This window comes from Chaetura pelagica, unplaced genomic scaffold (assembly GCF_000747805.2).
Source record: "Chaetura pelagica isolate M959 unplaced genomic scaffold, ChaPel_1.0 scaffold841, whole genome shotgun sequence".
Taxonomy (NCBI): Eukaryota; Metazoa; Chordata; class Aves; order Apodiformes; family Apodidae; genus Chaetura; species Chaetura pelagica.
The window spans coordinates 252,309-320,875 of NW_009951973.1; the positions used below are offsets into that span (position 1 = coordinate 252,309).

At 38.0% G+C, this 68,567-nt stretch overlaps 2 protein-coding genes across 2 annotated transcripts in view; both read left to right on the plus strand.

The window, feature by feature from the left end:
* LOC104391899 (macrophage mannose receptor 1-like) overlaps positions 1-21,842 on the plus strand; it is a 30,731-nt gene extending 8,889 nt beyond the window's left edge. The window contains exons 11-30 of the mRNA XM_010001250.1: positions 130-278; positions 2,645-2,844; positions 3,948-4,075; positions 4,699-4,780; positions 6,025-6,169; positions 7,685-7,720; positions 7,841-8,016; positions 8,631-8,698; positions 10,466-10,566; positions 11,055-11,191; positions 12,222-12,336; positions 12,945-13,141; positions 14,360-14,450; positions 15,752-15,984; positions 16,722-16,887; positions 17,908-18,060; positions 18,498-18,614; positions 18,805-18,966; positions 21,018-21,050; positions 21,682-21,842. Of these exons, the coding sequence (XP_009999552.1) occupies positions 130-278; positions 2,645-2,844; positions 3,948-4,075; positions 4,699-4,780; positions 6,025-6,169; positions 7,685-7,720; positions 7,841-8,016; positions 8,631-8,698; positions 10,466-10,566; positions 11,055-11,191; positions 12,222-12,336; positions 12,945-13,141; positions 14,360-14,450; positions 15,752-15,984; positions 16,722-16,887; positions 17,908-18,060; positions 18,498-18,614; positions 18,805-18,966; positions 21,018-21,050; positions 21,682-21,842 (2,650 nt within the window). The remainder of the gene's footprint in view (positions 1-129; positions 279-2,644; positions 2,845-3,947; positions 4,076-4,698; positions 4,781-6,024; positions 6,170-7,684; positions 7,721-7,840; positions 8,017-8,630; positions 8,699-10,465; positions 10,567-11,054; positions 11,192-12,221; positions 12,337-12,944; positions 13,142-14,359; positions 14,451-15,751; positions 15,985-16,721; positions 16,888-17,907; positions 18,061-18,497; positions 18,615-18,804; positions 18,967-21,017; positions 21,051-21,681) is intronic.
* A 2,885-nt stretch (positions 21,843-24,727) lies between these two features.
* Positions 24,728-60,699, plus strand: LOC104391909 (macrophage mannose receptor 1-like). Its single transcript, XM_010001262.1, has 28 exons — positions 24,728-24,788; positions 27,740-27,901; positions 28,794-28,907; positions 29,518-29,664; positions 30,901-31,083; positions 31,977-32,131; positions 33,376-33,489; positions 34,638-34,753; positions 35,696-35,844; positions 36,491-36,690; positions 38,008-38,135; positions 39,448-39,535; positions 40,129-40,273; positions 45,775-45,813; positions 45,917-46,080; positions 46,569-46,636; positions 47,413-47,513; positions 47,857-47,996; positions 49,578-49,692; positions 50,365-50,546; positions 51,170-51,272; positions 52,819-53,048; positions 53,605-53,770; positions 55,091-55,237; positions 56,419-56,535; positions 57,873-58,040; positions 59,775-59,809; positions 60,469-60,699. Exons 1-28 carry the CDS (start codon positions 24,728-24,730, stop codon positions 60,697-60,699), a joined length of 3,768 nt encoding a protein of 1,255 aa, XP_009999564.1.
* Positions 60,700-68,567: the final 7,868 nt, after the last annotated feature.

The following is a 68,567-nucleotide window of genomic DNA, read 5'->3' on the forward strand; positions in this document are numbered from 1 at the left end:
GAATCCTGTCGTAAGGACCTTGCCCCCAGTCTGAAGCAAGGAAAGGGGAAAAGGATTTATCATGAGATTACAAAAGTAGGATTTGATGACTTTGTTTGATGACTCCTGTCTTTATGATCCCTTTCACAGGTATGAACAAGCCTATCTGACTAGCCTTGTTGGACTGAGGCATGAGAAATATTTCTGGCTTGGTCTCTCTGATGTGGAGGACCAAGGCACTTTCAGGTGGGCCAATGGTGAAGCAGTTTCCTTCACTCACTGGGATGCAACAATGCCTGGTAGGTGTCTTGACAGTGGATAATGGATGCTCTCTGAGGTTGTGGTCCCTGTTTAAGTTTGCATTGGCAAAATCCTCTGAATTTTATGCTTTAAGCTTTCAGTGTACTTTACAAGAGCTTACAGTTCTAAAACTCTGTGGGAAACTGCAAACTCCATCTTTTATTTTGAAAGGGAACAGTTTGACCTGCAGTTTTATATCAAGACATCTGATACTTTTACCCATACGATTAAGCTTTTGGCTCATCTTCACAAAGAGATAAACAAGAGTTACAGGCAAACTCCTGAGATTATTCCACACTCATCCCTCTACTGGTAAAGGCAGCCTGGGAGAGTTTGAAACAGAGCAAGTGTAATATGGATTTTAAGTTAGAATTACAAAATCATAATATCAAAAATGATCATACCATTACTTCTTTTATTTGTGATGCTAAGAAAAGTGCATTCATAAGATCATATATGCAGCAGCACAGAAAATAAGATTTAAAAATGCTATGAAAGAATTGAGTCTCACAAAGACATCCTACATCCCTGCTAGTGGTCATTTTTCTGAAAACTTTTTCAGAAACCTTCAGGGAGATTCTAAACTGTAAAATAAAATAAAAATATTAAGAAAAAAAATCAAAATACATTGAATATTAGAAGTTCTGTAAAAGCTATGAGAAGAAAACTTGCCAGGGAGTCTATGGTGCCAGCTGATGATCAGAATATAAAAGGACAACGTATAGACTAGTCAAGAACAGTGAAGAAAAATTAGTTTCCTTGCATCTGTGTTCACTGAAGGAGAAACTGAGCTTTCTGTGCTGGGAAGTTTCTTTTTGAGGTTTTGATCAGAAGGTTTATTTCAAGCTGAAATACCAGGAGAATAGCTTATCAAATGAACACATGAGATAAAGAAGAGCAGCAAGGTATCCAAGAGCTGTAAAGGATATCTTAAGTGAAGTGTTTGCTCTAATGTGTAACTACCTCGTAAAATGCCTTGAGAGCTAAGAGGTGAAAAAAAGGCAAATTTGGTGCCAACATCTAAAACAGTTTCATGGACGTGAGGGAAAATGTAGACCAATGAGTTAATTAAAAAAAAAATTAGTTGAATCTCTAATAAAGAATAAGATAAAGGGGATATATTGGAAAATATATCTAAATTCCTTGTATAAAGGGAGGTTATGCTCATCGATCTCCTGGAGCTCCTCAGAGGAGACAAAAGCATACAAATAATGGAAACCTAGTCAGTGTGGTCTACCTCAGTCACCAAAAGCCTTTTAGCTAGTCTGACCTGACACAGGAAAGCTCTAACATGAATAAAAAGTTTGATCAAAAGGCAAGGAATAGAAAAGGTTTTTATTGCAGAGGGGATATTTTTTATGGAGGAAGAGTGCTCACTGGCAGATGCCCATGATGATCTGTGCCAAAGCCCATGCTGCTCAACACATTTACAGACAATCTGGAGAAGGTGGAATAGTGAGGTGACAAAATTTCCTGATTATACTGATTTTTTTTTCTGATAGTGAAGATATGCCTGTGAGAATATGCAGGATGATCTCAGAATGTGTGATTGAGTATGACCAGTAAAATTGCAGGTGAACTTTGATACAGGTAAATTGATCCTCATAGGAAAAAAAACCCCTCTCTTGAATTGACATAAAATATGGGCTTATAGTTGACATTTCAGGAGCCAGTTCTTGGCACCATGGTAGACAGGTCCATAAATATGTCAGGTCTGTGCTCAAGAGGAATAAAAAAGCAAAGAAGATGTTAAGAATATATAGGAAATTAGGAAAGAACACAAACAAGCCATTGTATAGGCCCATAGTGTGCATTTGACTGCATCTTCTGTGTTGTATGCACCTCTGAAAGAATGTACTAAAATTACAGCAAACATCATGGCACAAAATTCATCATGTCTCTGAAGAGGTTTGCATGCCTGCCTTATATATGTACCAGGAGTTAATTTCCATATAAGGTTGGACCAGATGATCCTTGAAGTCCCTTCAAGCTTGGCATCCTATGTTTCTGTGATATGAAAAATTTCAATGACTGAGGTTATGTGAACTGAGATACCTAAATAGAAATGAGTTCCTCACTTGAAATAGCAGATTTTCACTGCAAAAACTGAAATTTGCTTTCTACATACAGAATTCTTGATACAGGACATTCAGTATTAAAAAAAAAATAGCTAAGCAACAGGATTCTGAATTGATCATGAATTCCTCAAATGGAAAATAATACTCTTCAGCTGTGTAAAAAACACTTAAAATATAACTTCTATTCTATGGCCAGAACTGAATGGGCACTGCTCAAAGATTTTAGGTGAAAACTAAACAATTTAGACTGTGTACAATACCCAATGTATTTTTTACTTCTCATGAAGGAAGTAAACCAGGATGTGTAGCCATGAGAACTGGGAGTGCTGCTGGATTATGGAATGTTCTTGACTGTGAGACAAAGCAAAGATATATCTGCAAGCAGTGGGCAAAGGGAGCTACAGCTTCACCTCTGCCAACTACCGCTCCAGTCCCCACATGCCCTGAAGGCTGGGTATCAAACAACCATGGTAATTCCTGTTTTAAAGTAAGTGTCTAAATAGTTAAAAGATTAAGGGCTTTGAATTGTTCTGTTTGGGTTACTTTATCCCCAAACAACAATTTTTAGCTTATTTCAAACTTTTGGTTATTCTCTGTTGAACTACCAAAAAGTTAGACATCATATTGTGCATGTAAAGTCAGAGTTACAAACTACCACAAGGTCACTCTTTTGCCTGTGTCTTCAGACTCCTCCCAGGCCACCTTGCCTCTCCACCACAATCACTCTCCTTTCCCTTCATCTGGAAGGTGGACTGAGCCCTCCTTTAGGTAAAACAAGTTAAAGGGAATGGTATTCCCTTCTAGAAATCCCTTCCCTTTGTTTGCTATCACTACACTAACTAGCTAGACAGCTCTAGTGCAAAATAACACCATGCACCAGTACAGATTAGGAACTGATCTGCTAGAAAGCAGCTCCATAGAGAAGGACCTTGAAGTCCTGGAGGACGAAAGGACAAGTTATCCATGGGACAGAAATGTGCCCTTGTGGCCAAGAAGACCAATGGTATCTTGGGGTATATTAAGAAGAGTGTGTCTAGCTGGAAAGGTTCAGAGACCTGGGGCTGTTTACTCTGGAGAAGAGAAGACTGAGAGGGGATCTTGTTAATGTATACAAATGTCTGAAGGGTGGGTATCAAGAAGAAGGGGCCAGTATCTTTTCAGTGGTGCCCTGTGATAGGACAAGGGGCAATGGCTGCAAACTGGAGCACAAAAAGTTCCCCCTCAACGTGAAGAAAAAATTATTTACTGTGAGGGTGATGTGGCATTGGGACAGGCTGCCCAGAGAGGTTGTGGAGATTCCTTTTCTGGAGACATTCAAGACCCATTTGGATGTATTTCTGTGTGACCTGGCCTAGGTGGTCCTGCTCTGGCAGGGGAGTTGGACTCGACAATTTCCAGACGTCCCTTCCAGCCCCTGCCATTCTATAACTTTATGATTCTATCAAAATTTTTACCAACAGAGTAAATAATGCTGTTTTACTTATGGACTTTTACTTGGCTTGTATGAAACCTCATTTATGGGTGAGAAAGACTGCGTTTCTTTATTTTATTATAACATACATAATGCGTTTTAAAGTAATCTCTCCACAGTGTTTCTGCAGAACAAATACTAAAAAGAAATCGTGGCTTGAAGCTCGAGATTTTTGTAGACACATAGGAGGGGACCTGGTCACCATTAACAGTAAAGAGGAGATACCGTTACTAAGACAAGCAATGTAGTGAGTATCTGCTTACCATACCAAATGGAAGGAATATTTCATATGAACTATTATCAATGCTCTTTGATGATTTCTGAAACATATGGATTCTACAAAAGCTAAATAACTTGAAATACTTGGAAAAATTTTCTACTCACAATTTGTTTTAACTGTTTCATAAGAAAAAAAGAATTGTTTGTATCCAGGAAATTAAAAAAACCCAAACAATGCAACAAACAGTATAATGATTAGTTATTTAGAAATACATGAAGTTGTGGGGGCAGCATTGTTAGTAGGGTAGAAAACATGACCAATATATGTACTTTTGACTCACCCTGAAGTAGTAAATGCTGAGACCACTTTCTGAATCTGTGAAGGCCTTTCCTAAGAAAACAGAACATAGAGAAAATACAGAATCAATACTACTAATAGGTCTGATACATAAGCCACAGAGCCATAGGAATATTAAACATTTATGTGAAGAACATACACATCTGTATGCCCTTCACCAAAGGTAAGAGGTTAATTATTACAACTTTACTGCATTTTACAATGTTTTGTACAGAGCTTAATGGTCTTTTCCTGAATGTTTTTTGTGTTGATGTTTACACACTTTTCTGCCTTGCAATTTCTGTTAGTGAAAGTCGCTGTAGCTTTAATGAAGTTTGGCTTGGTATATTTTCCTTGAATCCAGATGAAGGATTTGCCTGGAGTGATGGCTCTCCAGTGAGTATTTTAATTTTCCGTTATATTTGGTTGCGTAAGATATTTGGGGGATTGTACATAAGCTTTTTGTGTTTTTGCTGTTATCCTGCTAAAAGAGAACAATAATCCTGCAAACATTTACATGGCTGTTAACCTTTATTACTATGAGTAAAATCAGAGCAACACATTTGAATATATGAAAATCATCTGTCTCTTATAATGATCCGTAGCTTCCTGAACAGGGTTCCAACATGTCCTCTTTTCCAAGAATATGATACTAACACGTAATGTCAGAATATAAAAACTGGTCATACCTGACCTTGTATTATGTCTCTGGCAGTGGCCAGAGGCATCTGAAGAGCCAATGGGACAGCAAGCATATTTCACAGTGTACTCCTGCATTCCCCAAGAAGTGATGGCAAGGGATGGCTCAGGGCCTTTCAGAACCAGAGCTCAGAGCTTTAATTTTTATCTATTTCCATGCGTTTATCCAGTCATCTCTCAAGCCCATGTAAATATCCACAGATATTTGAAAATTTCCTGTGGGATTCCACTGCTTATTGCTCTCCCTTTACTTCTACTCTCTATTTCCTACTTTTTAACCCAAGCAAGGACCTTTTTCTTTTCTTGTAACACATTAGTTTTCTTATAAGTTTTGGGAAGAGATCTTGGCAAGAACTTTTTGAAAATCCCAAGTAGATTATATCTAATGGTTCTTCATTCCCATTTGGATGTTGATTTCTTCAGAGGAAACTCCATTATGTTTGTGGGGTGTGACTTTCCTCCCAAAAAACCACACTCTCATCTGCATTAACCTCAGAGGTGGAAGATGTGAAGGCTGGACTGATGCCAGGTATGGTCATTGGCACTGGCTGTCTGCTGGACAATATAATTTTGAACCATGTCACAGTTGATGCAAAAGCTACCTCGTCTTCGCTTGATTAGTATTGTGGGAAAGGGAGTGGAGTTCATAGTTAGAAGTTAATTAGAAACAGTACATTTGTCTGTTTCTGTTCTGCCTGTGCCTAGGGTTTGAGGCTCAAAGAAGAAGAGAAGCCCTCCATGGCAAGACATCCTGATCTCCTGGTCTCTGAAATCCTGGCCTCGCTATTAAAATTCTCATATCTATTGCTTTCACTATATTTGCACCTCTTTTTAGCGTGAGACAGAAACATTAAGACAAATCAAGTTTGTTCCTGTTTGCCAATAGAGAGTAAAACTGCAGAAAGAGATGGAAAGAGTAACAAAAATTATTTCTTCTGTAGGTTAGGTACATAAACTGGGACGAGAGTCCAAGACATTCAGGAGGATACAAGTTCTGTGGCCTGCTCAATGGAGGGAGATTTTCTAAGGGATGGTTCCTTTCAGTCTGTGAAGTACAGCTTGATTGGATTTGTCAAATAAAAAAAGGTAGATTTATTCTTCTCTTTAAGCAAGAAGTTTAAATAACTTTATAATTAGGTGCTTTCTAATATAAGTCGTTGGAGAAAGACAAATATTTTGAAAACTATTTTTGCCAAATGGAGGTCAAGAGCATTAAATAACATGAGCCATCATTTTTCAATGATAGATTATGAGAATAAATAAATGTATGTATTTGTTTAAATGAGGATGCATAAATAATCCATGTGTTCACAAGACTTTCATACATTACAAGCTTTCTGAATATTAGTAATATTTTTTTCTATGTAATGTGTGTAGTTAGGAGTTGTCAGTTCCTTACAATACTGTTTTTTATGCTAACACAGGTAAAACTAAACCCCAAATACAATATTATAATATACCAAACATAATTTTGCCTTGAAATTTGCAAATTATGGGCAATTAAAAGAGGTTGGAGAAGGTAATGGGAGGTGGATGGAAGCAGGCTTTGTTTTGCCTTTCTGCAGCCCTAAGGCCCCACACTGATGCTGAACGTCCCAGAGCTGGCTGAGCCACTGCTGTTTCCCTTGGTGTGGGTAATAGAGGCCTTGACCAGCCCCTGACACATCACTTGCCAGGCAGCCTAAGAGGCCACAGGGGACAGCCACAGAGACCTGCACAGCCCTAAAGGTGCCAGATTTCCGTCTGACACCCAGCAAACTATTGGACACTACTGAAACTTTTGTATCTGATATTTTCATTCTTCCAGATCAGACTTCTTTTTTTCCAAAGAAAAATGTTTTAGTAGAAATAAGTTCTGCTGCCTTCAGAAATTGTATGAAGCCACTCCCTATAAGAGAAGACTTCAGGCTCACAGTTGTGTTGCTACATTTGGCACCAGACACCAAGGCTAGTCACAGCTATAACAATATGGTTAAGGACAACTGATGAAACAGGCCTGGAGTGGTGCTCCAAATTCTCCTTTAATAATATTCAGGATTCATCTGCTTTTAGGAAAACAATTGCTCAATGCAGTAGCATTTCTTGTTCTATCAGAATCAGAAGTAGGTCATAGTTTATGTACCCATATTTCCTTTTGCTTATGAATATTTGGGACCGAAAGAACTTTTTATAGAGCTAAAGTAAATCTAGTAAAAATTTTCTCTGTCTTGATAAGAAGACCCCTGTGGAGGCTTATGCTGTATCCACTGATGCATCATTAAAGGGGCCGTAAAACAAAGCTTAAAGCATTTCAGATAAATCTACTCTGGCTTACAAAATGGGGTAACAATTATTCCTGATAGCTCTGTGCAGGAATATGATTCAGCCAAAGCTATGATTTTACTGACATGAAGCACAATTTATGATACACAATTATAATTAGATGACCACGCGTATTGCATAATGTGCATAAAATTTATGGTTAAGCCTGCTTTTTAGTCAATGGCAAAGGAGTGTAGAATCCTGCCCTGTTCCTCACTCTGCTCCTTGCAGTCAGTCACAAGCTATGTGGTAAAATACACTGTAGAGATGTGTCATGCCTTCTGTTCTCTTGTTTTGCAGGAGTAGCATTAAAATCTGAACCAATGGACACATATGGTAGGTTTTTGCATACATGTATTAACCTTATTTGTTGTTTTTTTTTCAAAATTGTTAGTGGAATATGAGCTTGTATGTTCTACAGATATAAAATTTAAGGCTACCTTATTTATCTTACAGCATACAAAACCACTGCAGATGGATGGGTCATATATGAAGATCAGCTATACTATATCAGCAAAGAATCTGTCTCTATGGAAAGAGCCCAAGAGTTTTGCAGGATGAATTCTGCACACCTGGCTGTTGTTAATAGTAATAGTGAGAGGAGGTTTCTAAAGAGACTGCTTAAAGAAAATGTAAGAATCTTTTTGGATAGACACCTTTAAGTAGAAATGCTTTTGAAAATCTACTTGCAAAACTTGGGTTGTCTCTGTAATAGAGCCATCAGCATTTTCATTAGTGAAATCTGCCTGAGATGAGATCTATTAAATTCCCCCCTGAAAGTGCCCTTTGGTCCCATGGGATTTACTCCTGCTCTGTGCCAGCTGTGCTGAGGTGGTGAGGCAGGCCTGTGGGAACAGTGATGTGGGACTGTGCCAGCTGTGCTGGCTTGGGAAGCAGCTGCTATGGGAGGGAGATTTGAGGCTGGTATGAGGTGGTGCTGCAGTCCTGGATGGAAAACAAAAGATGTGCACCAGTTTCTGACTCCAGATCTGCTTCTTTCCTACCCCACCCCAAGCACCCTCAATGCTGCAGGACACAGCTCTGATGCTCCAGATGAAAATCCGACTTCTGGGCCTGAGTGCCTAACCACACCACTGTGCATAACTGTGAACGTGTGTTACTGCTGTCAACTTCAGTGACTACTCTGTGGACCTATGCAATGGCACATCTTCTTCTGCTTGTTTCTCTTCAAAGATCTTAATTGTTGTTTTTTTTTCTAAATAAAAGTAATACATTTCTGTTATAGGAGAAATACTGGAGTGAGTCGACAGAATACTTCATTGGTCTCAAACTGAGTCTTGATAAAAGGTTTAGGTAAGTTAAGATGATCACTCAACATGTAGAAACAAATACAATATTTTATGTAACTGGAGGTAGTAATTGTCTTGTTTTGAAGGACTGAAGGCAGTTCCACATAAAGAGTACAAAGCAGAAAGAAATAATCCCAGAATATTCTTAAATCAAATAGTTTTCCTCAAACAGAAATAGGAAAAGAACATTTATTTCTTTAGTAAATACTTACTCAAAGAAATCTTGGCAGCTGTATTCTCTATATGCACTTTCTCAAGTTTTTTTTTAAATACTTGGCCTCTATATTTGAGTGATATTTTAGCTGGATTTTATGCCTATAAACACACACACTTAAAATAAGCCCCACATCATAGAGGCTACCTTCTTTATGCCTTATATCTGTAGATCATTGCTTCAGAGAGGTCCCCCAGAATTAGAAATAAGTAGACAATAGCAACATAAGCTGCTCCTGACAGAGGTTTTTATGGTAGCGTCTGTGAATTCCCCTTCCAGGAGAAAAGTCAGCAGAAGTTTACTGTACAGCAAAATTAACAAAAATATTGTGAAAAAAACAATGCACAAATTAACTCAAAACTAAAGGAAATGATACTGCAGAGCATGATACTGGCACTGTGCATGTTCCCATCTGCTAGTTAGGACACATCTAGGAGGTGGAAGACTGTGTTTCTAGTCTTGACCTGAAACAGATTCAGGCGAGGTTTGACACTATGAGAACACTCAGACATTGGAATAATCTCCCCAGGGAAGTGGTGGCTTCCCTAATACTGGACAATTCACACAAGAAAAGTGTTGGGGAACACATGGTGTTGGGCCATTTCATCTAAACCGAGTTCCTACCTAGAAAAGTTGGACCAGATGATCCTTGAAGCCCCTTCCAACCTGGATATTACTAATATATGATTAATAATTAATTTATTTTTTATTATGCCACTGTTGAGTGTCTGTAAATCACTAACCTTGACAAGGACAGAAAATGAGTGGGAAGAGAAAAGTTGGTAGTGACTAAGTCAGCGTATGATTCTAACCTCCTGATTTAGGACTCAAATTAGGGAAAAAGGACATTGGGTCCAGTAAGCATCTCCTTTATTTATATCAAGTGGACCATCAACAGTAAGGGATAGATGAGGGAGCTGAACTTGTCTTCCACTTCAGGGTAAGTGACCTAAATTCTGAAATATTTATTAAAATGCTGTGCCAGACTTTCTTCCTTCAATAGCAATGTATTAAAGTAAAAAGCATGGAAGTGTAAAGAAAAGATTTCAGTTTTAATACTTCAGGATGTGTGGAGTACCTAGACACATGAATGGATATAAATAACCTATGGAGATGTTTCTTTTCAGGATAAAATCTACCGAAAAGTATTTTTGTCCTTGTTTTCATCTACAAAACATCAGGAATGCTCAGGTTGGGGAGCATAATATTAACTAGGTGATACAATAAAATCAACTAGGATAACTAAAACTTAATATACTTCTCTGTATTGCATGTTATGGCTAGCTGAAAAAAATACCTGTTATTAGATGATGTCTGGTTGTTTCTGCCCATTAATGGAAAATAAACTTGATGTTTTCTTTTTTTATTTTGCAACCAGTTATATTTTCCATAAATGTTTTCAAATTAGAATAACTGGGTAAAGAGAGGAAAATCTGTAACTGTCCTTCCTTCCAGTTTTAGCCAGTTTTATTAATGCTCATGGAGTTGTTAATTAAGATTCTCATGTCCCAGTTTAAATGTATTAGTTAGTATCTATTTGTATATCTTTTCTTTAAGCTGGATAGATGGGACTCCAGTAACCTATGTGGCATGGGCTCCTAATGAACCCAACTTTGCAAATAATGAGGAAAATTGTGTGGTTATGTTGTCAGAGCATGGTAAGTAACAAAACTAAACTATCAGATTTTACTTTCAGTTGCCTACATGTAGATGACTGTAGCCCTCTGTGATGTCTTAGACTGTAGCCCACTCAACTGTCAGTTTCCCACAGAACCAGTGCCACAACGTTCAGGTTTCTGTAGGTACCTCACACATCCTCTCAAACAGAGAAAATAGAATGAAGTAAATTGATGACCAGAGCATTCTTCTTAGTCATTTGCCCTTTTATCCCAGTTACTTATTTATTTTTTTTTCATTTGTTAAACCATAGCCCAGTCACTAACAGTGCTGAGAAGGTAAAGTTCATAAACAGCTTCACTTTGTAAAAAATAGCTGACTGTATAAATGTAGTGTATGGTTCTTTTACTCACTTAATTGGTCTGAAAAGCGGAGATTAGCCTCTTTATAACTCAAAACAAGAACTGCTAAGTTACTGTTACAAATACTATAGCATCTTGATTTGTTTATTCAATCTAATTGTTTTTAGGCTTGTGGAATGATGTGAACTGTGGTTCACCTCATCAATTCATATGTGAAAAACATAACAGTACTATTAAGTCAACATTTACTTCTTCACTGCCTCCTGGAGGATGTCCAGAAAGTTGGTTTTTCTTTAACAGCAAGGTATGTCAATAAGGAACTTCAGTAAATTGTGTAGAGCAGTGGAACTGAAGAAAAGAACTGTAAAAAACATGAGGTTTTTATGATTATAAAATAAATCCAGAGAGTAATTATTCAGTCTGAACAAGCTGGCTGGATGGCTGGGCTTTTTGGAGGTAACTATTGACATCTAACTTTGCAGAGAAATACAGGAAAAGTAAATGTGTGATGAATAAAATACAAATAACATAATTTGTGCAGGCTTAAAATACACTGTTACTATTTAAGAAAATTTCTCTTCCTCCTCTACAGTTTTATGTATTAATATTAGGAACTGAAATTTGTAGGAGTCAGTCTTGAAAAAAGAGCCTTTCAGGTGGAATGATTTAAAGAGACTGTGTTTGAACAACCCCTTTGGTTACTACAGGGTTCCCAGAACTCTGAGTTCAGAAAGAGGATGCCAAACTACAATTGTTTTCAACATAGTTCTACTTTCATAGGTGGTCTGGATGTCCTCATTGATGTAGCAGAATTTGTACTCATTTGACTTGAAGCTCTATTTGCCAAAGTTTGTTTTGTCTACTTTGTGTACACTGGGCTACTATTGCATCCTCAGAATGTTGGGTCAACGTGTGAAGGGATGTTTCATACTCTTGGGTGAGATGAACAGTCATAAATAACCACAGTCACTAGAAGCAGGACAAGGCACAGTAGCTGCATCTGTGTCACCCAAAGCCACATTTTCTTGGTTTTAAGTGATCCCACTGTTACTGTAGGTAGCAGGCAGATGAAAATGTAAAAGGAGGTTATGTACTTGACATCATTGAAATCAATTCAGATGATACTAGACTTCTGGATTACACCTTGTGTAATGAGAGGGGCTAAATAACTATCTGGCTAGACATATATACTTTCCACTTTTAGCTTTGTCACTTATTCTAGCCCTGATTTCTTTATCTGGAGAAATCTATTTTCTATAGATAATGGATATTACTCACATGCAACAATTCCAATCTTTGCTAGTTTGAATGAAGTGTTTGCTTTTTTTCCCTAGTGTTTCAAAATATTTTCTTCAGATATAACAAGAAGGCTCATGTGGCATGCTGCACGAGACGCTTGTATGAATTTGGGAGGAAACTTGGCTACCATACCAAATGAACAAGTGCAAGGTACATGTATGGGCTCTATTGAAAGGAAAGATATTAATCTCCCACTAAAGAAACTGCTAGGCTCTCCAAAACAGATTACAGAAATATCTGTTGAAAATCGCATATTATATGGGTCAGTTTACACTTTTAACTCAAACTGCCTAACTGCCTGGTTTTAACTCAAAAGGGTGAAACAGTATTTGAAGTATTGCAAAAAAAGAAATAAAGCATGTGTTTCTAGTTCTTTCAATAGCTCGGTTTTCATAAAACTTCTAGTCTGTTAGGAGTGTGGTTGCATAGTCTGTCAAACTCAGAGGCATTTGTATTTTCTCTCTCTCTCACTGGCAGTGTGATTTGCTGGAATACTACATGTGCATACACAGTGGTGAGGGGGACTTTTTCTAAGCTGCTCCAGAACTTTCTTTTTATTTGTTTTTTCAGCCTTCATGCTTGTGTAACATATGTTCCTACAAGTGCTTATCTACACATTTAGTTAAAGGCAGACGGGCTATCTAGTGGGAAATGTTATATTTTTAATATCGCCCCAGTTCTTGGGTTTTGCACATTTTTCCTGTTTTGGGTAAATCGGGATAAACTTTCCTTAATGAGAAGTTTTTGCTTCCCTCCAGCTTTCCTCTTCTATCATTTAAAGGATGCCATGACAGATGTTTGGATTGGGATGAATGATATCAACAAAGAGTCCGAATTTCTTTGGACAGATGGAAGTACTGTTTCCTACACCAACTGGCTTAATGGTGCACCAGAAAAGAAACAAAGCTACTATGACTATTATGATGCTGAAATATTGACAGACATCACTATGGAGGTGCAGGAAACTTAAATAACCTGTATATCTTAGGCAGCTCGTTGATTTCCCTAAAAGGGAATTTACAGCATCAATAACAAGATGCTGAAATAAGTCCTTTTCTAAGCAGAAAGGACTTAGCAAATCACTGGATAACCATTCCAAATAGATAAAATATATTCGGCAGAGGTTCTGAAGAAAAGAGACTTTGTGTTTTCCGTTTGACATTACAAAATACCAGTTCTGTAAAACAAGCTTGAAGATGCATGTATTCCATCAGTCCCTCCCCAAGGTGCAGATCCAAAAACATTCAAGTTGCAACACCAAATTTAGAAAAGTTATGATAAACCAAAATTAAGATTGTTGGTGCAACACTAATTTGTCTCTCTATATGTCCCATTCTTGGCTAATGTGCTCCCCCACTGTTTTGCTAGTTTCTGATGGTACAAAATGATATCTTCAATAAAAGAGCTACTGCTCTGCTGAAATTAAATTTCTTTTCCAACCAAAGGAGAGAAACTCATAGAAAAAATGAAAGGCAGATAGCAACTGGAGATTTTTAACATCTACCATCAGTGTACCTGCTTATGACTAAAACTTGTTTAAATCAGCATAAGAGATAAAAATGGGTCAAATGCTGAAATATGGTCACAGCCAATCCTGAAATCAGGGCAGCAATGAAACAATTAGAAATAAGGAAGTAAAGGCAAGATGGGATTGTTACTGAAGACCTCTGATAGTAATAACTTGATAATGACTGAAAACAACTAGTAAAATGTAATTGCTTTCTGTAAGATAGTCTGCTTCAGTTAAGGTAAATCTAGACCAGTACTTTATTATTGGTTCTTATATAATTTTTTTCTCATAGATGGGAAAATTCTTAAGCAGTTCTACTTAACTGTAAATCAGAACTGAGAGGACACATTCTAGCTACCCTAGTCATATCTGTATTAGTTAACAGATTCTTAATAAAACTAGTAGGATTGTTTTTTACATACCTTTCTTTCAGACCCTTACTTGAACCAGTGGAAGCCTAGTTCAAATTTAAGGGATCACTAATAAGCACCAGGTCAAGCTGTTTGGCAAAAGCTTAGAAAATTAGTAATAATTACCTAGGTCCTCAATGAGCACTTCTCCCATCCTTTTTGCCATCAGGCTTGCACTAGGAATATAGGAGCTTCAGCTCAGCACCTCCTGATCACCTTTTGTAATGGCTGTGCATTTTCCCCCCTCCTTCAGACAGATTGTGTCTTCATCATTAAGTCAGAGGGGAAATGGAGAGATGACACTTGTGACAATGAGAGAGGCTACATATGCCAGATGAATTCACGTGAGTAATGTTTAATCCAGTCTCCTAAATAGAATAAGTATCTCCATTAGATAAGCTGAATATCTAAACCAAGGTGATTTCTTTCAGTTTTGAGTTTCATTCTGAGTTTCTCAGGCTTTCAGAGCTCCACCAGTCTTAAGGCTGTACTGTTTTAAAAGTAAAATTTTTTTTTCCACAGAAATTTGTGGAGAGGAACCACCATCTTAATTAGGGATTTGTATCTAAATAATGAATATTAGAGAATAATAAATGGAAATATGAGGCTTTCAGGCATCCTCTTTAAGTTAAGTATAAAACATCGCCCTTATAATAATCTCCTTATATTCCTGGATGTCTCTGAGCAGGGCATTTATTCCTCTCTCAACATTTCTACTGAATGCCATATGATGTCTATTAAAATATACAGCCTCTTGGCTGTGTCTTTATAGTTGAAGAATACAGATTTTTTACACCAAAGTAATGAATATTGCCTCTGCTGTAACACTGTAATTATTCTAATCCCTGCTTTCCAGCCATGTAACAGGAGTACAAAATGCAAAACACAGATAAAACAGTTTTGCTTCACCTTTATCACAACATTAGTGAAAACTGCCCCATTCTTTCACGCAAGTCCTGCAACCTGTTCATTGCAAGCACAGCTAACTGGCTTGTAAAAACCCTGTTTTCCTGCACAGTAAACATACAGCCTTAGGGAAGCATTTTTAGCCTGTTTAATTCCAGCTACAGCTGTTTATGCATTTACAATACCAAAGGTGGACACAGACACTGCCTGACCCAAATGTGCAGATAATGTTCACACAGCACTTACAGACAGCCTAATGACTTGGAATCAACAGTGAGTGGTGTTCAATTAACATCAAGTATCAATATCTCAGGCTGTGATAACAGGGTATAACAGTAGATACCTTAAACATCTAGTCCTAAATCCTCTCCAACACTGCTCTGAAATAAGTGTATGCTCAGATATCCAGATTAAGTAAAAATATCTTAAAGCACGGGAACTAAAATATCCGATTTATAAGCCTAAGTCTGCATGGGTCAGGCCAGGCACACTCTCTACTTCAGGGCATCCAGGATTTCCCTTTTCTTTTTAAATTAACAAAATTTGGTTCATGTTTTACAATTATTATTATTTTTTGGTTGTTGTTTTGGTTTTGTGGTGCGTTTATTTTAATTAACACATTTTTCATGAGCTTAGATTAAGATTTTGATTTACAGTTAATTCTGGACCTTTTTGATGTCTTCCATGCTGGAGATGAGTGGTGTGGAGTGAATTCCTCCATTCAGTTTTTTCTCCCTAGTTACCACCCAGTACGAAGTACCAACAACAAATCCGTCCTCTGGCTTTGTCCGTTATGGTGACAGTAGCTACTCAATCACCTCATCTGAAATGCAATGGGAAGAGGCCAGAAAAAACTGTCAAGATAAATCTGCAGAACTTGCCAGCATTTCAGATGCCTACATTCACTCCTTCTTGTGGATCCAGATGTTGAAATATGGAAAACCCGTATGGATTGGTCTAAAGAGCAGTATGGTAAGTGCTGGACAGATGGGAGCTGCAGGTGCTTGGTGAGTTCTCCTGCTCTTTATATACCTGCTGGATGCCTAATTTTTAACAGTGCTGAAAAAACTGTACTCTGAATACTGTATACATGCTTACATTTCAAATGGTCTTGTTAGAGTTACTCAGACTTTCATGCACCAAATGAAATGAAGGGCCACAGAAAAGGTTAAGCAGGAAGCAATAGATGAAAGTAGGAAGCTCTAGAAATGGTAAAAGAAAGGTGCACAGAGTTACAAGCCAGGTTGTGCAGCTACCATGAGGCACCCATTGGCCATTCTGACAGTCGAAATCCCTGCTAAACAGAGGGCTACTGATAACTATTATTATAGTAATAAAAGTTATTGTGAGTATTAGAGAGAAAGGTTAAGGTTACTTTGATTGTTTAATGTTAAGTAACCCTTACTCACCAAATGGCTCCCAGTTTTAATTTAAATAAAGCAGAGTAGAAGGAATGAATTCTCTGTAATTTCTTCTCTTGACATAGGATTTACTAAATTACTTAAGAAGGACTCATTTGAGTTTATCACTGTGTTCTTGCATACCTCAGAGCACCCAGTGTTATTGTTTTGAACAGTAAATTGTGTTTACAACTCATAGTAGCAAAGGGCTTTTTTGTCCTGAAAAACTTGAATAGACATAGGACACTGTGTTTATTTGTCAGAGCTTCTTATGTAAAAAAACTGTCACCAGAACTGCTTTGTTTTCAGACTGACAGCTATCACAAATGGGCAGATAACTGGAAAACCAGGTACACAAAATGGGCAGCAGAAGAACCAAAGGAGAAAAATGCTTGTGTCTACCTAGATCTTGATGGTACTTGGAAAACAGCATCCTGCAATGAAAGCTACTTTTCAATTTGTAAGACTTCAGACGGTAAGTAAAATAATGTCATAATTTTAAAAACACATTCCTAATTCTAGTAGTCTTACTAATCCCAGAGACTTTGCTTTGGCTTGGGCTAAAACCCTCAGAGGAGTATGTTTCAAGATACTGCCTACCTCCCTGTAGAGTTTGGAAGTTTGCTATTGGATGGTATATGAATTCAGGCACATGGAAGCCTCTTGTATAAATGGATCTGGCTGCACTGCTTTCATGGTACTCATAACTACATAAGAAGAAGCTCAATCTTCAAGGTATTTCACTCTTTCTAAGATGTGAGCATAAATCACACTTCAGATTGTGTGTAATATAAATAAGTGCTGGGAACATGCATTGACTATGTGGACTTCAGCTGGAAAAGTTCACACACAGGTGTCACTGAACCAAAACGCAGGACAGAATTTTGCTTCTGTTCACTGTTGCGAAAGCTAAGGCAGTTTTTATGTAGGTGTGGGAGCCACGGGAGTGTGAATGATACCTTAACTCTTTGTAGAGGTATGCAGAGGTATGTTTGTTCATAGATTTTATAGAATTGCTTTGTTTTTCCCTGCTTGAGGTTTTAAAAATACATATTATAGACTGTTCCTGACGTTAGATACAAGATAGATTTTGCCACTTGAAAGTGGCTTCCAACTTAATATTTCCAGCCTTAAATTTGCTCCACATATGCAGAGCAGACTGATACAACTGAATTAGAGTTGCACATGTGATCAGACCTAAACTGTTCCTAAGGGTTTGCTTTCCTCATAGTACTGCCAAGGCAGTTAGTTAGATGCTGCAAGATGTAATTTATTTCCTTGTTCTAAAAAACGTAATGGGACAAATAAGATGTTTAACACTCTTGACTCCCTCAGCCTCCCTGTTTTCTGAGCTGAGGCCCTGTAGGAATAGTCCAGAGTAGACACCCAGATAGTTAAAGCTGGGTAAGAAAAATCTCACCCTTTCTACACATATATTTTACCTTATGGGCTACTCATAATGCAATATCAATTTCATATCATATGGTTTCTCTAGCTATGGCTCCTACTGACCCTGCTCAGTTGCCCGGAGACTGCCCTGAAGCACCAGAACTCCGAGCTTGGATCCCTTATGGTGGCCACTGCTACTACCTTGAAGCATCAGCTGGGACAAGTTGGGCAGTGGCCTCCTTAGAGTGTGCTCAGCTAGGTGAGAGTCTTCATCATCAACTGACAAGATGTGTACAAAATTTTATTAAAAACTCACATATAAATGTAAACATGATTAAAAAATGATAAATAGAAATACTTTATTTACCTACTGAGCTAATCAGACACAATGAAAGTAAATTGACACAAGCAACTCTGTGGGGCCATCTGTCCTCCCAGGGGCTGCAGCATCTCCAGGTAAGGAGCTCCCTGTCATCACCCAGCTTCTGGATCACCATCCTGAGAATGGTGGGAGTGGGCCATGGCTACTAAGCACCTCCTAGGCTCTGTCATTGGCAAAAAGCAATGGGGGGGGGATGCCAGCAGAGTAGTATGCATAATACTTTCAAAAGTTTTGTTTGCGCAAGTTTGAAAGAAGAGTTCTTTGCAATAGTTGCTCACATAGGTAATGGTTATTTGTTTGTTAATGCCTTTCAGGTGCTACCTTGGTTTCAGTAGAAAACATGGATGAATCTGACTTTCTGATCCATACTATACAGCCACTTGGAAATAAAGTAGGAGGCTTCTGGATAGGACTGTACCGAAATGTGGATGGTAATGTCATACTTTCAATATTTAACTTAGAAATGTTTTGCTAATATGAGAAAAGTAAGGATAACTGTATTTTCACAATAACTGAAGTGGTCTTTGCTGAAAAGTGGATTACTATTACATTTTTAAAGTAATTTGCTGAATGAAGGAGTAAAAATATACATTTTGTTTTGTGCTGTACGTTTCTCTTTAGGACAGTGGGTGTGGCTAGATAATGCTGTGCTGGACTTTGTCAACTGGGAGGAGAAAGAGTCCAGTGTGGAGCATCACTGTGTTGAAATGACTGCACCATCTGGTTACTGGGACAACTCTGATTGCTCTTCTGAAAAAGGATTTATCTGCAAAAAACCCAAAGGTAAGCCTTTAGTGGACTCAGTCCTTAGAGACAGAGCAGATCTGTTTACTAGTAACTGCTCTAGCACTCCACAGGTCTGGAAGTTGTTTCTGACAGTTTCATTTGGCATATCTCACTTTTCTAAACATTTGCAATTACCTGTTTTTGCATTCTGTGAGCTCTTCACATCACTGTCTGCACTCACATGGGAATATGGGAATGTGCTGTATACATCCTAGCTTGAGAATGAGACTTCCAGAAAACTTTTCAATACCTAACACAGGCATTGATGTTGCATCTGTCAAACACTAGTACAAACTCACAACTTGTCCAGGGACTAAGTATTGGAACAGTTATTACCCTTACAAGGAGGAATTAATGCAAATAATCAAGCTTTCTTTGTAAGTTTGTTGTACTCAAAAAATGTATTACTGCACAATGTAAAAATCTGCTTAATTTTGGGCTTCGTTCAATAGCCTTAATGTCAGCAATGCTTAAGGGATACTAAAAGGGCAGCTGTTTATGTTGCAATAATTACATAAGGAGTACTTCCCTACTAAATGAAAATTTCAAGACATTACAGAAGCTGTCTTATCAGCATTTCTGGAAAATTTCATGCAGTTCTGTATATGCCAGACTAATATTTCAGAGTTAAAACCCCACATATAGTATTCTCTAGTGGAGAGACAAAAAGATATATAACTATCTGAAAGAGAGCACTAACATTTCATTTTCTTAAGTCAGGTTTTAAAATCAATCTTACCTGAAAAATGGCAGGTTGCCATCTTTAAACTTTCATACTTCCATCTTTAGTGACTGTGAGATCAGGTTTAATTTTCCAGCATTTGCATTGTTCATTGCCCCCAGTGAATCATGGGGAACGTCTCCATCCTATGCTGAAAACGTCATTTCTTGTGTAAAACAATTTTTAAGATTCCTTTGTTCAGATGAAAAGTCAAAAGGATGTGATTTCAATACTTCAGAAGACACAGTAGTTCACAGAAAAATAGTGGAAAATTTGAGGTTGGGTTTTAATAATTTTGCAAATGTAGTCTTTAATTAAAAAAAGCAAACTGAAATGTACCAAGAAACAGTAATCTCATGCACTTAGTTTTCTTGCTTAAATCAGCAAATGGACACAGCAGTAAATCAGTTAATACCCCTTAAAGATGTTCTAAGAGTATCCAAATTATGTTTCATCCCATATAGTACAAAAATAATGAGGAAACACTGAAATCCACTGATTGACTTATAAGATGCTCTCATATGTAGTAATTTCCTGCCTTGGTAGGGGATCCTCTTGCTTCATTCCTATTAATTTTACATTATGCTCTGCTTTTATTTCATTTTACTTTTTTTTTTGCCTTTATAATTTCTCCCCTGGATAGCAAGTGTGTTTGCAAACTGTAATGCGACAAAGCCGAGAGGAGAAATATGGTAATTCTTGGTAATTCAGGGACCCTTGACTCAGAAGAGTTTTTCTTACATTATAAGAACATCCAATATGCTTAATTTTTCTCTTCTGAATGTCAAACATTTTTTGCATGTCAAAAAGGTACTTTCTTTTTCTCTGTCTCTTTCTTATGCATAAGCAAATGGAGAGATTACAGCCTTGATTCAGAGGGCTTTTATCCAGGGAAGACATCCAAGAATCCTAAATTTAATTGTAACAGAATCATTCTGGACATGCAGAGCTTTGCAAAATGTGCTACATGAAGTTAATCTGCAGAGTTGTACATTGTGCTCTTAGTAAATTAAAAGAAATATTTAAGGAGAAATGTGAGAAGGTATTTTCAAATGAACATAGAAAATAGTAGGTATTTGAATGTTGGTAGATATAAAGACAATATAAATTTTTAAATGATTGAATATTATGGTTTGGTAAAGTGAAATGGGAAGGTAGAACCTTAGCAACATTTTTTTTGCCTCACTTATGTTGTCTTTTATAACAGATATATATGTTATCAATGAAATAGTAACACTTCAGGGGTTTTTGTTCCTGTCTAGCAAAACAGTAAAACTTGTAAATTCTAATGAAGTGTCATATTGTTTCTCTTTGATATTAATTGAAGGTGAGCTAAGTGAGAGTCCTGTACAGCAAAAAGGTAAGAGCTTTCATAATAAAATTAATAAAAACCTAGATAAAATAAACACTTAAAATGAGTTTTCCCAAATTGCCCCCTTCCAGAGAACAAGTCCTGCTGTGAGTTCCTGGGATACCTGTTTACACATGACTCAGGGTAATCCCATGTTGCCTTTTACATGCACATGAACACTTGTGTTCTTGGTGGGCTGGATTGCTGTTGGGCTAACCCTGAGCTGACCAGCTCAACAGTGACCCAGCTTGTGATTAACTTTGAGGACAGGCACAGAGAGCTTTAAATAGACTGTTAAAACCTATGTAGATATACATGTAAATCTATTCCATACGTATTTTTGTAATTAACATTAGAATATAGAAAAAATATTTTTCAAATAATTAGTATCCCATATCTAAAGCATGCATTTGCATTAAATTTTTACAAGCATGCATTATATATTGCTGTGATCCAGATCCATTAAAACAATGTTAGCTTTAGTAACAGGGACCAGGCTACTGATCAGCAACCGCTCCGGGCTCTGATTTCCACTGAACAGACTCCAAGTTGGGGCAGGAGAGAACATCATCTTGTTTTTCATATTGTATGTGGAATAAAAATTACCAAGGCTTTTAACAGTCTAATGCATTCATTTCAGGCAAGGAAAAGACTCACCCACCCTTTCATCTTTCTGTTTGGCCTCTCTTTTTCTTGGCTATTCTTACTCTTTTTGGAGCTGGTGTGTCAGTTTACTACTACAAGAGAAAAAGACAAAGACAACTATCAGCAGATTCTGGCAATGACACACTTCTAGAATGATATGTCCGTGACTGAAGAATTGGTGAGAATGGGTCCTGTGGCATGTACTGATTCAGAGGAAGAAGAAATTGCTGAAATTAAAGAATGTCTCTCTGTTAAAACTTTTTAGTGAGGATACCAGGAATCTTAAGTGTCATCCCTTTTCTTCTTTTGCATCAGCAGCCTCTTTTGTATAATGGATATTTCACAAAATCAGAATTAGTGGATTGATGTTATAGTTTTGTAACAGTCAGGATATTCTCAAGTGCCTCAGCAAAAACACAAGGGCTAAAATCTTGTCAACAACAAAATAAAGTACTGAAAAAGGACCATAAAAGTCAACTAATGAGAATGAATGTTCAATGAAGTGTGATTACTATTTAGAATTGTATTCCCATGATTTTGTGGACACTGCAAAGAATTTAAAAAATAAAATCTGCTGAACTCTGTTGCGATCTTAGACTTGTTTTACCCCAAAGGCTCCACCAGAACAGCATTTTATTGTTCCTTATAACTATATCTTATAACACTTATAAGATGGTGCTTCATATACTTACCTTAGACAACTCTGGGAAAGAAAACCTTCCTATTTTATTTTTCTGCTGTGGAAAATGTAGTTAATACCAGCAAAGGATATGAAGGTCAACTGTAGGTTTTGTATTTTTTCAGTTTTATATGATTGCAAACTGTAACATGTTCATGATAACAAATTAAAATACTCCTTGAACTTGTGTTCTTCCTTTTTGTTAATGCTTTGGAATAAATAAAGTGAATCAAGTGAGAAGAAAGGGGAAGGAAAGTGCTCCTGTCCATAACTCTATTAATAACACGGAGGGCTTCTCTCCCTGCCGCTTTGAATTCAGCTTGAATAAGCACCAACTTGCCATTTTTAAATGTGAGAAAAGGGAACTGAAAACTAAGGAATGCAACAGATTATACTGTATTAAGAATCTGCAGGAAAACTAAGTTTAAGATGTCAGGAATATGAGGGAAAGCAGTATAAACAGCATATAGGTGAGCTTATATAATTTAGACACTTAATATTTTAGGGGGAAGAGTGCTTAGTCCCAGCAAGGAATATGCCTTCCTTAGGCTGCACAGGCTCTCCTAAGCAAGTTGGGAAGTTTAAATAAATAATAATAAAAAGTAGTGAAGTTTATATTCTTGGTGTTTTCTTGCTGTAAATACAATACAGAATTTAGCACACTGGTGAGACCAGGTTATTTCACAAGGGAAAAGCAGCATGCAGGACACTGGACCCAAAATTTTATAACAAGCTGGTTGTTCATGTGAAAGAGGCAGCTCTGAAGTACTCAATCCTTCCAGCCTACCTCAGTGTCTGCATTGATTTCCCCCCATTTCCCTGCAGCCTTGAGGAGCTGAATCCTCACAGGCACAAGAGGTGCACTAGCTTGTCATCCGGTTTGAACTAGAACACAGCTGGCACTTTGAGAGGCAGAGAAGGGAACTAGCCTCCAATTGTGTCCTCCAGCTATTTTCCCTTGGGATCTTGTCTCCGGGAGCCATTTTATTTTGTGATTTCAGACATATCTGAGATATGTACACTCTCAGTACACTCTAATTTCTCTTCCACCCTACTGTTGTCTGTGGCATCACTCAGCTTTATGATTTTGGGCTACTCTTGTTTGCCTTGCTCACACTAATCTCTCCCTGAATGTCACCTGCAAATCAAACAGCAATTATTAAACAATTTATTAAATTCCTATTTTTACAGAAATCCAGACATTTTTTTTGGAAAATGTTTTATTCTCTTAGTACTTCCTAACAATTAAGTACTTTATAAGGTCTTGCAATAATTTCCCCTAATACCTTATGAAAAACTAAAGATAATTGCTTTTCATATGACATCTTCTGTTCAGCTTCTATAGAAGTGACTATTTAACTTCTTGCTTTTTTGAGTTTCATTTTCACAACTTCTTTAAATTTCACTGATGTAAATAAACAGAAGGAACAGTAGGACTTGTCTGCATATGAATATTTGCCAGAGGAGCCTTTCAGCATAGTTGAATAAGAACTACCATGCTAAGATAAATGTTCAGATGAAGATGAAGTTTATTCACAGATAAAAGTTTTTCCAATTTAGCTTACATTTTTCTTTGTCCTGGAACATCCTCATTAGGAATTTTTCAGACAGATTAACACACTGTTCTGCTTGACAAATGTGTTCCAGGCAAAAGTTTCCCTCTGGTTGCAAAGAATTTTCCCAGTAGGCTATAGCACTGAACAACTTCTCTCAGATCTTCAACAGGTAGTTACAAACAGCTCAGCCTCAAACTGTGATCAAAGAAAGCAGGGTAACAGTGCAGGGAAAACCAGCAAAACTAGCCCTCAAAGTGAACAGGAATTCATAATGCACTCAATACTGCAGATCCTGTAAAACTTGTTTGCTTTCTTCTGGATACACAGAGTGATGACATTATAGTGATGTGCTGAACCACTGGGTTTTTGTCTTCCTTTCTTTCTGAGATGTAAGGGTTAAAGGAGAGAGCGAGTTTTTAATCAGTGATATTTCACTGCAGGTCCTTGTCACTAGTACTCAAATTGCTTTTTTTAGAGGTTTGTCCTCTGTAGCACCTCAACAATGGATCCATATATAATACCAGTAAAGTCCCATAGAAAGACTAATGTCACCACTTGTAGTTTCTCTATCCTTCAGTTTTGGAAGTAACTCATTCTTCAAAAAGAGCAGTGTTTGCAATGTGCATTCGGGTTATTTCAAAATACCATGTGACAGGATATTTCCTTATTTAGAGTACAGAGTTTTATACATCAACCCTTTGACACAGAGAAGGACCTGTCACTGTCCTCACTCAGAAGGATTTTATACACTGCCAGTCTTACATTGTAGCTTTTGGTAGAGGAATGAAAAGCAAGTTACATTTGCAATGAGTTTCTCCAGGTTCCTAGTTTTTCTTTCCCTTGTGCATGGTCCATTACAGTCACTGGGTAAGTTTCCTATTGGTTTTGTGTTAAACTAGATATGCAAATGTTTTTTCTTGGGCAGCTTTACAGTTTTAATGCATAGATAGATTATTTTGTATTTGTGATCTGATCTGATCCATGCTGTAAAGAGTTTGTTATGTATTACAAGTCAACATCCCTGGATGTGATTAAGGGTCATTTGGATGTGGTGTTGGTGGATATGGTTTAAGGGGAGAACTTTGCAGAGTAGGGATGATGGTTGGACTCGGTGATCCCAAGGGTCTTTTCCAACCTGAATGGTTCTATGATTCTATGAATATACTGGCAGTTCTTGATTCACAGAATAAAAGAGGGGTGATGCAGGAATGTTGTGGGAAATAGAGGTAATAAGAGCAGGGACTTTAAAATGGAATATATTTCTGTGGAAATATTAAATAAAATGGCAAACTATAGGAGGGAAATGAGAGATATGGAAACATGGAGTTCTTTCCATTTACCTTCCTCACCACACCCAGACCAGTGATTGGTCAAAGGGTTTTAGAGTCATGTTTTATGACAGCTTTGCAAGTTTCTCTTTCTTCTCCAAGACATGAGGTATGAGAAGGAAGAACTGACTCCTCCCCTCCAGTCTGATCAAATTAGAAGAACAGGTCTAGTCTGAAGATGTGTTTCAGTCATTGGGTATAGCTATAGGAAAAATGGTAAAGCATTAATGTATGTAGAACTGGACAGATTCATGTCTTTGCATGAATGTGAACTTGAGAGCATACACGAGAAATGTCAGCATAAAAGAACACTCCTGTAATACTGTGATGGTTTAAAAAATGAAGCATTTCTAACCTTAGAGAATCTGAGTTGAGGTAGAATCTGCAAGACCTCTCCAAGTGCAGAAATGTGCAATGGAAACCTAAAATACTGTGTAAATAAGCTCATGACAACATGGTCTGTGTTCTCTCTGGTCAGCTATCCTTTTTCTTTAAGCAGTTAGTGAAAAGATGGACTGATAAAGCAAACCCATTGAGCTGTACGGAATACAAAAACATAAAGTAATGGTCTGAGTTTTACTAGTATTTCTTCTGTCTTCAGGAACCACAAATTCATAGAATCTATTCAGAATCTATTCATAGAATCATATTCATAGAATCTATTCATAGAACTATTCAGGTTAGAAAAAATCCTTAGGATCACCGAGACCAGCCATCATCCCTACTCTACAAAGTTCTCCCCTAAACCATATCCACCAACACCACATCCAAAAGATCCTTAAACACATCCAGGGATGGTGACTCAACCACCTCCCTGGGCAGCCTATTCCAGTGTCTAACCACTCTTTCTGTGAAAATTTTTTTCCTAAATTATCACCAACAAATTTGGCTTGCCTGCAAAGTAGAGATATCAAACTCTAAATTTAAAACCCAGATTTTACTAACACAATATTTTATTTAAAATCTTTAGCTACACAAGGGGTAAAAATGATAGAATAGAATTTTAAAAGAAGGTGTGACCTCTCAGTTTAGATATACAGATACATCAATACCTAGATCCATTACTAGAAAGTCATATTTATGATTTTATTATTATTTTTACACATCCTCTTAACACTTTCTTCCCCCTAGCAATCTTTACATTACAGGGAAATGCCAATGGACAGCCATGTGTATTTCCTTTCAAATATGAAGGCAAAGAGTACAATGAGTGCACAGATGCTGGTAGATCAGATGGCTGGCTCTGGTGTGCCACAACTGCAGACTTTGATGCTGATAAACTGTATGGATTTTGCCCACTAATAAGTAAGTCCTGCATTTTATTAATTTACTTGTCAGGAAGTGTTGTTGAGAAAGACATCTGTTGAGCTACGAGGTTAATTTCCAGCTGCCAATTACACACCTTCAGGACAAACCTTGTCATAGTAGCCCCAGTGAACATCATCTGATTGAGCAATAGCCCCAGAAGCCACGTGGTCCCTTTATAGTGAGTGGAGAGGAACAGCTGCCTCTGGAGTGTTATGCAGCCCAGCCAGAGTTTGACTCACCTGCTGGAGGTGGATCTCTCTTTTGTGGACCAGAGAGGTGAGGAGGCTCCCTGATGTCTCATTTTCTGTAACGCCAGTGCATGGCACGACCAGCATGAATCTAGACTGATAGTTTCAATTAAAAAAATGACTGCTGCTGTTTATACCTCAGACTTGCCCTGCAGGTCAATTCTCACTGCTAGATAGTGTTTTCTCTCCTTAACATGCATTTCCACTCTTGTTCTTGACTCCTATTCCCAGTTTACACAAAAATGCTGTTGTTCAAATGATCTTCCTTTGCCATCTTTGTACTACCTTCTGCACCTCACCTGTGTTTGGACTCCTCTGCCTTTGCACATGGACCACTTCATTTTTCTCATCAACTGGCTTCCCAAAACCACAACAGTTTCATGAGGTTTGGGGAGCTTTTCTGCAAACAAAGACTGCTCTTTATGTGCACATAGGTGCTCCAAAGACTGCTTTTACAGCTCCTTGGGTTGTCAAGGGCCAGGTTCTGCCATTTTTTAAAAAGCTGCTTCTCTTGATGGTGAGCTAAGAGGGAGTTTCTTGCCCTATGAGGATGAAGAGCCTCCAGGGATATAGTCCATCTACACACTTGCTTTTCTCCTCTGACTTCGCCCTGGAGTCTCTTATATTCACTAAACAGATACAGCTGGTTTACCTAGTGCTACATTTTGTGTAAAAGTAAATACTGGAAACACATTCACTCCCTTTTAAAAATGTAGAAGTTTGAAAAAAAAATCTAATTACAAAAAAATAAACACAATTTAAAAAAAGTTATGCCTATTCTGATTTCAAGTTTTCTGGTGCTTATAAACCAATGATAGCATATGGTTAATACTGCTCATTTTTAGAGACTTGCATCATTACATACTTCATTGGCTTTTGGTTGATGCAACGTCAACATGTTAACAGAAGTGCTCTGTTTCACTTCTTTTTCCAGATGACACAGAAAGATTTTGGACAGAAGATGTTTCAACTGGTATTCACTATCAGATAAACTCAGAATCAGCTCTAACATGGCACCAAGCAAGGAAAAGCTGTCAGCAGCAAAATGCAGAGCTATTAAGTATCACAGAGATACATGAGCAGGCATATATAGGAGGTAAAAGGACAGAGAAAAAACCTTAAAATATCTTGGAGTGTTGTGCTGTCCCTAAAGCTCTGTCTCACTGAAGAAAACAGGTCATCAGGGGTGGTTCATAAGCTGCTAAAAAAGAGGCGTTCTGAGCTGCCTTTCCATTGGTTGCTGTTCTTTTATGAAGGATTGGTCCCAAACCTCTACAGGGAGGGAAATTGCCCCATATCAGCTTTGTGCTCCAGGCAGAAGCTACTGCGTCTTCTCCATCCTGTTCCAGGGGACAGGTTTTGTCCACTTGCCTTCATCCTGGTGCACTCATTCCTGAGCAGGATCTAGTCCTTAAATTTACCTTCTCCTGTGTTTCAAGAATTATTAATCTTCAGGGAGAACATATGTTGGTGGCTAGATTGGTCCTAATATGGGTACATATGTGTACACAAACTCCAAATAACTCCAGTGGAATTCAAATGCGAGTCTTGTGGTATCAGTTGCATACTAAATGGCATAACAAAGGCTTTGAAACCACAGAAAAACATCTAGAAGTAACTGATTGGCACATTGTTTCTGTAATAACAATACTCCATGAAGTCTGTTGTAGAAATATTTTAGCACAATTCCCTAATTAAATTATATTGGATTGAAAGTGGGAGAAGTAAAGTCTTATTTAAACAGTGAAAGATGTTTGTTTGCCTTTTTAACTAGCGAGATCTCTGCTAAATCAATGCTCATTCATTTACATATTTGCTTTTTTAATCTGTAGAAATATAGAAAGTACTGGATTTGGGCTGGTTTAAACTGCAAAATAGAAATTGTTTACTTTTGGCTTTATTTATTTAAGATGAAATTGTTAAGAATGAGGATAAGGAGATACAGCTAACGTGTTTTTTTTTTTTTTTTTTTTTTTTTTCTAATTTAGAGCTAATAAAAAACTTCAGTTTTCCATTCTGGATTGGTTTGAATGCTTTGAATTTCAACAGTGGATGGCAATGGGCTGGGGGCAGCCCTTTCAGATATTTAAACTGGGCTCCAGGTAAGAAATACAACAATCTATTCTGTAATCTTTGAACAAATACTGTTAAGACACTAACTAATAAAAACTGCCTTAGCTACCTGTATTTCAGGAAAGCCTGTGTTGATTTACAATAGCCAAAGATCTAGATATTCATTTTTAGAAGCACACTTCTCAAATACAAAGTGTACTGTGAAGATCAGCTATAGCATTTTCTATTATTTTCTTATCTGAGGCAAGAACTTGTTTATGAAAGCAGAATGTCATTTGTAGTGATGTATAAGCCTACAGATCAGAGACCAGAATTTTTCATAGCATATTGTTCAATATTATAAATAAAATCTTCCAAAAGTAGCAAAATATTTAGAAAATAATGGCACTATGTTGTCTGGAGAAATTCTGCATGTTATAGAGAGCCAGCTCAGAATTCCTCAGCAGTTTATGAAAAATCGCACTGGGCCAGCTCGAGGAAGGGAAACCGAGATAAGTTTGTGGTGCTCCTCACATGTGGGCAATTCTTCTGTTTGTTTTGTTGTTTTTGTCGTCTCTTGTTTTCTTTGTGACAGCAATATTTAAAGACATCTACTGTTTTGGTTTTGCTGCAAGATTCTGTTTTGTCTTTTACCCAAAGGAAGTCCTTTCCTGCTCCCTGGGAAAATCTGTGGAGTGATGAATCCCAAAAAGAATGCTAAATGGGAAAACCAAGCATGTAACCAGAGACTTGGCTACATTTGTAAAAAGAGAAATTTCAGTTCAAAGTCTGACATTATACCCAAAGGTAGGTTATTCAGAGAAAAAATGGTGCTTTTTTTTTTTTTTTTTTAAACTTCTAGAAAGAGCATTCTTTAAAGAACTGCAAATGATAAAAGGCATGAATAATTATTTTTTCAACCAAGATGATAAAAAGCTTTGAAAAACACAGCTAGACATGCACACTTAGACTAATATACTGCCTATGTCCTCTGATTGTGTATTAATAATTCTTAGAATATTGTTATTATGTTCCATCACTCTGTCATTCCTTCTTGCAAGGCACATCGAAGCTGCTCTGTCATCCAATTTTCCAGCCATCCAATTTGCATAAATACAGTAATAAATACAGTAGAAATGTTATGCTTATAATTTGCTCCAAATGAGCAATTGCAGTTACTCTACTATTAATGCAAACAATCCTCTGATGACAACAATATGCAATGCATTGGGTTCATATGAGCAGAGCAGGAGGAGCAGTGATATTCACACAGGCTACAGTTCATCCATGGGCCACCGTGACCTACGGCTTCAGTGACACAACACAGCTATGGACATGCCACACGTAGGAGGGATCTGCTGCAGGCTGTAATCTGGGAATGTTATATTAAACAAGTAGCAGATAAATAAATTCAGAGAATCTTTATTAACGTAGTAACCTCAAAAAGAAATTGAGGAATCTATTTTTTAAAACAAGCTTACCTTGAGCTTCTAAAGATATTTAAGTACCTAAGTAATAAAAAAAACACTGAGTTAATATGAAAAGAAAACTACTGGCTCTGCACTGATTTGCACCATTTTCTGACCTGCAGTGACCAAAGAATTACTGCAAGCTTTTTCCATATGTTAAAATTATGTGTGTGTTTGCAACAAGACACTGACCAGGAGGCAGAGCCTAATGTCAGCCACCACAGGCAGCACAGGAGACCAGGACACACTGAGCAAACTGCTCCAGAGGGCAAAGAGGAGAGAGCCTGAAGTGTGCTTTGGTCTCTCTTTCTTCCCAGAGCATCATTTCAAATTGCATCTCTGACACAACAGGGGCATTTTTTAATGATTCTCTGCTTAAGGAGACATCAATCTATTTGCATATTTAGAATACTGTGCTATTTGTTTTTCATGTGAATATATTTGCATTTCTAACTACAGCTTTATGTTTATTCATCTAGTTGTACTTTTGTAAAGAGTGCTTGAGAGTCCTCAATCTAGTCCCCTTTATTTTCCTCTTAGAAAATTGCTCTGAAAAATTGTGCTTTAATTTTAGAAGAGTTGAGAGCTATTAAGTGCACAGATGGTTGGTTGCCATATGCAGGGCACTGCTACAGCCTTCAACAAGAACTCAAAACATGGAAAGATGCTCTGACTTCATGTAAGAATCAAGATGGAGATTTGGCGAGTGTGCACAACATTGCTGAATACAGCTTTCTATTGTCACAGCTTGGTTACAGTAAGTATTATATGTAGGCCTGTATTTTGTTTGCCCCATCTGTAAAATAAAAGCAGGGTTTCATATTACTCTTACTTATTTTTTTTTTCTTTTCCCTGAAATGTCACAAGGGGAAGGCTTAATCTAACTGATGGCATTCTTTGTGTTGGTGTGGTTGCATAAACATTAAAGTATATTCATATTAATCAAGAAATAATCTACATTGTAAACCTTATAAAGTGGGAAAAGAAAAAAAATTGAGACATGTAAAGCTCTCAAAAAATTGCACTCCGGGCACCTTTATTCTATATTTAATATCTTCAGAACTGAGTTTCAAGCCTATAAGAAATTTAACTTCTCACTGAGATTAAAACCTCTTGCTGAGACTAGCCTCTGGCTGTATATCCTTCTAAGAAAACAACATCTTTTAACTTCTGGTTTTCCTTGGAGCTGTAGTAACCAGTTCTGAAATGTGCTGGACTTGGTGAACAGCTCTGGTGAGCTACTACAAACCCTCTAATGCTTCCTCATTAAGGAGGTCTATTGACAGATGTTTCATGGCTTGGGCTCAGCATGACATCCTGACAGGTGGGACACTCCCTCTCCTACCTTCCACACTAGGGGCCATTTTGTTGTTCTGAATCAGATACTCAGGAAGTTTGTAAAAATCTTCTGCCAGCTACAGAGACCCTTATATTTATTAAACTATGTATTTCTGTGTGGGATCTGAGGCCTGTTTGGTACAGATGAAGACATCTCTTTTGGCAGATCTGAGAGGAAACTAGCATTAAAGCATAAAGAGCACATCTCATGTACCACATCCCAGGTTTATCAGTCTCTTTGCTCCAGGTGTGAAAATGTTCTCTGTATTGCATAGCAGACTGTGAAGAAATCTGTTTCTTTTCATGCTTCAGAGCCAACAGAAGAGCTATGGCTGGGTCTCAACGACCTGAAAGCTCACTTCTATTTTGAGTGGAGTGATGAGACTCCTGTGACATTCACCAAATGGCAGCGCAGGGATCCCACCTACAGAAACGGTTTGGAGGACTGCGTTGCTATGAAGGGGCAGGTATAACAGCCCAGTCTTTTTATAGTAGTGCAAATAACTACATCAGTCTGAAATCTCTTGCCATTATAAGCTAACTCAGGAGTAATTTTCTTACTAACTTAAGATAATTTTCCCCATACATTTGGCATCCATTAGAAGAGATGTCCAGAGGACAGAAGGGATCAGAAATAGAGAGATGGCATTTTGGTAGTGTTACCTTTAGTAACCTCTTGTCTGGTGAAAAGTCTGATTCAGAATTTTTGCATTAGATTCATTCTAACACTGCAGCAATGAAAAAAGTTGTAGCTCTGGGAGATGGATGGGGATGAGCTAGTTAATACATTGTGTGGTTATCATAAATGCTATTTTTTCACCTCATTTTCCAATCTGAAAGACCATTATGTCCCTCGGTGTCACTTCAGTGAGAAGGGACATTGAGGTGTGGAGAGCTGGCACTAGGATATGTGCCTGCAGCTGTGACATAGAGAGCACTTACACCTACCTGTCAAACACCTAAAACCCTACAATATTTCTGGCTGCACATTATTATCGTGCAATACATGGTTCTCTGGGTTTTTACACACATTTACATGCATGTGCATGCACACACATACACACAGAAAGTATAATAATTTTTAAATTTCAAATTGAAAATGCTATTATGAAAATATTGTTACTGAAAAAACCTGTTATATCATAGAAGAGTATTGATGCTTACCAACATTATACATCAGTAGAATTTATCCATAACTACATTTTATAGGGGAAAGAAGCTCCTAATGGAATTTTATTTTTTTTGATAATTCCTTATTTAAAGGAAACCAGTCATTTTTAGAGTCTTCTCCTTGATGAATACAATAGCTATATTTACTGCAGCACACTCAGATGTGCATTACGCCAGCTTCATTGATCTTTTTGCCAGATATGTAGGAAAATAATACTGCTATAAATGCAGACCCATTAGCTTCAGATGAGATACATCTTTACAAATCCCTCATGAAAGAGTTATGATAGCGAGTAATGCTGAGACTCCAACAAAGCAGTTGTTTCCTTCTTTCACCTCAAAACAGCATCAAATGGATCTTAAACCCATCCTGTCAGGTGTGTCTATTTTCTTAAAAAATAAATCTCCAGAAATGATCCCTTAGCCTGCTTAAGTAACATATTTCAGTAGGTCTTGTCGTGAAGAAAGAGGAAAACACTAGTTTCCTTATGTTTATGAACACCCTTTTTTTAAAATTAGTTTCTTCTCCCTGCTCTTGTAGGATGGATACTGGTCAACTGATGTTTGTGATAAGCAGCTTGGTTACATCTGTAAAAAGAAACCTTCATCACAATCCTCAGAAAAAGAGACAATAGAGGACCCAGGCTGTCAGAAAGTAAATGCTCTCTCAAAAAAAAAAAAAAAAAGTTTGGAAAAATGAACAGAAAAAATGTACCGGTTCTTGCTTCTTGTAATGTCTTTGTGTTTACATCTGCTAGAAAACCTACTCTTGAAGAAACCTATGCTTTTCCTTCTAGCATTTTTCTAATATGTGCATTTTTCATTTTTCTCTGAAATACTCTAGAAAGTCAACATTAATTTACATTAATACTGCCTTTCTCTCCATTCCCAGATGAGCCACCCTGTGAAAAATTACATATATGCTTTAAATCATGATGTCACCACTGTTCTCTTCGTTTATCCTCTTAGCCTAACAATACACTTGTCTCTTTGTCTCTTCTCTCAGATCCGCTGTCTATTGAATTATTATAAAGCCCTTACTATACAATAATGGTAAAAGAAAGAAAGAAAATAATTTCAAAATGTAAAAGGATCAGCCTTTCTCTATCATGTTCCCACCAATGGACTACTTAGTTGGCCTTTGAGTGATATCAGAAGGTTATTTTTTTCCAAATTAGTCATTTTTTCAGAATTTACCCCTTCAGAAAAATCATTATATCTATATTAGTCAGCATAGATCTGTCTAAGAGCAGGAAGAATTACAGATATTACTCCTTTCTATCCTCCCCCAAAACAAGCACTGTCTTGGCTTCAAAAGTCTCCTGACCCATCCCACTTAGTGATAGCAGGGGCAGCTTTGAGGAGCTGTGCTTGTATGTCAGTTCATTTCTATATTGCAATATTTTTGTATTTCTTTAAGTAAGACCCCATAGTTCTGGAAAGCTGCAGCTCCCCCCTGAATGAGTTACAGGCTTTGCATGATGCAGTTTGCATAATCCCAGCTTTACAGAGCTCTGGGAACTGGTAGCAAGTAGCACAGTCACAATTTCCTTTATAAAGTCATTTATGCATAAAAGAGATTAAAACTGAGATCTTAATGATATCCTTTAAATAAAAAGGCCTTCTGTAGGAGCGAACAGCAAAACAACTTCAGCTTTTGTTCATTAGCTCATTGGCCCAGTCTTGTCTTTAAGATCACTTGCAATAAATCTATTGTCAAATATTTACACACAAAGAAACAGAACTAATTTCTGTGTTGAAGTCTCTTTCAATTTCACATTAAGATCGTTATGTTTGTTACAGGGTTGGAAAAGATATGGTTTCCACTGTTATTTGGTCGGCTCTGCACTGCTGATGTTCTCAGAAGCAAGTAAGACATGTGAACAGAACAAAGCTCATCTAGCCACAGTGGAAAGCAGGTAGGAAAGTATCTTTTTTTCATACTTTAAAACCAGTGCTTCTGATGGGGAAACTTGCAAAACTAGTCCGTTTTGACCTCTTCCAAGTGTTTTGTCAGCACTTTCAAAAATTATGTAGTAGTAAGTTAAATAAAATTATCCAGGCAGGGAAAAAAAAGACTCAGTGTTTTAGGGTTTTCTACTTAATCTATTAAAATAATTTCCAAAATTTGGGGATTCTTAAGTTAATAATTTTTCTCTGTCTTTCAGTTCCTAATTAAAGCAGCTTCTAGTTTTTTTCGGGGTTGGGGGGACTGGTGTTTTTTGCTTTTTTTCGTTGTTGGTTTGGTTTTGTTTGGTTGGTTGGTTGTTTTTGGTTTTTTTTCTGTTGTAAAGTAGTTTCTACAATTTTAATCCATTTCCTGATGGAAAGCTTTAACAACTAATATTTCCTGAACAACTTGCTAAGCCAAATTCTGAATAAATATAGGAAGTCTTCCCCAAGACATGCCCTACTGCAGCCAGCATGAATCACCTCTAACCTACCCATATCTTAGTCAGGGTTTGCAGACTCCATGGTCTCTGAGGAACATGACTGACTTCAGAGGTGATGGATAGCAAAGCTGACAGTTTGGTCGTGACTCAGCGATCTGTTTGAAGCACCTCAAAGATTTGGAAAGACAAGGAAAATAGTAGAATTCGATCACAATCCTACGTGAGCAAGGATTTGTAATATTTCACAGAACTGGGTGAAAAGGAGAGATGTCTTTGGCTGAAAGAAGAAAGTAATCCCTTATGAAATTCTTTTGACCACACTTAAAAGCTTGTTCAGGTTTTGCCTGAACTTCCCTGAGGACTTATTGCCTTTGGGTCATGTTAGTACGGTACTGATTCCTCTATCTGTACCAGTTAGATCAGTGTTGCAAGGTAATATGTTTGAACAGATGCTGTTTTACACTTTAGAAATGAACAAGCCTTTTTGATTAGTCTGACGGGGCTGAGGTCTGAAAAATATTTCTGGATTGGTCTCTCCAACACAGAAGAACAAGGGAGTTTCAAGTGGACCAGTGGTGAAACTCCTCTCTTCACACACTGGAACATAGAAATGCCAGGTAAGCTCTGCACAAGCTCAAGCCTTGTGGTGGAGTGCAGCTGGAATTCATGCAGGCTTCTGCCTGTCATACCCTGGTCTTACTGAGTACAGGAGGTACTTTCTTTTGTGCTTGTAGGTGTGGGTGGCCAAAACCACCACACCTTATGTTTGGGCCAATGTAAGAAATACATTTACAGCTGAGTGTCAGGCATTGTGTGAGCCAATCTCTTGTGAAGTTGTACAGAAAGAGATTTTTAATGGGCTAGACTGAAGGCAATACTGTGCAGGAGTTAACAAGGTTCATGGTCTCATTTTTCGACTTTTTAACATCAGTTAACAACAAATCAACAGACTGAGAAAAATTATTATGGACAGAGTTTTTTTGACTCATAAGGTCCATACGTGAGAAATGATTCTATGATTCTATGATTTGTATTCTAAAGTTGCACATCCTTGTTTTTGGGGAAGCTGTGTTTGTAAAAGTCATTGACTCATATCTTGGCTATAGCAGGAGGTATTAAAAATAATTTTATATCCAGGATCGTGTTTTTAGTCTGTGTATTCTGCATCTTCCTTATAGTTTTTTATGAATAAGAGCAAAGGTCTCATTTCTTAGAGAGTAATTAAGACTCTGGGTTTATTAATTTTTTTTCCATATTACAAAGGAAAAGAACAAGGCTGTGTTGCCATGGGAACTGGAATTACAGCTGGATTATGGGATGTTGTCAGCTGTGAGAAGACAGCAAATTTTCTTTGCAAACAGCAGGCAGCAGGAGTCCTGCCTCCCACTCCTCTGGTACAGGTTCCTGCAGCTGCCTGTGCTGAAGGCTGGGACAGAGCTTCCCGGGCAGACTCATGCTTAAAAGTAAGTGTGTGTCTACCTTCCTTGTGAGACTGAGCATGGGAGAGCCCAGCGGTCATAGTAGTACTTAGGGACTCAAGTGTTGGGTCATTTTTTGGGAAGGACCATCTCCATGACACTGAGTCTTAAAATCCATGAGACAAATCCATCAAATATAATGAAAGTCAACAACGAAACATTTGAAACCACAAAAATAGCATGCTAGAAATATGCATTCTTTTATTTAAATACCATGTGAGAATCTCACCTAATGTATTTATTTCCAGGAATCTCAGATTTCAGAAAAACACAGAATTGCCTGGCAGTATCACTTGTATCAGATAAAGTTTCTAAGAGAAAATTTATGGAAGTCTGGTCCTTTGCCAACCTTTTCTCACACAGTCCATGATACTTCCAGTGATACTTTTAGATCCAGGATTGGTTTGACGTCGGTGTCACTTCAGCAAGTAAAGGTTTTGTGCATTCTTTTGTTTTGGCTAAAGATTCCTTAAAAAATCTCCATTTTGAAAAGCAAATAAGTAAAGAAAGAGCAAAATAGGTCAAGGAAAAGGAAATATGCAGTATTGCTCTTCCAGGTCTTGACATAAGTGCCCTGTCATTTTCACTCTTGAGACTGTGTTCATTGGGAGGCCAGGGATTATTTTAGCCCTGTGTTTATCAGGGTTCCAATTTCTATCTCACACGCAATTATTATTACTAACATTGTTTCTGTCAATAAACAAATTGACGATTACCCTTTCCCCAAAATGTCAAGCATCCAGTTTCTTACTTCAAGGGTGTGTGTACTTCATAGTAGAAAGTCATGCTATGCATATGTAGCTTGCACCACCTTACAAAAACCCTTTCCTCAGCCACGGTCAGTACCTTGCAAAATAGCTTTCACTGTCCAACAGAGAAAGATATTTTTTATTCCAAAATCTTGATTTTCCCTCCACCGTTCATTTCTCAAAAATCTCCTGCTTTCAACTGCAGAATACTAGGGCTGAGCCATTCAATTTTTTTTGAAGTCTTTGAGTGGTTAAAGTTCCTATTAAGTTATACATTATTTTTTCCTTCTCTGTACATTGTAATACTTTCTGTTTTCCTCAGAATTTCATGGTACTCTTGCTGTATTTTAAAACAGAAGATGCTAAGAAAAAACCATACACTTTACATTACTAATGCTTAATATTATAGGTCTTTACAGATGTTATATTGTCTCAAAACGAAAGGGTTACTACTGTGATACTTATTTTAACTACATAGGTAAGTACATACTTTTACAAGTCAAACTATGCACATTTAGCAATTTATTTTTACCTTTTTTTTTTTTTTTATCAGTTTTTTGTGAGAGAGGGAAACCAAAAGAAGTCTTGGTTTGAGGCTGAAGAATTCTGTAGAGAAATAGGAGGAAATCTGGTCACAATCAATACAAGAGAAGATCAAATTTTAACATGGCAATTAGCATCGTGAGTACTTGCGTGATGACTCAATTTCACATTTGTGGGACTTTAAATAATAATTTCTTCAAAATATATCTGGAGCTAGGCAAAACCAATTAAATTTTCAACTAAGATATAAACATTTCATTTAAAAATATAATCCCAAAGCATTGCTTAAAAAAAATACTCTTGAATAGTTTCAAGTGGCTTTGATATTTTTGACTTTTTCATCACAGGTTTTTGGTGTGGCTGCTGTCCAGATCTGATCACCTTTGTACATGTTAGTCCCTCACCCAAAAGGGAGACAAGAAAATGTTCAGCTCTAATGGTGTCCTTTTTACACTGGCTGCAATTCATATTTCAATCAATGCATTCAAAATAGCTCTTAAGTTTATGTGTAATGTAAAACAAATGCAAGGACTTAATATGGAAATCTTCTGAATATAAACTGAAGATTCCTGAAATCAAAGAGGAGTTAATTTTAATTAATTTTTGCTAGCACGGTAGATGCCGTATATTGCCTGCAATGTACAAATCATGCCATTATTTTCCCCTAAATTAGACCACTACATTCTGATTGTATTCCTTAATGTCAAGACATATCAATGACACACAATACATAGCTATTTATCCCAAGCTGTTTCACATAGTGGTGAATCTAGGTTTAATGTCTCAAATAGATTTTAAACTGTCATATAAAAAGTTTTCATGATCTTTCCCTTCTCCATTTTATTATTTTTCATTATTGTGAGGAGCTGAATGTGTTCTTACTTTTCTGTTAAGTCTTTCTGCTTTAAATTGTGAAATATTTGTGGAGGGAAATCTTGGTGTTATGTAGTGGAAGAAATAGGACTCTGTTTGATCTGATCCCTAAATATGACAAGGTAAATAGAGTGAACTATTAACTAAACTAGACAGGAAGTGCCAAGAAGTAAATCAAAGCAGTTGAAAAAAAGGTCACTATTTGTCATTAGTTAAATTGTATTATAAGTCTCTATTTATGGTTTACTTTTACTAAAACCACTTTCCATCAATTCTCGCTTCAGTCAAGAGCTGTGTGGCAGCCACAAGGATGGGAGGCCAAGCTAGCCCTGTGCTACATTACTTGTCCTTTAACTTACATTCAAATATGACCAGTCTTGTCCCAATACAGAGCACTCTCAAACTCTTGACAGCCAGTGTAGATGGTAAGCCTGGCTATGGGCCAACAGGGCAGGAGTAGCTCCCAATTCAGATATGACAGAAAGTGGCATGTTTATACCATGGCCTCTCTTTCTACGCTCAGGCATCTACAATGTGTGGGTTTTGTGGTTTTGTTTTGTTTTGTTTTTTTTTCTAGTGATAAAGGTCTGAGCTCTCAGGCTTTCTGGATTGGTTTGTTTCTCTTGAATCCTGATGAAGGGTTTGCCTGGATTGATGGTTCCCCTGTGAGTACATCTTTACTGGATAATAATTTCCTATCTATTCTTTTAAATATATATATTTATGCTCTTATGCCTTTTTTCTGATCTCTTTTAACCTTGGGCAGGTGGATGGCAGTCCTTTATCCCTCAGCTGAGTGGCTGCAGTGCTCAGTGGTGGCATTGTCTTAACACACTAATGGAAATACAAAATTGCCTCTGTTTCATCCCTGTTACCATGTTATATCTCATCTCCCACAGTCTGTGCTCTTAGATCTTTGCAGCATCCCTGACAGGGCACCGCTGTGTGTTAATACAGAGAAGTCAAGTGTCCACCTTTCACAAAATGAGATTAACATGACTGCTTCTGCCCATCAGTTCTTCCTCCATCAGATGTGATTTTCCACACTGTTTAATCTTTATACATTCTCTGGGGATGATGGGGAAAGTGAACTGATCAGCATGACTTTTACAGCCCTCTCAGAACTATTTGAACTCTTATTGATCCCATAAACAAAGTACTTGAGATGAAGAGACCCTGAAATAGTGTTACAAAGGCAGTCTCAATTACTTCCACTCAGCTCTAATCACACACTAATTAAGATGTATTTCCAACACAGGTAACTTATGAGAACTGGGATGAAGATGAACCCAACAATCATGAAGAACTTGAACATTGTGTTATGTTTAATAGATCACCTCAAATGCGCTGGAATGACTTGCGCTGTGAACATTTACTTAATTGGATTTGTGAAACAAAAAAAGGTAAGACTATTCCCCACCTAATTGGAGCAATAAACCTAATTTCAAAAACAATTGAAACAAATTTGAACAAATTGAAAAGAAGAAACATACAGGGAATTGTTCATTTTAAAATCAGTTGCAGTGAAGGCAACACATAGAAGAAGACGAATTAAGATATTTCAATAGTACTCAGAGGAAGAAAGTTAAAGTTGTTATATTACTTTGTCTCTGACTTTATCTCCTTCTGCCATGGGATGAATAAATTTGCAAGGCAAAGGTACTTAGCCCCTCCACTTTTATCTCTTCCCCTCTTCCTTTTATCTGCTTCAGGCTCACCTAGGAGAGCCAAAGATGCAGGACACTAGAGTTACCTGTATAAAAGAGAAAGAAACTTTCCTTCCTACTTTGAAACAAGTAATGTGAACCCAAGAGAGGGGTCAGTTGCTATAGAAACCAGCTACTCAGAAAAGAGACCATAAGTAGAGACTGCTGTAGGCTGAAGGGCTCCTGCAGGCCGCGACCTAATGGCAAGCCTCCTGGCCCTGGTGCTGGGGCATGACACGGACCTGCATTAGGATGTCTGCCAGCAGGAAACTGAGTCTAAATGGGCTGAAGTCCCCAAGTGAACACTGATAATGAAATAACTTCTTTTGCTTACTTAGTTCTACTTTTATATTCATGCTTCTTGGTTGTAAACTGAGTACTTGTATACATCTCAGCTCAAGCAGGAGCTTCTTAAAAGCTTATTGAAGTGAAAAAAAAGTTGAGTGCAAACAGGGAACTAGTAGGAGGCAAAATATGGAGGAGAAGGGAGAAGCAGTTACATAAAAAGCATTGAGTATATATAATGTTGGATGACTGCCAACAAACCACTATTAAACAGCGAGTAAGGTACTGTGTTACCATTGAGAAATTGCTCAATAGAGAAGGAAGATTCACTGTTTCCTTGTGGGTAGATTATTCATACAAATGCACCATCATAATGCTGAATTCTGTTTACCAGGTCAAAGAAGTATATCTTGTATAGCCCTTTCTGGTTTGTTGAGAGCACTGTTTTTTTCAGATTTGGTTCTCTGGTCTTGGTGAGATTACTCAGGGGGACTTCAGAAACCATGGCATAAATACTCTGATCAGCTTGTCTTGATCCTAAATGATCTTGCCAAAGGAAAACTATAAAAAAAAATATAAAAAAATTAGATCTTGCTATTGTGAATCTAGATTAGATGATGACCACCATGACAGGAGAAATGCTCTCCTGCTGTTACTTCCCTCATAGTCACTTAACACAAATTTACTTAAGATATTCCATTTTTTTTAAAAAGCAAGAAATGTTACAGGTACATTAGGATTAAAAAAAAATATCAAAATTAGATGAAGTATGCAAATTCATCATGACTATGTTGCCTCCATCCCTCCTGCAAGAATGGGTAGGGAGGTATACAGGAAGAGTTTGCAGGTTAACGAATGGTTAAGAGATTGGTGCCATAGACAGGGTTTTGGTTTTTTGATCATGGGATGCTATATGAGGCACCTGGACTGATGGTGGCAGGTGGGATGCACCTGTCCCAGAGGGGGAAGAGGCTTTTGGGGCAGGACTTGGCAGGGCTCATTGATAGAGCTTTAAACTAGATGTGAAGGGGGAAGGGGAGAAGACCGGGTCTGTTAGGGACAAGCACAAGAGGAACACACCATGGCCCAAAGTCAGGTCGTCCAAGGAGGATTTAGTCCCACCGGTGTGCTCTGTTCATTTCCTGAAATGCCTGTATGCTAATGCACGCAGCATGGGGAACAAGCAGGAGGAATTAGAGGTCTGTGTGCGGGCTAAGGGTTATGATCTAGTAGCAATAACAGAGACATGGTGGGACAGCTCACATGACTGGAATGTGGCCATGGATGGATATGTGCTTTTTAGGAAAGATAGGGCAGGGAAGCGAGGTGGTGGAGTTGCTCTTTATGTGAGAGAGCAACTAGAATGTATTGAGTTTTGTGCAGGGGCTGATGAGGGGCAAGTTGAAAGTCTGTGGGTAAGAATTAAGGGGCAAGCAGGTGCGGGTGACACAGTTGTGGGGGTCTACTACAGACCTCCTGATCAAGGTGAGGAGGTTGATGAGGCTTTCTACAGGCAACTGAAAGCAGCCTCACAACTACAGTCCCTGGTCCTCATGGGAGATTTCAACTACCCTGATATCTGCTGGAAGACTCACACAGCCAGCCTTTCACAGTCTAGGAGGTTCCTCCAGTGCATTGATGATAACTTCTTAATGCAAATGGTGGACAAGCCGACTAGAAGAGGAGCGCTGCTGGATCTTGTACTAACCAGCAAGGAGGGCCTTGTTGAAGCAGTGGTGGTCAATGGCAGCCTTGGCTGCAGTGATCATGAGATGGTGGAGTTCAGGATCCTGTGTGGAAGGAACAAAATACCCAGCAGGACCAGAACCCTGGACTTCCACAGGGCAAACTTTGGTCTCCTCAATCATCTATTAAGGGAAATCCCATGGGACAGGGTGCTAGAAGATAAAGGAGCTCAAGATAGCTGGTCAACATTCAAGGACCACTTCTTGCAAGCACAGGATCAGAGCGTCCCAATGGTTAGGAAATCTAGTAAGGGTGCTAGGAGACCTGCATGGTTAAAGAAGGAACTACTGGGCAAACTTAAGTGGAAAAGGAAAATCTACAGATCATGGAAGGAGGGGCTGGTCACGTGGGAGGAATATAGGACTGTTGTCAGAGGATGTAGGGAGGCAATTAGGAAAGCTAAGGCCTCCTTGGAACTTAACCTTGCAAGTCAGGTTAAGGATAATAGAAAGGGCTTTTTCAAATACATAGCTAGCAAAACTAGCAATAGAGGCAATATTGGCCCATTGAGGAATGAGGTGGGAGCCCTGGTGACAGAGGATATAAAGAAGGCAGAGGTGCTGAATGCCTTCTTTGCCTCTGTCTTCACTCCTGCAGGGTCTCCCTATGAGCCCCAGATTCATATAGCCCCAGAAGAAGTCAAGATAGAGGAAGAGTTTGACATGGTAGATGAGGATTGGGTTAGGGATCAGTTGAGTAATCTGGACATCCATAAATCAATGGGTCCAGATGGAATGCACCCAAGGGTGCTGAGGGAGCTGGCGGAGGTCATTGCTAGGCCACTCTCCATCATCTTCAGTAAGTCATGGGCAACAGGTGAGGTGCCTGAGGACTGGAGGATAGCAAATGTCACTCCAGTCTACAAGAAGGGCAAGAAGGAGGACCCGGGTAACTATAGACCGGTCAGCCTCACCTCCATCCCTGGAAAGGTGATGGAACAACTTGTTCTTGGCACTATCTCCAGGCACATCAAGGACATGGGGGTCATCAAGAGCAGTCAACATGGTTTTATCAAGGGTAAATCATGTTTGACTAACCTCATAGCCTTCTATGAGGAAATTACTAGGTGGATAGATGATGGTAGAGCGGTAGATGTGGTTTATCTTGATTTCAGTAAAGCATTTGACACCGTCTCCCACAGCATCCTTGTAGAAAAGTTGATCAGGTATGGGTTTGGTGATCAGGAAGTGAGGTGGATTAGGAACTGGTTGAAAGGAAGGAGTCAGAGAGTTGTAGTCAATGGGGCAGAATCTGGTTGGAGGTGTGTGACTAGTGGAGTCCCACAGGGGTCGGTACTGGGACCGGTGTTGTTCAACATCTTCATCAACGACCTGGATGAGGGTATAGAATGTACCCTCAGCAAGTTTGCTGATGACACTAAGCTGGGAGGAGTGGCTGACACACCAGAAGGCTGTGCTGCCATTCAGAGAGACTTAGATAGGTTGGAGAGTTGGGCGGGGAGAAACATGATGAAATTCAACAAGGGGAAGTGCAGAGTTTTACATTTGGGGAAGAACAACACCATGTCCCAGTACAGGTTGGGGGCTGAACTGCTGGAGAGTAGTGTAGGTGAAAGAGACCTGGGGGTCCTGGTAGACAGGAGGATGACCATGAGCCAGCAATGTGCCCTTGTGGCCAAGAAGGCCAATGGCATCCTGGGGTGCATTAGAAAGGGTGTGGTTAGTAGGTCAAGAGAGGTTCTCCTCCCCCTCTATTCTGCATTGGTGAGGCCACATCTGGAGTATTGTGTCCAGTTCTGGGCCCCTCAGTTCAAAAAGGACAGGGAACTGCTCGAAAGAGTCCAGCGCAGAGCTACGAAGATGATTAGGGGAGTGGAACATCTCCCTTATGAGGAAAGGCTGAGGGAGCTGGGTCTCTTTAGCTTGGAGAAAAGGAGACTGAGGGGTGACCTCATCAATGTTTACAAATATGTAAGGGGTGAGTGTCAGGGGGACGGAGTTAGGCTTTTCTCAGTGATGACCAGTGATAGGACAAGGGGTAATGGGTGTAAATTGGAGCATAGGAAGTTCAAGGTGAATATCCGAAAAAATTTTTTTACTGTGAGAGTGACAGAGCACTGGAACAGGCGGCCCAGGGAGGTTGTGGAGTCTCCTTCACTGGAGACATTCAAAACCCACCTGGATGAGTTCCTGTGTGATGTACTCTAGGTGACCCTGCTCTGGCAGGGGGGTTGGACTAGATGATCTCTCGAGGTCCCTTCCAGCCCCTAAGATTCTATGATTCTATGATTCTATGTTTGAAGAATTTTAGTTCTATTCTGAACAAACTGCTTAAGAAAATATTTGAAACGTCCCAACAGAAAAATTCAAGTTGTTTTTTAATTTGACTGCTTATTTCTCATCTAAATTGTTCCCATAATTTGTTTAATAATGTGTTCCTCTCCATCAAACCACAGAAGAACTGGAATAAGATAACAGGCATCCAAATAAAAGTAGAAATATCTTTAAGGGGTTATAGCTGGCTCTGAGAACACTGAAATTAATTGCTTCCTACTGGTCTATCTTGCAATCAGAAAATGGGGCTTGGTATATACTGGCTATCCCAGTATTCTTGATTGGGATTTCTTGACTCTCTCCAGGACTCTTTTAAAAACAGACTTCGCTAGTGAAAACCAAGACATCAGGATAGGAGGAATATATCTAGAGACTAGAAAGGAAGTGTGGTGTTAACAAAATTCCAGCATTAAGTTTTAGTACTTGAGAATACCTTAATAATATGTAGGTAAGCTTGAGAACTGGATATATAGGCTGGCTTATATCATTTGGCTCTAGTCCCATAAATGTCAAAAGATTACTAATAATATGCTAAGCAAAAATGTTAAACCATTTTTCAGACTGCTGTAAGTTTCATCCACAACATATGTACTGCATATCCCGAATTATTTAATAAACTGCTTTGCAGATAGGTATGTATGCTTTAAAGATGTGTATTTTTCACTAGATATTTTTTTCCTAAGTTTCACATATTTTTAAATTTAATCCAGTGGTATTGGCTCTAAAATCCTGAAAATGCATTAGAACACTCATACTTCCATTTCTTTCTCATTGTAAAAGCATTTGCAACTACGTAAAGCCAAACTCTCTGGTTTTATTTTGTGTGTGTACATGTGTTTGGAATGTTGCTCATTGTGATCTTTTATTTCACAGATACACTGCTAAAACCTGAACCACATGACTACCAACTTGGTAAGATTTTTTACTTCTTTCAAACAAAATATTGTACCATATAGTTTTCAGAATTAGTACAGATAAGATATGATTGTAGCATATGTGCTTCTTTATCTTTCAGAATATCAAACCACTGGTGATGGATGGGTTATACATGAAGATAAGCAGTACTATTTCAGCATAGAACATGTCCATATGGAAGAAGCACGGAGAATTTGTCAGAAGAACTTTGCAGATCTTGTTGTCATTGAGCATGAAAGAAAAAGACAATTTCTCTGGCAATATGTAAGCAGTAATTCTATTAGTTATAATTGAATTCTGATGCAGAGCAGCTGCTAAAATCAAAATAGCAGTTTTAGCTAGGCTAAAATCCTGAGCGATTGTCCTGAATTACTTATTTATATAATAATATATTTGTTCAGGAGCTGTAAAGAAATCACTGTTGCTTTCAGTAGGCAGAGGAAAAGGCATGTAAATGTTGAAAGTGCAGGAAAGGACAGTTCAGGCCCAGGTTACTTACCTCTTCTGAGATATGTAGTGTTCAGCACAGCTCTTACTGCTTTCCTGTCCAGTGGGTTCCTCACTCCAGTATATTCCACATATCTCTTTTGCCTTCTTGAAACCTGGGTTATTCCAATGATGTTCTTCCCTGAGGCTCAAATCCTGGAGGAAAAAAAAAAAAAAAAGAAGAAAAAAAAAGGTTATTTGGCTTAGATTTTTGCTTGATGTTAAGGAAGTGTTAAGTGCTTAGCTGTTAAATACTTTTGTTTTAGGTTCACACAAAACACAGAGAGAAATCATATTTCATTGGCTTAGTTGTCAGCTTTGATCAGAAATTCAGGTGAGTAACAGAAAACTGGTAATGGCCAACAAATTCTGGTAATTTCATCTCAGAGTGTCAGACCAGAAGTGTTAAGTTCTTTATTTAAGCAGAGAAATGTTTTTTCCTTCCAAATCTGGGAGATCAAAACCAATGGAAGCTCACAGCTAAGGTTCACAACACTTAATTTCTTACACTGAGAGAACTGGGTGAAACACCCAAGCAATTCTTCATAGGTAGTGAGGAGAAGCAGCTAATTTTAGGATATTATTCACTGGATCCACTTTACACAACAAACTTAGGATGAGATTAACTCTAACCAGAGAAAGCCCAAGCGGATGTAAAAGTTTAATCAGACTAATGCCAGTGATTCAAGTTCTGTGAGCTGGAAGCAAGAAGTGTGTGCAGTATCTCACCCAACAGCTGTTTGAAATTGATGGTGGGGAACCTGTTTTAGGAATCTGTTTGTAGAAGGCTTCCAGGACATCTTTCTTGGATGAAAGGGAAGAGGGAAGTCTGGGCACTGGTGAAATCTTGGGGTTTCAGTCTTGTCTGGACCATTCCCTTTGAGTATGATGTTGTTTACCCAGACAAAATGGCAAAATGGGCTGCTGTGGCTTGAATGCCCTTATACTAAACAGATGGGAATTATTGCTATGGATACATCCTCTCTAGTACATGTAGAGCCTTTACTCTCTGGTCACTGTTAATGGTTTACTTAGCCCTTTAGGTAAAAATATATTATAACTAAATGCTGGAGACACCTGCCTAGTAATAACTCTGCTTGTTTCTTTCAGCTGGTTGGATAAGACCCCAGTGAATTATGTTGCCTGGGCTCCAAATGAACCCAACTTTGTTAATAATGATGAAAACTGTGTGATAATGTCCAAAGATTTTGGTGAGTAAAATAGCAACAAGAAATACTTGGTTGAAAATCTAGTATCAAAAACTAAAATGTTTATTACATATATAACTATGAAGCTACCCCATAAATAGGCAGTAGAATAATACTAACAATTTTCAATCACAAGTATGAGGTTTAAAACCACAACACCACTATTGAGAGATGAATTTATGGCAGAGAATGGAGTGCAATATAGGGCAAATAACGTATGTGGGAAATTTTTCACCTGCTTCCAGGAGGTTTAATTTGTGCTTTGGGAATACTGTCTGGGGCTGACTGCTGTAAAAGTGGTATGAGAGTTTCAGATAGTGATTCTCTGTATTTCATTTATTTACAGGCCTTTGGAAAGATATAAGTTGTGCTGTGAAAAATAACTTCATCTGTGAAAGGCACAACTCGAATTACTCAGGATTTACTCCTACTGTGTTTCAACCTTTGGGAGGATGTCCTGAAACTTGGCTTTTATTTAAGAACAAGGTACAGTAACAAATTTCAGCCATATTTAGCAGATGTGCGATAGGTAGAGAAAACAACTATCCCTTCATCTCACTATAGACATTCTCTTGCTTTATACACCAGTTTATTAAGTGGTATTCTATTAGCAGTGGAGTCTATTTTCATATTGTCAAGTTCATATCTAAATCTCAAGAAAATGTAGATTTGAATGTTTTAAGTCTCAGTTTTTGTAAATGCCCACATGCCCTCAGCTATAGTTACTTTTACGGTTTCTAGAATTTTCTGTTTTAGAAATACTTATTGTTTCATTATCATAGAATCATAGAATGGTTAAGGTTGGAAGGAACCTTAAAGATCACCAGGTTCCAGCCTCCCTGTTATAAGCAGGGACACCTCACATCAGATCAGGCTGCACAAAGCCTCATCCAAACTTTACATACCTCCATGGAGGGGACATCAACAACCTCCCTAGGCAACCTATTCCTGTGCCTTACTACCCTCATGGTGAAGAATTTCTTCCTAATGTCTACCCTAAATCTACCCTCTTTCAGTTTAAAACCATTACCCCTTCTCCTATCACTGCCCTGGTAATAGGTCCCTCCCCACCTTTCCTGTAGGCCCCTTCAGGTACTGGAAGGTGACTATAAGGTCTCCCTGGAGCCTTCTCTTCACGAGGCTGAATAGCCCCAACTCCCTTCATAGCACAGGTGCTCCAGCCCTTTGATCATTATCTGTAAGTGCAAATCACTTACTTTGAGTAACTCTGAAATGAAAAAATGAAAGGTCATGGTTTCCATGCATAATTGACTATCCTAACATCTAATCTTGAGTAAAGCAAGCAGCAATAAATGACAAATCAAATGTCGAAAACAAGCAAGCATTGTTTTTAGCTAAGTGAATAAAAAGCAGACCTGGCCATATGATCTTAAAAAAATCAAACAAATGAAACCCACAAATCAGTCCCACAGTGCAATCAATAGGAAACGTTTTTATGTATTTGAAGGGCATAAAAATGGAGGACCAGCATATGCCAGTTAAAAACATGTCCTCTGTCCCTTGGAGTGTTCACAACCACAAAAAAAAATATATTTATACATTGGTATTCAGGAGAAATCCCCATAGGATACTAATATATGGTACAAAAGAGCACTTCTTCCTGACACTCTTCCACTTGCACTGACACCAGCTCAGGCTTCAGCTTTGAATCTGTGGCTGAGAGATGCCTGCTCCAAGTTATGTTCCCAATCAGGAATAGTTTAAGTCCCTCAAAGATTCTACTTTTCAGTAATGTGACCTGAAATGTCTACCCATTTGCCTTAGCTACCAACTTATTTCCTCAAAAGCTTTTGGTGGTTGCCAGCTGTTGACCACCACTAACCCTGGAAATCCCACAGGGTTGCAAGTGCTGCACACACATCCTTGTGGTTAGCTTGGTCTCCTTCTTGCTTGCTGACAGTATTTACATTTCAGCAGATCCCCCAGCTGCTGCTCTTCACTTGCAGGAACTGAAACTAGAATTAAGGCACTAGAATTATTCAGACCCAATAACTTTAGTACTCTTTGACACCTGGAATTTTGTGTAATCCCTTACTTCCCCCACAGTGTTACAAAATATTTGGATCCAAAGAAGAGGAAAGACTGACTTGGCACTCTGCCAGAAGTGCTTGTATAGAATTTGGGGGGAATTTGGCCTCTATACACGATGAACAAGTGCAAGGTAGGACATATAAACTTTTTTTGTGCTAAGTATGAAGCCAGCACATTTAACCACCTAATGACAAGACCGAACTAGCCTTCAGATCTAAGTAGCGTAACCTATGAAGGATGACTTGGAGCTGCCTGATCCAGAGAGAAGGCTGGAGTGAGATATTTTGACACTTTCTATCTTATGGCAAAACCACAAGTGGAGAGAACAAAATAATCTATTCCCGATTGCCTTGGAAGATGACATAAATAGTTCATATAAATTAGATGCTCACAGATATTCAAGTCAGAAAGGAAAACAACATTCACCAGAAATCACACTTGTGCAGTTGATGCTATCTTGGGTAAGGCTGATTAATCCTATTGAAGACCCTTCTAGTCCTAAATTCTATAATATTTTCAAGAGGTATCCATCATTGTTATCTAGAAAACTTTTGCTTTTGTTTTTTTAAATTTTATTTATTTTATTTTTATTAAATGAAGTCAAACTGATTTGGTTAAATTACCCATTGCAATTTTTCTCTTTTATCATTAACTCATAGTCTAACAGTATTGAGCATAGTATTTGCAATATTTTAAAAAGCTGATTGCTTGTTTTAATTGCAATTTGGTTTATGCTGAATCTACTACTCTCTTTCTCTGAGTTTTTTGTTTTGTTTTGGTTTTTTGTGTTTTTTTTTAATAGCCTTCCTCACCTTCCACATGAAAGATGTCTCCAATGAAACATGGATTGGACTGAATGATATTACCACTGAGAATAACTACCTTTGGACAGATGGAAGTGTTTTTGACTATTCAAAGTGGGGAACAAAATTCCCATTTAGAGATGAATACGTAAGAGTTGACTGGAAATATATTACAATAGAGGTAAACAGAAAAAAGAAATACTAGATTACACTGAAAATATTCAGTCTTACTACTGAGATTTTGGTAGCATTTTATTGTTTCTCCTTGTAAAGCCTGAATCCAAAGGAAAGTGCAACAAATTCAGTACAGATTACCATTAACTACACAGTTAAAATAGCTTTGGTACACTCCAAGTAATTTTAATAAACTGACAAAGTTATTGCAGTAATTACCAAGGAAAGTACATTTACTTAAGATATATAATAGGTTATCTCATATATATATGTATATATATATGTGTATATATATAAATTAGTTTATTTTCCAAGAAACATTAGATGAAAATAAGAGCCTGATAACTAGAAAAGAAAGCTATTATCTTGGTTCTCCTCAAACCTATTTCTATTATTTTGCTGAACATTTTTCACTTCATTAGATAATAGGTTATCTCATATATATATATGTATATATATATGTGTATATATATAAATTAGTTTATTTTCCAAGAAACATTAGATGAAAATAAGAGCCTGATAACTAGAAAAGAAAGCTATTATCTTGGTTCTCCTCAAACCTATTTCTATTATTTTGCTGAACATTTTTCACTTCATTAGCTACAATTTTCTTTTTTAATTTTTCCCTAGACTGACTGTATTGCAATGACAACAAGATCTGTAGATAAAGCAGGGTACTGGGAAAACACTGACTGCCAGCATAACAAAAGCTATATTTGCCAGATGGCCAGCAGTAAGTTTTAGTTTTAATCTTCTTTGTTTGAAGACATTTACTTGAACAATCTGACTAAATGAGTTCTTGGTTGTAACTGCCGAACTGTGCCTGTAGTAGCGGGAATGAGGGAAGCAAGGCTACTTCCCCAACTCAGGAATTCTAGACATAAAACCCACTCTGGGATAGGGATTATATTAAAAAAAAAAAATTGCTTTAGTCTCTGCCCTACCAGCATACCTTCCAATACTCACAGAGGCCAACTTTTCCTACCCTGCAGACATCTACACTCAAATCTGTTACCTGAACATGGTGAGCAGACACTTTGAAGGCAGGATTATTCACTTGCCTGACCCTGAGGCAAATACCCCAAACAAGTTAGCAGAGCTATGGCTTCAAAATGCCTTTTTTCTTTACTGACAGAAATGTTGAGCCATCTGTGCTTTACTCAGCTAGCACAGGCACAGGTATCTGAATCGGGTTATTTTGCAAATGCAAATACAAAGCATAAAGACAAATCGAGCACTGACCTCCACCCTAGTAGGTATGTTAGCTAGCTAGACAATGCACTGAAAGCAGTTTCCCCACCCTCACCCCCGAATCTCACCCACCCCCCCAGAAAAACCCCACAAGAAACCAACAACCAACCAGCAACAACAACAACATAAACAACCCCCCCAAAAAACCACAAAAAACAAACTCCTCACACATACTCCAAAGATGGCTCAGCTAAAGTAAGTTTAACTGCTTATTTTGTTCATCAGCCTTTAGCAATGTTTTCATACCACAAGACCAGAAATAATCAGAAGGGCAAGAGTTCTAGTTTTCTTCATGTACCCTCAGGGTGTGGAACACATCCGGAGCACAGCTACACTGCAGAGTCCACAGGAAAAGGAAGAGGGAACTGCTGAGCAGCAAGTAAAAATACAGGAAGAAGCCACAAGTGGACCAGATACTTCACAGCTCTGTCCTGTGCAAGTGCAGAAAGTTGCATAAGATTGTCACTAGCAAAAACTAATGCCAGGGCATTCTTGACACTGATTGAACACAAAGGCAGTTTTTGTCCTTTTTCCTGTCCCCATCACTAGCTCTAGGTCTTTGTCCTCCACTTCCACGTGTATATTTCAAGGTACAAATACAGTTTCCTTTTTCACTTCATTTTACATGGGAAAGTAGCAGCAGCAGATCTACAAACTTTGCTTAGGATGAAATTCACCCCTCTTTTGAGACTGAAGTTGTGTGAAGATTCTGCACCATGCTTGTGCTTGGGAGGAATTTCACCTGCACTATTGGAGGGAAACCTGGAGAGCTCGGGAGAGAGGACCACTATAGGACCACTATTCCCATCCTTTCATCTGGTGCACTGTATGTCCATACATACAGACAGCTTGTCCTCTGCCTCTCCCTAATCCCTGAATACATTATTTACGCTATAGTTACAAATAATTCCAAGTTACTGTTAGCAAGCATTACTTGCTGCTGGTGCTGCCACACTACAATAATCTGTTGCTCAAAAGTAATTTGCACTGTTTTCTCCCCTTCTTGAATTTGTACCCCTTTCTTTCAGAGCCTGAACTGTGGCATTCCACAACTGCTCCAGCTTCTGGTTTCATCCATTATGGTAACAGCAGCTACTCAATCATTCCTTCTAAAATGAGTTGGGAGGAAGCAAGAAAAGCCTGCAAGGAGAAATCTTCAGAGCTTGCCAGCATTTTTGATTATTACAGTAATATATACCTGCTGCTGCAGGCAGTGCAATATGGAGAGTCCTTATGGATTGGGCTCAACAGCAATGTGGTAAGATTAATAAATTGATAGGTGGTGTGGTTAAATACTGTGGCTGCATTGCTATCAGCAGGGGGAATTGTAGCATGAGCAGATAAAGGAACCTAGAACTAGTGGACAGCATTCTCTTAATTTAACTTCTTTTATATTAAATCATTAAACTCCGTATTAGGCCACAGAGAAGGATGGGAACCTCTGACATTGTGGGATTCTCTTTCCTAACTCTATGGGAATCTTATGGACGCCTATGTCGAACTAATTGGTTAACTTTTAGATGGTCATTTTTAGGAGTGGTGAATCCTTCTCAAAGGGACCAACATGATCATCAGGGCTACTGCACCATTTAGCCTCCAAAATACCTTCATGAGGTGTTTCAGCATGGGAGACATACTGTTGTGTCTTACTTTTATGTTGTTAAGTCCTGATTCAATATTTTAACAGTACTAGGACAGATATACAAACTGAGGTCTATAAATCACTGTGAAAACGTGAATTTGCATAAATAATTTACCTGAAACAGCAGGTGACAGTGTAGAAAAAATATATCAAATGTGTGTTTCAATTTTAGACTTACGGCTATTACAGATGGACAGATAAAAGGAAAATAATTTTTTCTCATTGGGACTATGGAGAACCAAACCAGCAAATAGCCTGTGTCTATCTAGGTCTCCAGGGGACCTGGAAAACAGCGCCTTGCAATGAAAAGCATTTTCCTGTCTGCAAAAAATCTGAGCGTAAGCTATGGTGCCGAGTTTCAGTTTTATGGTAGAAACCTTGCTTAACCTGCTTTGCATGAAATACAGATTTCTGAGTATATATCTAAGGATAATAGGCCTCATTATGTAAGGCTAATACCTTTATTTTACATGAACAATGTTTTATTTTGATGGAGTTGTCATTCACCATCCAAAATACTGCCATTTTACTGGACTGGGATGATAACTGCCATATCCTACATCACGGCAGACAATGCTTAGAGATTGTGGGAGTACTAAACATTCAATTTTGAGATTTCAATATGAAATTTTTGGCAGATAGGAATTTTTTTGGGAGGATTGTAATCAATGAAGTCCACTGAGTATAAAATAAATTTTGTTCCATTAATGTAAGCAGCATTCATACACTGGTTTTGGAATCACTGTTACTAGATTCTAAAAAATGAGGAAGGAGGAAGAATTGCACCTGGGAAAAAAAGAGTTTGTTACTGGTCCAAAAATAATTTCATACTTCACAGTGATTCTATCAGTGTCACTTCAGAATACAACAAATTAAATGCTACAAGCTAACATTACCTTTTTGCTTTCTAATTTGCAACCACTGTTAGCCCTTGTGACACACAGTTGATGGAAATTCTGAGTTTCTTTTAATCTATTTTTCTGTAGTTTTTCTTTAATTTATTTTCCAGGCCACGCTCTGAGCTTCATATAAATTCATGTGTAACTTTCATTTTAAAAATGTGTGTACTGACAGTGTTACTGTTTCATTCATTTGCTTGCAGGAAAATGACAGTCTTCTACATAAATATTCAAAGACCCTCAGATTATTCCATGCATTGCCAGAGTTAAAGCTGTTCAGAAATTTTATGTAAGAATTATTATCTTGGAGAAAATATTAAATGAGAAATTTCCACAGTAAACTATGATTTAGATGATACTTAATTTCAAATCAAATTTACTTGAATCTCTTGAGGGTTTAGGAATTTTGTGGCTTTTCTTTTCCTGCTTTTTACTGTATTCTTCATTTATAAATATTTGTTGGTTATAACAAAATAAACTGTAACCAAAAATGCCAGAACACTCCAGCACCCTTGAGAGTCCAAGTTTGATTCACACAGAAGAGCTCAGGTTCACAATGGGTCATTCAGCTGTGCCTGAGCAGTTCTGCTCCTTGTTGTCACTCCTGACAGAGTCACTGATAATTTATGCACTGTGTGCCAAAGAATATTTTAAGTATCTTTAAGGAAGTTTTTTTTTTTAAAAAAAATCTTGATTGCATATCTGAAGAACTGCAACCCCTACTATGTGAAAGCATCCATACTATCTCATTTCTTCCAGATGTACTTCCTTCTGATCCCCCTCAGGATATTGGAAAATGTCCTGAATCAGATCACAGATTTTGGATTCCTTTTGGAAGCTACTGCTATAACTTCAATGCCAATGAAATGAGCTGGGCTCAGTCTGTGGCTCAATGCATTCAATCAGGTAATTATTTCTTTTGCCCAAAGACAGTATTTCAATTTTGACTTAAAAAAACCCAACACAACCTTAAAAGAAGTATTGAAAACTAATGCTGAAAAATCTGCACATTTTAATAAAGGAAATAAATGTATAATTTTTCACTGCTGAGGCCTTTTGTTTTTCAGTAATGTTGAAATTAAGGTGATCATTTTCTTTGGTGTGTGTTGGGTTTCTTTTTCTGTTTTTTTTTAGGTGGTTGGTTGGTTGGTTGGTTGGTTGGTTTGTTGGTTTGGGGTTTCTTTTTGTTTTGGTTTGGTTTTTTTGTTTGGCTTTGTTGTTTCCCCTCAGATATGCTTGTTTCTTGTTACACTTCTTCATTTAAAAAAATTATCTTTTTATTAAAATTTAAAATGTTTTAAGGTCTTTCTGGCATTATCCCTTCTTTTTCATCTCTCTCTCCAAAAAAGTAGGAGTAAATATAATAACAAAGACTTATTTTTTAAATGAGTTTTGTGGTCCCAAATGGGTTGCATGTTCTGCCTGAAAGTCCTTGCTGCTATCGGCAGAGTTCCCTGGCACCTGCAGAGCCAGGGGAGGGCAAGTGCTTCCCTCCTCAATCTTGAAAGCATCTGGTCCTGGCCAAGACCATAAGCTGCTCCTTGGCTCTCTTCCACCTGTGCTGCTGAATCATCAGATGCTTCATCCATGCTTTGGGAGGCAGTGAAAGAGAAAGGGAAGAACTATACTTCTCCAAAGAAATGGATCCTGCTTCATATCTTTTTAGATCCTCTTAGCTGTCTTCCTCCACCGTCTTTGCCAGAAAAACTAACCCTTCAGTTTGAATTGCAGATTTGTTTGCTGTACAATATCACATACTACATAACATCCTGTCAAACTATGAAGAACAAAAAATCATCCATAACAACTATGACAAATATTGTCCAAACACTTGAAAATAATGTGTATTTTGCCTGTTGTTTAAAAATCAACATCTTCACTGTGCTTTCACCTCTTTCATTTCTCATCATATCACTCACAGTCTGTGATGTTCACCTGCAGCTGAGAAGTACTTACTGATTTAAATCCTTGTTTAGTCCTTACCAGCAGGAGAAGTTTTATTACTAACCTTACCCTATATCAAAGGTTATAATGACCACTGATTTCTATAGCAGGGAACATCTCCAATCATCTTGGTTTTCTTATAGGTGGTATGCTGACTTCTGTAGAAGATCTGGCTGAATCAAACTTTTTAGCAAAGCATGCAGACTTCTACACAAGCAAGACAAGTGGCTTTTGGATAGGAATATACAGAAATGTAAACGGTAACTATTTTAACTTCTATAAATAATAATAAAATAGACTTCATTAAATGGGCAGAAATATGTGTAAGATGCACTGTTGTTAAGGTACTAAGTGCCATAGAAGCTGGTTAAAAAGAAAAAGATAGATTGATTGCACATAATCTATACATTCTTGGAAGTTGATGGTTTTATCCAATAGGTGGGAAAGGTCGTAGAAAGCAAACTTGCTTGGTGTCAGTTAGGGATCTTGGATGTTGCATGGATCTGCCAAAGGGATGATGCATAAGGGATTGTCTCAGTTCAAATATCTTGTCTATATCTGGTTCAGTAGCAAAGGTGCAGAGAGGTGAAAGAAATCTCTTGAGATCTTGAGAGGCACAACACAGAAGATACTGTTCTTTAAGAAAGCAGGATATAACATGTATTTCAGCTGCCTATACCTGAGGCAATCATGGAGTCTCATTTCTAAATTTGAATAATCCAGGAATGCTGCAACTGATGATAATTTTGCACAGCTGCTTATGGTTTCAGTGTCAGCAAGGACCTTCACAGAGGACCACAGCCAATGATGTGTAGTCCCTCTGACATCAGCAGTTGCTGAGGGCATGTCTCCTATTCTCAGTCTGTGAGAATGTCTTTGCCCTTCTGTTTGCTCTGTGCCCCAGTGGGGAACATGTCTTATCTGGGTCTCACCTTCTCATGGTGGGGGACCACCTGCTTGGGAGTTGTGGGTATCTAGCTGGAGCCCACAGCATCAAGCTTCTTTGTATGAAAAAAATTAGGCTGCTAGCTACCAGAAAGAGAGTGCAATGAAACGTGCACCTGGAAGAAAACGACACTAGTGTCCATTCATAATTGGTCAGAAAGGTTTTTTTTGGTTTTTTTTTAAGATTAATTTAAACTCATTAATCCTTCAAAATTTTTGTTTCACAGTTTATTAAAAAAAAGAAATGTTATAATATTAACAAAACATATGTTTAAACATCACAGTAACAAATTTGCTTGATTTTCTATGATTGCTGCTGACATAATAATTGAGAAATTAAAAAAAAACAACTAACTTTATTTTTATTTTTTTTCAGTTGGAAACTTTAGCACCTTAGGTAAAAATACAGGGATGTGTAGATTAAAACTAATTTATGATTGGCAAATCTGCAAATCATAATTTGTAAAAGCAATTATATTGCTTTTAAGAAGTGACTTAAAAAAATTAATGCATTAGAAAATAACCACTGATAGAATTTTTAAAGAAAGTAATATTGCTTTATTAGGCTAAGTAAAGTAATAATGTTCACTAGTATTAGTGATAATCTTTGATGTGGAACTATTAGTATTGTTACTAACATTTGCAAAATTAGGGCAGCTGCTGTGGCAAGACAACAGTGCCTTAGACTTTGTCAACTGGGGTGAAGGCCAGCCCTCCGGGGAGCTGCTCGATTACTGCGTGGAGTTGTCCACATTCACCGGCTACTGGAGTTTCCTTCCTTGCTCTTCCCAAAAGGGTTTTATTTGTAAGAAACCAAAGAGTAAGTGATTTTTTAAATATTTGCCCTTGATGTTCATGGGTTTATTTGAGCAGTAAGAGCACAATACGGTCATCAGACAGACTGGCATATAATGTTGTTTTTACAGTCTTGCTTATCACCTCCTTCAGCATTCAGACAAAAAAAAAGAAAAAGGATATATAGAGTTATCCTTTTTTGTTTGTTTGTTTTCATGTTCATTATTTATTGCTCGGTAACTTCAGAATTTCTTGCATTATTCAATTAATAATTGAAGATGGTCAATATTTTCTGGAATTTTTTTAAACTCCCTTGTAGTTTTGCTCCCCTCGAGCATACACACCTCTTTTCCTGCTAGCGTTGGTATTCACCTCCCATGGAATAAGGGTTGCATCAATAATTTGCTTTTCTTCCCGTTGCTGTACTATGACACATAGCGTTCTAGTAAGAGGTGGATGAAGCAATTCTATTTAAATAATGACAGAACAGAAGCATGATCCAGAGCGTGTATAGTGAGCTTTGAAAATAGTAGAAGTGTTTTCATTAGCACCATCTGCTCTGGTCAGGAAGCAGAAATATCAGAATATCATGAGCCAAGCAGTCATGAGGCATTTTTGAGCTTAACTGTTAATTCTGCAAAAAAAGTATGATTTCCTGCCCTGTTTCGCAACCCTAAGATTTGGGATGTTTCTGAGGTTCTGTCCTTTCCCCTCCCAGAGCAAAATTTCAGCTGGCAGGGAAAGCAGCTGTGCACATTTACAGTAGTTGTCCTCTAGGACAACTCCTGAATTTCTTTGGCTAGTCAGAGAAATAGACACTACAGAAAACAAACTCTTCAATACCGAGTATATTAGAAAGCAGAAACTCAGTTTCAACACATACTTTGTCAGGTTAGACTGCTAGTGGCATCGAAGTGCAATGCCAAAGTGCAATGCCAAAGTGCAGAGAATATTCCTGACATCAGGTTCTCCAGCAGAATGGGGTGTCAGCTCAAGCAAATCTCACATTACAGTGAGCTCTGCCTCTGTCCAAGGGGCAATTTCACAGTTTTTTTCTCTATGCTAACAAACATGCCAGAGCTGAATGTGTTGCTGTATTTCTGCAGCAGCAGCCTGGCTCCTGGAGCATCCTACTCCAGAACCTGCACTCCAAGACTCTGCCTTTGGCTCCCACTGCCCATGGGGATGCTCTCCTCTGACACTGGCCATCATCCAGTGTACACCCAGAGAATTATCTTGCTGATGGCGCCCCCTTTGCATGACTGGGAATAACTGCATAAGAGAGGTCAAACTTATATATTCAAATATATAGATGCAAATGAATTAGGGTAAATGAAAATCTGCTAGGTCTCAAAGGACCTGTATGCAGGACAGGAAAATTGCAAAATATCCTCAGTGTATGATTAAGTATTTCCCAGTGTCTGCAGGCATGCAGACCCAGTGAAGAGGGCAAGATTTTTTAATCAGGGAAGAAGAGAGAGTCCATTTCGAACAGTCATAAAATAACTGTGCTTGCAGATTCTTTGGGTATTAAAAAAATACAAGAAAGGGGATTTGATATGCAAAACACTGCAGTTTTATTATAGTGAATAGCAGGATAAAAATGAAGAACATCTTGCTAGTTTAGCAAATGTGTTTCCAGGTGAAATGATGAGGTAATCTTGATGCACAGGTAACCAGAACTTTTGCTAACATGAAACTGTCAAGATGAAAGTGTGACTTTTTGATTTGACTAAATGCTTGCCTTTCTCTTTGACAGCAATTCCTAAAGCAGCTGCAGACATGGAAGGTAAGATCTATTTTTTTCTTCCCAATATTTTCAGAAACATGAAAAGATTACTGGGATTTTTTAAATGAATTGGTATTTACTATATTACATTACATTACGTTATGTTATGTTATGTTATGTTATGTTATGTTATGTTATGTTATGTTATGTCATGTCATGTCGTATCGTATCGTATCGTATCGTATCGTATCATATCATATCAACTTAATTTACTTAGTTGCCCTTGAATTAATTTCCAGCATAATATGACAGTACTTCTGAGACACTTAGGGCATCCCAGGATAACTAAATGCTTTGGTAAACTGATTCTGCCCTCTTTGCTTCTTTTGTTATATATTAAGTTCTATGACGGGGACTGACACAGGGACATTTTGAAAGATTTTTAAAATTAAACTCTTATCCTAAAAAACACCCATACAATAATATCTACACCTTAATGATCATAGCTTCTTTGCCCACTGTCCTATCTTTGCCCCAAGAGAACTGCGGAAGAAGGTCAGGAGATGTTGAGGTTATATTCCATTTCCTTCAAGAATACAGGATGCTAACTAACACCCAAGTAATCAGGGGGAAACTAGGCTGATAGTTTTCAGTATTCTTCATATTTATTTATGTACACCCAGTTTTATTTGCTTTGTATTTATTTACAGATATAAAAAATGACAAACGACATGGTGACACGAACATGTGGATCTTGCTTACTCTGGCTGTCATCATTTTATTAGCAGTGGGCTTGATGATTTACTACTTATTCAAGATCAAAATTCAGTGTGAGATTGAGAGAAAGGCAAGGCAGCACAGCACACTGGTAGAATACAGCCATATCCTACCTAGAAAGGACAATGAAAATTATTCTACTGACAACAAAGAAAAAAATGAACATAGCATTGTCTAATAGGACAACACAACCAAACTATCTAGTTAGGCTTAAAAACAAGTTACATGAACCTAAAAGACACAATGAACTAAAATCAGCAAATATTTGGTATGGATTAAGAGCTGTTGCTCTATGCTTTTCAAGAAATAGTCTCAAAACTAAGACTCAGCACTGTATAAAGTGGTTAATAAAACATTCATTTACCCATTATTGTCTCGTTTTACACTCTACACGAGTATCTTCCTTGGCTAGTATTATAAGTCAAACGAAACTACTTGTCCTTCCTTTGCGGCTTGGATTTTTCAAAACAAGTAAATCTTTGCAAACAGTCATATTCTATGACTTTTGATGTTTTGTATCAGTAAAGAATATATATCAATAAAGGATCTGTCTTACATAATAATACTCCAGTGTTGCTTAATTTGCATGCAGAGATGTTACATTGTTTGATGATCTGAGTTCCCATAAAGAGACAGGCTACCAGGATGAAACACATGAATGTGAACAAGGCATAGGACTAAATAGAAGAATAAACAAACTATAAAATAACCTGGATGACAAATAAAGCTGGAAGAATCAATTCCTGGTTTTATTTCAATTGACCATTTATTTTAGAATTACTTCTCTTCCTATCCTCCAACTCTGACAAATGGACTGATGGCCAGGCACTGTAGCCATGCTGCTGGCCAGGAAGGCAGTGGGACACTTGTTAGTGAAATGTTTTGAGTTTTACTGTGCTTTTTTCTGTGAATTCCATGTTGTCAGTGACAGACTGCAGAAAAAATAGAAAGAGATCACAAGGATCTCTGGGAAAAACAGACCCATGGAAAGTACATAAGAACCGTCCAGGAGAGGTCATTGCGAAGGAGAGAGTCACATTACTTTGGATTGCTGGTTTGTAGATATTTCAGTCATATAAAACTTACTGCAAAGAATGAAGGGCACTCTGTACTCAAACAATTTTTAATGACAGTCCCCTTGATCCCACACCTATTTTTTTCCCACCCTTCCCCTTCATGTGAGTTGCAAGGCATACCCATATTTATCTGGATACAGTGCTGTTTTATGTGATGGCTAATGATACAGGCAGCACAAATAGAAAGAGTAAACAGATAAAAAAGCAAACAAACCAACCTGAAATAATATAATTATTTGTAATTCTGATATTTTGATAGTTAATAATGATAACATAACTCTGAAGACCCTATACTGTGTAAATGGGCTTCTTTTACATTTTGCCCTTGCAGAGTATGTTGTGAAATTTGTCATCACGATAAACCCATGAAAAATGAGAAAGAATTCTAAAGGAGATTTTTGCTGTATATCTTTAGTTCTTTTCCTTCAAAACAAACAAGGGATTTTGCATCATAGATGAAGTTGATTTCCACTTAATTAAGGGCTGCATCTCATTTGTAATGTTTAAGAATGTCCTTCTTTACTCATCTCTTTTACACTTGGTACACTTGGTAAAACTACTGGGTATTAAAATTCCTTTGTACTTTATGAACTAAATAATTTTGAAAGGCAGTTTTGTTGTCATAATCACTGGTTAGCAGAAAGATTCATAAGGTTTGGCTAATTTGTATTTGATCTCCTGAGATAAATTCATATGAAATAGCAGAGCAGGATTTTCACCAGTTGATAAACTGGAGAAGATAAAAGCCAGGTATATACATAGTGCCATTTGTCAAGTTACTGAGCAAAATTAAATCATTCCATCTAGGTTAATTTTTCACACTGAAATAGTTGACATTGTTTTGTGCATCAAAATAAAAGGAACACATATGTTTTTTGCAGTAAAGACTGACCTGGCCAAGAAATTTGAATACATTTTTCCTGAGTTTCCCAGATACGTATGTACGAGATTTAAAACACATCCATTTAAAGTGCACTCCCCTGCTTGTTTGTCTTTGAGGGCCAAGAATTTACAATCCCAGACCAGAATCAAGAAAACTAAAAATAATTCAGGTGAATAATGTAGAACTGTTCAAACTGCCACTTGCACTTGAATGGAAGGAAACTTCACTTTCAGATGCAAAGTTTGAATTTTGTAATTGTTTATAGATTTCAAAATACCACACGTGACAGGATATTTCCTTATTTAGAGCCCAGAGTTTTCTCTTTCAACTTAAACTCTCTAAAACAAAGAAGGAGCCTGCATCAACTGGTTCCTTAAGGACTTCTACTGCAACAACTAATTTCAGCTCATATTTTTATGAAGAAGAAGAAAGACATGAAGCACTTGACTTTTTCTACCGTCTTAGTTTTCCTCTCTTTTGTTGATACTGCTTTTCAGACACTCGGTGAGTCTTTGCTTTTTATCCCCAGGAAAAGTGGATGTGAAAGTAGACATTGTTGTCTTGCTTGTTTCTCAGGCTCTTTAAGATTTTCATGCAGCCTGACTGTCCTGGGTTTCATATTAATCTTAATTGGAGTGATTCCCAGAAGTTAAAAAATTACGCAGACACTGAGATGTTGGTTCACTTTTAAAGAGAAGGGAAGAGTCAACATCGGGTAAAGATGGGAATCAGAAGTCAAGACAGAGCCTCCTATGTGGATGAATATTTCTTTTTTGGATAAACCTAATTATTGATCTGCTCTGTGAAGTAGATGGACTTCACAGCGTGCTCCATATTCTTTCTCTGTATGTGTGACTGTTATGAAAAAATGGAAAAGGGAAAGGAATTACGTAGCATGCTGTATGTGTGTCTCCTAGCCTTACAATGAGGTTGTGTGGGATGAGATGGAGCTTTGGGTTTGATGTGAGATGTAATACTGTGGCTGAGCAGATGCCAGTGAAAAAAAGTTAAGTTAAACTTTCTCATAACATTTTGTATAAGTTTTAAAAGGTCACTTGAGAAGTCATGGAATAACCACTGTGGCTTTCAGGGTAAGGATGAGAGGCATAGTTAAGGCTCTGAAGTTGACCAAGGACAGATCACGGCTCCCTTTTGATGTTAGGATGGTGATAAGGTTCAAGGACATTTTTCCTTTATTCTTCAGTTAACTAGATTTGTGGATGAGTGGGGTACAAATCACAGCTCCTGAAAGCAGACACTGTGCCATGTGAGCTGTGCCAGCACTAGCCTGTGCAAAAAGAGGGTGCAATCTCTGCTCTGTGAGCTGGGACTCAAACCCACTTTATAGCCTAAGCATGAACCTTGTAGTTTCCAGTGAGAACTCCTATTATTAGAACCCAAAGTTATAGGAGAGGCAATAGATGAAACTTAGGGCGCTGCATGAAGTACTTACTTAGCAGTAAGAAATAAAATATTTAATAAAACTTAAAACTTTCTGTATAAATGGTCAAGGAAAGAAGAAAATAAGTCTTAGCTCCAAATATAGATGTGAAGAAGTGAAACTTCCATAACGTGCTAAGCTGGTCCAAGCAATCCAAGGCCTTCTTTGGAGAGCTCAAACATTAAATATAGATACCCTAACAAGAACTACTCTTCCTGTCATTGCTTCTCAGAATTTCCCAGGCATTTTCTGCTCTGTTCACTACTCAACATTGGCTGGGCCCTAACATCCTATCCTTGTCCTACAAATTTATTTTAGTTTTTGGAAGGGTATCTCACTCTCCCTTATGTGATTATTCTCTCAGATGGATACCAGGGTGATGTTACTTTTCTGTTTCCATGTGAGGACTTGAGGCACAGAAAACCAAAGGGCAAAGCCTTGCTCTCCTGTCCCATAGGTCCTAGAATATTCCCTGCAGTCCAAATTTCACTCCCTTGCAACCCAAAGCCAATGGGAGATGTGTATTACTTGACATGTGAAAAGCAGGCACCTGTGTTCACAGATCAATGACCAGCACTGAACGAGCCACTTCCAAAGTTGGCAGCACAAATGCAATACTGGGCAGCCCTTCCCAGCAAGGACCACTTGTCTTAATGGATTACTAAACTAGGCTGCCTATAATCCCTTGGGAGCATTAGCTAGCATGTTTAGCATTAATATGCTGTCTTTCCATAACAATGCGTGGGCACACACCTATATCTTTACTGTCCAGTGCTGGTTCTTATAAGAATGTTTCTGATTGATTGTGTGAATTATTTTGACTTCTTATTATATAAATACCAATGAGAGGATATTGAAACAAGCAAGATAACAAGTCACTGTTCCATAGTTTTTAATCCTAAAAAGTGCCCCCCAAACAATAGCAGAGCATGCCAATACAGAGGGAGCAAGGATCACAGAAGGCTCATTCACAAACTGTATTAAGCACAACTCCAACCCTGTGGAGATGGATGTAGCATGAGCTAAATCAATAGCCTATGAAGTGATGTCAAGATGAAGATCAAAATCTTCATTAAGGTCTCTTTCAGAAATCATGAAAGAAATATGTACTTCAGCAGGCCTTTTGAAAAACAAAATCCACTATACTAATGAAAATTCTATTACGGCGATGACATTCATACCGTATTTTATGTGCTCTTATTCCTCTCTATTGTATTTACATGAACTGCACTTATTTTTCATTTCCAGAAGGAAATGGAAGTCTTAAAAATGCTGTTTGATCTTTGCAAAAGTGACTAAGATCTAGTCTCTTGATATGAGTCAGTATAGAATCAACAACACCTTTTCCCTTGCAAACTTCCCACACTATAAAAATCTTAATTCTGATTATTTTCTTTTACAGATGATGAAATATTTTTAATATATAATGAGGATACTAAGCTCTGTTTAATTGCTCAGAATCCTCATGCAGTCACAACAGCTGCTTGCAACAAAAACACTGAGTTACAAAAATTCAGGTGGGTGTCTGATCACCAGATGATGAGTGTGGCATTCGCACAATGTTTGGGAGTGCCCTACAAGCAAAAACAGGCTCGAATTTCTTTGTACCCCTGCAACAAGGAAAGCAAATTCCAGAAATGGGAGTGCAGAAACGCAACCTTGACAATCCAAGGGGAAGATTTATTTCTCAGTCCTGGCAAAAGAAAAAAAGACAATATCATGCTGAACAATGGATCAGCACCAATGAGTAAATGGAAGATCTATGGAACCACGGATGCTTTGTGTTCCAAAGGCCATGAAGGTAAATTTCAAAAGTTACTCTTGGTAACGTCTTTAACCCTCTTGTTTGTCTCACAGATAGGATCTTTTGATTTCTGCTTCCTTTAGTCAACTGTTCCACCCCAGGAAATGCTGGACTGGAGGACGAATCATTCACATATTCAGGCCTGTGTTCCTCCATCCTGGAGACCTGTGGGTGCTTAGCTTCAGAGAAAATGTAGCATCTGCAAAACTTTTTTTTTTTTTTATATTATTATTTTTAAAGCAAAAGTTGTATCTAGTGTATTTTTAATCAAAGTGCTTTATTTAACTGTACATAATAACTATTGAGATTGTATTAACATTGTTGGGTGACAGGCAGAAATCTTAACGTTTAGTACTCCTATAGTAAATATAAGGAGTGAATTCCATGCACGTTATTCAAGTCCTCTACCAGATTTCAGATGACAAAAAAACCCACAACATTTAACAGCTAAACCAATGATTTATTTTTATTTTAGTGAATGATAGGAAGTTAGGCTACATGAAGAACAAAATTAAGCTATCTAGAAAATTATTTTTAAATATATGAGACAAAAATCATGACAGTGTTTTCATAGTTCTTGACTACAGTATGAAACTGCTCTATTTCCAGCCATTACAGCTGACAATATCACATGTAAATGGCAAATTAGAGGACCTACCCATAACTTCCTTGGAAGCCACTGCTAATTACAGCAGGTCCCCAGTTACACTCATATAACACTTGTAATATTTTCTCCACATACACTTAAGAAGAGCATAGATAAGTAGAGAACTGGGTCCCCCAGACTCCTGTACTTACTTCTCTTTTGCCCCCTCAGATCTGTTCACACTGTTAGGAAACACCAATGGAGCTCCATGTGTCTTCCCCTTCCAGCTGAGTGGCAAATGGCAGGCGGGGTGCACGGCTGCCGGCAGGTCGGATGGCTTGCTCTGGTGTGCAACAACCCCCAACTTTGACACTGACCATTTGTATGGGTTCTGCCCAACTGGTGGTAAGTCCCAAATGCTGATATAGATGCTATAACACAACACTGTTAGTTAACTACATCAGTGCTGAGTCACCATTGCTAATACGGAAGACAAAAATCTTGTAATGAATTAATTTTACTCAAAAATGTCTCTGCCATGCCATAGCATCCTCATAGAGGAAACAAAAATGTTTCCTATGGGTCTACAGTCAGGCTGAAAGATGTCTGGGGGAGTTCATTTGTAGCTAACACTCCAGAAAAGACCAGACATATGATTTCATTCAGCATAAAATAATATGAAAATAAAGAAGCTGCTCACAGCCTTATTCTCCTTACCTCATTGCTATTTGCTGTAACAGCAGTGTTACCTTTTCTACCTGTGAAATCCCTGTTTTGGATCACAATATTGGTATGCATTCCATGGGAGCATGTAGTTTCTTTTCTGAAGGACATGAAATAAGAAAATTGGCTCGAAGGTCTTCCTGAAATAGTAACACTGTCGGCTTTTTCCTTGGAATATTTCAGATAATATTACAAGATAATGTTATCTGAACAGATAAATGTACATGCACCTGAGTGAGGGATGAAGGACACCAAAATACAGAGTTAATGAAGATATTAAAAATGCTACCTCAGACCTACCTTTGGCACTATATCACAGACTCCCTGTCTGTCATTTTGATAGAAGTGCACTGGGAAACCAAGTTCAACACACTATCAACAACCAACTACCACCATCATTTTCACATGAAAAAAAGTAATCATAAAATGTCACAATCATAAAATTGTAGAATCATTTAGGTTGAAAAAGACCTTTAAGATCATTGAGTCCAACTGTAAAAATGTCACTGCCAAGTTCACCATTAAACCATGTTCTTAAGCACCACATCTATACATCTTTTAAGTACCTCCAGGGATGGTGACTCTACCACTTCCCTGGGTAGGGTGACCACTCTTAAGTAAATATTTTTTTTCCTAATATCCATTCTAAACCTCCCCTGGCACAATTTGAGGCCATTTCCTCTTGTTCTGTTACTTGAAAACAACACCTACCTTGCAACAACCTCCTTTCAGGTAGTTATAGAGAGTGATAATGTCTCCCCTCAGCCTCCTTTTCTCCAGGCTAAACAATGCCAGCTTCCTCAGACACACCTCATAAGACTTGTTCTCTAGACCTTTCACCAGCTACATTCCTCATCTTTGGACACACTCCAGCACCTCACTGTTCTGGTAGTGAGGAGCCCAAAACTGCACACAGTACTCAGGGTGTAGCCTCACCAGTGCTGAGTACAGCTCACAATAATTTCCCTACTCCTCCTGGCTGCGCTATTTCTGACACAAGCCAGGATGCTGCTGGCCTTCTTGGTCACCTGGGCACACTGCTGGCTCTTATTATCCAGCTGTTGGCCAACACCCCAAGGTCCTTTTCCTCTGGGCAGCTTTCCAGCCACTCCTACCCAAGCCTGCAGCATTGCAAATATATTTAATGATGGGATAGTTTGAAAATCAAAGTGTTCATTGGAATTTTTTGCATTCCAGTTGTATTTCAGTCAAGAAATAATTGGGGCATAGCCTATGAGCTGCTGAACAGGTGGTTCAGAGCAGGCAATGACCAAGGTGCAGTTTTGCTTTATTGATCTCTTTACACTTTTGTTTGTTTGTTTTCCACCTGGAGATTATCAGATTTGACATGGGAAACTGAAAATAAAGGATGAAAGGCCCATCTATGCTAATGTCTATGGCAAACCCTCCTATACTTAACAAAGAGCAAGCTAATTAACGAGTATGGGTTTTGGAGGTCTGCGCCTTATTAGCTTCAGAAATTCATTTCAAAAGTAAGCTTGAAGTTAAACTTTCTCATAACATTTTGTATAA

Excerpts from the sequence above, each read along its gene's own strand:
- LOC104391909 (XM_010001262.1), top strand. The coding sequence starts at position 24,728 with ATGAGTTTCTCCAGGTTCCTAGTTTTTCTTTCCCTTGTGCATGGTCCA. Across the intron at positions 32,132-33,375 it reads GCGTTGCTATGAAGGGGCAG|GATGGATACTGGTCAACTGA; the intron begins GTATAACAGCCC and ends CTGCTCTTGTAG. Across the intron at positions 46,081-46,568 it reads GACAATTTCTCTGGCAATAT|GTTCACACAAAACACAGAGA; the intron begins GTAAGCAGTAAT and ends CTTTTGTTTTAG.